This window comes from Neovison vison, chromosome 6 (genome assembly GCF_020171115.1).
Source record: "Neovison vison isolate M4711 chromosome 6, ASM_NN_V1, whole genome shotgun sequence".
NCBI lineage: Eukaryota > Metazoa > Chordata > Mammalia > Carnivora > Mustelidae > Neogale > Neogale vison.
Genome location: NC_058096.1, coordinates 33676067 through 33748155, shown reverse-complemented (window position 1 = coordinate 33748155; position 72089 = coordinate 33676067).

Sequence of the window (72089 nt, the reverse complement as noted above, 5' to 3'; positions counted from 1 at the left end):
GTGTTTATAATAGTTTACAATAAGAAACAATCAATATATAGTATGAAACGGAATAGTGATATAGGGTTTATAGCACTTTCTTCACATTTACTTACAGATATTATCTCAAATCAGAATAAACTTTGCATTCTTTTTGAATGAGATATTAATGAGTAATAAATGACAGTCACCTGGGAAATCTCAGTCACATAAGACTATGTAGAAACATTATTAAAAAGTCACCATAGATGGGGCGCCTGGGTGGCTCAGTGGGTTAAGCCACTGCCTTCGGCTCAGGTCATGATCTCAGGGTCCTGGGATCGAGTCCCGCATCGGGCTCTCCGCTCAGCAGGGAGCCTGCTTCCTCCTCTCTCTCTGCCTGCCTCTCTGCCTACTTGTGATCTCTGTCTGTCAAATAAATAAATAAAAATCTTTAAAAAAAAAAGTCACCATAGAAATAATATAATCAAACAAAGTTGGAGTATAAAAACTACAGTAGTTATCTATTGTTGAAAAGTGAATAGCCCCAAAACTTAGTGACTTAAAACAACATACATTAATTATTTTGTTCTTCCTATGGGTCAAGAAATTGGGCATGTTTTAGAGGGAGATTAGACTTTAAGATCTCTCATGAACTGCATTCGAGATATCAACTGGGCTCTTATCATCTCAATACTCACATGGACACAACCTATTTCTAAAGTTACCTGGTTGCTGGCAGAATTTAGTTTCTCATGAGGTGTTAGACTGAGGGCCTCAGTTCCTTATTACCTGTTGGCAGGAGTTAACTTATCCTCAGTTCCTTGCCATGTGGCTTTTCAAGCATGGCAGCCTGCTTCATCAAAGTGTGAAAGCTGTCGTGATAACAGGTGAGGTCTGATAACTTGATGGAGTTTTTGCAGTCTTTAGGACTTAACCAAAGATATGATTTCCTTCACCTTTGCTGTATTCTGTTAGTAAGAAGTTAGTTACTAAAGCCAGCCCTCATTCAAGGAGTGGGAAGAACAAAAGGGCATGAGTACCAAGAGGTGGGATGATTAAGGACCATTTAGAATCTACCACAAAAACTGATGCGCAGTTTATAATATCTCTATTGAATTGCTAATATTATTATTAAAAAAGCAATGGACAAGTCAAAATAATTGCTATATATGAAGGCATGTATTATAGAAAGATAGTCATATGATAATAGACATAACCTAAATTACATGATTATTATTATAGGCACTTGGGATATTGGAATATAAATGCATGCAATATGTTTAATTATATATGGAAGAAAGAGAAAATGTAGAGATGATTAATTTTATTATTTACATTGATAGTTTTTAATAGTTTTTGGCTTTATTTATTTTATTTGATTTTTTTTAAAGATTTTATTTATTTATTTATTTATTTGAGAGAGAGAGAGAGAGAGAGGATGAGCAGGGGGAAAGGGAGGAACAGGTTCCCTTCTGAGCAGATAGTCAATGTGGGGCTTGATCCCAAGACCCTGAGATCATGACCTGAATTAATGGCAGACGCTTAAGCTACTGAGCCACCCATGTGCCCCATCATTGAAAATGTTTAAAGTTAGGTATAAATGTCTTTCTGTACTTTACTAAATAATCTACAAAGTGTTTCTAATAGTTTACAATAAGAAACAATCAATATATAGTATGAAAACTGAATGGTGATATAGGATCTTATAGCACTTTCTTGTTAACCTTTACTAACAGATATTATCTCAAATCAGAATAAACTTATGAAGTGCTGATGACTAATATGCAGCTTGGAAAATGTGAAGCTGTCTTGCATCGCAAAATTAGCCACTGGCAAATCTAGGACTAGAAACTTGGTTTTCTAAATATTAAAGCCCTTTCATTTTCTATTTATCCACATTGAACATTACATCAAAGAGTGTAAACAGGGATAAAAACTTAGAGGTAAATAGAATTAGTATTACAGTGTCTTTACTGAAGCTTAATGATTTTCAGTATATGTTGTTTTTATAATTCCTTCCATGCTGATTAGAGTCTGCCATTCTAAAATGAATTTGAATCAGGATTCTGATACAGTATTCCTTTGATAATAATTATTAAAACCTTAGACTTTATTATTTGCATTTGTATTTTTCACACTATTTAATGAGAACCTTTACAAGCTGTAACATCTCATACTCTTGTAATACAAACGTGGGTCAAGCTCATTCAAAGCTCCTGTGACAGACATACATTACCATTTGATGGTGATACATTTGATTTGATGGTGATTGATTAACAAATGCACAGCTGGTGTCATTTTAATTCTTTTAGAACAAAATCTCAATTACAAACATAATGAAATAGTATGAATTTCTAGATAGTTTAAAATCTTAAAAATAATCCCCTTGTTATAACCTTTATTGTATGAAATGGAATTGCTTTCATAATATCCATATAAAATAGAAGATACATATGCAAATATTAATAAAGTATATTTAAACTTCTTGTATATTGTTATTTTCTCTTACACTATTAGAGAACAGAATGTAAACACTTATAAAACTAAAACACTATGTTTTATCCTGGATATGTGAACACCTAAGAAGAGATTGTTTTCCTAATCAGAAAGCTATAAATATAACTACCACCTTTCCTAAGAATACCGAGATGGATTTTAAGACATGGCGTTTTCCAAAGTATTTTGTTTTACCTATTTTCTTTTTTAAGTTTTTGTTTAAATTCCATTTACTTAACATATGTGTTTTATTAGTTTCAAGTATACAATATAGTGACTCAACACATCCCATACAACATCTGTTTTTCAAGGAGATAACGGATTCCATATGCCCATTGCAAATGGCTCATCAGGCTCAACTCAACTTCAGAAAAATATCTTTTCCTTCCAACATATAACAATGCCTTATTAAAAAAAATTAATAGAATTTAGATAGTAATTTGATATTTATAATCTACTAAGACTTTCCAAATTTCTCTTTCTCTCAAGATGACATAGAAATACCAACTTAAGTCATTGGGGACTTGATGTTTTAGTCAACTAGCATTTATTTGGTTCTCTGAACTACCTCAGGCTTATACAGCCCTTCAGAAAAAAAAATGAGTCTTTACTTAGCAAAATGGGTCCCAAATTTTTCTAGGAATCATTCAAATGTATGGTATCTATTGTTACTTGTAGTGATATATTGCCTTATCAGAACCTTCATACACTTAACAATATGATAATCAACATGTCTGTTGCAGATGTGTTAGCTCTGAATTTTTAAAAATAGACCCAAGGCTGGTATTGATTTGGCCACATTTTAGCCATTTCCCCCCTCTTTTGAACCTCCTATAATTGTATGCATGACCTACGTCTAACCACTATTTGAACAAGTCACACTATCCTCCCTGGGAATCATTTGTCGTACAGAATTCCCATTGCAGGAATATACTCTGATACTTAATCAGCGATAGAAAATTTACCCATATTGTTTTTTTCTTCCACTGAGCTTTTCCGTATTGTTAATGTTATTGTTGTTTTATTCTCAGTGCTGGAATCATACTCTGCACAGCTAATAAACATTTAAAATATACTTGCTTATGTAACATACAATGTATGTCAGATTCTTTAGCCTGACTAGCTTTTTGGGTGTATGAACCAAAGACCTTTTATTTTTTTTTTTTAATTTTTAAAAAATATTTATTTATTTGAGAGAGAGAGAGACTGAGAGAGAACACAAATGGGAGCTGGGAGAGAGGGACAAGCCGACTCCCGCAGGGAGCCCAACATGGTGCTCAATCCCAGAACCCTGAGATCATGACCAAAGGCATGAAACAACGAATTCAATAAATATTTACATATTGACTGCCAAATTTAGGATTCTAAAGAGTACTCAAATGGACAGGAGAGTGTACAATATTACACTTCTTGAGCCTAAAATCAAATGTGTTAGGATTCTTATATTTATAGGGTAAATTTTTATATTATAAATTATATTTATAGGGTAAATTTTATCATCTTAGCCAATTTTGGTTAATGTAGAACCAAATATAAATTAGGTTTTCTTTTTGTCCAAATGTCAAGGATCCTAAATGTGTTAGGATTAAAAAAATATAGAAGTATTCAACTGTGTTATGTTCTAGGGCAAGATGGCATGGACAAGGTAGCATGGTGTGCTGAAAAGCACTAACACAGAAATCTAAACTTAAATCAAGGAGCTAGCACTCGTTGACTCTGTGCCTTTCTGCAAGTTTGCTTAACTTCTTAGAATCACCCCTATTCTACCTTTATTCCATGTATAAAGTAGAGATAATTATCTGTGCTATTTACTACACTGTGTGTGTGAGAGAGAGAGAGAAAGAGAGAAAGGAAGAAAGAGATTAAATGAGATAATGGATACAAAAACTATTTTATATAATGGACTCAAATGAGAATGTAAAATACTATGAAAAGATTTCACTTTGGATTATATGGGTTTATCAATCAAAATAGAAAAAACCACAAAGACTGGTATCTCTTATTAATTTAACTAATGAAGCTATATTGATGCTATCTTTTATTCATAAAATAGAGAATTTGTACCCAAGTCTTCACACCTTGTTCACCGTTTTGTTGTTATGATTTTGTTGTCATAGGGTTAGTGTGAAAAATCCCACTAGTTTAGAGAGTTTCACAGTGTCACAGAGAAATTTACATGGGGAACTGGCTTTAGAAATTATGTCCTCTGGTTTCCAGTTTCTCTAATTTTCAATATGTTTGCTACTTCTCGTGTTACATTTTTATAATATGTAATTAAATTATGTTAAGAAATCATAGTGTATCCAAAGTAATCCTAGTCTTTCCAATTTTTCTGTGAGTAGTAAAGCCTCAACCAGTATCATGAATATTTTTTTTAAAGATTTTATTTATTTATTTGACAGAGAGAAATCACAAGTAGATGGAGATGCAGGCAGAGAGAGAGAGAGGGAACAGGCTCCCTGCTGAGCAGAGAGCCCGATGCGGGACTCGATCCCAGCACCCTGAGATCATGACCTGAGCCGAAAGCAGCGGCTTAACCCACTGAGCCACCCAGGCGCCCCTATCATGAATATTTGAATGAGGAACTCTTACTTCAAAATATTGTCTAGACCAGTTATCCGATTAAAGGATGAGAGATTCATTCTTTTTGATCATTGTAGTTTTGTTGATCTTAAACACCACCTTCTACTGTATATATGTCTTAATATAACTTGATAAATAATTATTTTTAAATTTATTTGTTTAACTAATCTCTGCACCCACCATGAGGCTCGAATTTATAACCCCGAGATCAAGAGCTGCATGCTCTTCTGACTGAGCCAGCCAGGCACCCCTGGAGAAATAATTATTTAACTAGAAAACATGTTGGGAAACATTAATTAGAAATTAAGTAGGGCAGTCACAGCACTGGAGAAAAAAACCGTGAACACTGAATTATGGAAGAGTTCTGAGGTCAAGAGCAGGGCAGGGAAGTTTAATAAAATGGAATTTCCCACTTTGCTTCAACATATTTCTATCCTAATAGTAAACTTGCTAAATTGCATATAGTGCTTTCTATATGCCACACACTCTTCTAAACTGTACTCTTATTTTCTTCTTTTATATGTAAATTTTATCCCTCAAAACAACTTGTAAGTTTGGTATACCACGATAATTTGTATATTACACATGAGAAAACTAAAGCACATCAAATTTAATTCATTTGAGCAAGTTTTCAAAGTTAATATGTAACATATTGGGTTTTGAACACAGGAAGTCCAGCTCTAATATTTGTGTTCTTACCCACTAGAATTTTATTTTCTCTCCACTATATTATGTAGTAGACATAGTAGACAAGTTGAAGATGGCCACCAGAGATTTCCACCTCTGGTCTATAAATAGCTTTCTGAAATCCTCTCCCATGGTAAATATGATGAAATATCACTCTCATGATTAGACTATTAATCAATTGACTTTGAGTCAATCAAAAGAGATTATCTGGCTAACCAAATCAGGAGAGCCTTTAAGAGAATGGGCCCTGACTGAAATAGATTCTATAGTAGGAATATTCTCCTTCGCTAGTTTTAAAGTTGGAGGGGTTGATGTATCAAGGACTAAAGAGCACCCTTTAGTTTCTTAGAGATATCTTTGGCTCTTAGCCAACAAGAAGAGAGGACTTCAGTCCTACAACTGCAAGAAACTCAATGTCGCCATTCATATGAATGCGTTTGGAAGAGGTCTCCAAACCCCAAATGAAAATGCAGGCTGGTTAATATCCTGATTTCAGCATTGGTAGACCCTTAACTGATGATACAGTAAACCAGTGCCCATACTTCTAACCTACAGAAATTTCAGGATCATGAATGGATATTTTTTCAACCATTCCATTCATGGTGATTTGTTTTGGTAATACAAACTGACACAATATGTGAATGTGAAGGGTGGAACAATCAGTAATAGCCTCATTTAGACATTATCTTCATTGTGATGTGCTGCCCATATACTCCAGTCCATTTAAAAAAATAAGGCCTCAAGTATGAACATATGCTGGGTTCACTTAACCTAACAATTAGTAACCAATGTGTTTTTCCAAATATTTTATGTTCTATTGAAGTTGGACTTCTTTGTTTTTCTATGACTGTAAAGCCTGCATTAGTTTACTAGGGCTGCCATAACAAAGTAGTAGAGATTGGATTGCTTATTTTTTCACAGTTCTAGAGACTAGAAAAATTAAAACCAAGTGGTTCACAGATGTGCTTCCTCCTGAGGCCTTTTTCTTTGACTTGCAGATGGTTACCTTCTCACTGTGTAGTCACATGGTCATCTGTACTGGTCAAGGTTCTCCAAAGAAACAGATAACAGATTCAATAGAAAATATATATTGTGTTTTATATATATATATATATATATATATATATATAATTTGTATTTTATAAATAATTTATATAAACATATATTATATAATTTATATAAATATAAATTATATATATATAACACTATATATATATATCACATATATTATATGTGTAATGATTTTGTTTTTATATACCCTATCATCTCATGTTTGTATAACCCCCCAAATTCTTATGTTGAAGTTCTAATGCCCAATGTGATGGTATTAGCATATAGGGCTTTTGAGAGGTGTTCAGGTCATGAAGGTGGAGCCCTCATGAATGAGATTAGTTCTTTTACAAAAGGACCACACAGAGCTCCACAGCCCCTACCACCATACAAAGACATAATGAGAAGTCTGAAGCTCAGAAGAGGTCTGTCACTTGACCATGCTGGCACCCTGACTTTGGATTCCCAATCTATAGAACTATGAGAAAGAAGTGTGTGTTGTTTATAAACTATTCAGTCTATGGTGTTTTTTCACAGAAGCCCAAGTAGACTAAGACAGAATATTCTACCAAAAAGTAAGGGTGCTGCTATAACATGTATCTAAAAATATGGAAGTGGCTTCAGAGCTGGACAAAATGGGTAGAAGCTGGAGAAGTTTGGAGGTGCATGACAGAGAAAACCTATATTGCCACAAAGGGACATCTTTTTTTTTTAATTTTTTTTATTTTTAATAAACATATAATATATTTTTATCCCCAGGGGTACAGGTCTGTGAATCGCCAGGTTTACACACTTCCCAGCACTCACCAAGGCACATACCCTCCCCAATATCCATAATCCCACCCCCTTTCTCCAAACCCCCCCTCCCCCCAGCAACCCTCAGTTTGTTTTGTGAGATTAAGAGTCACTTATGGTTTGTCTCCCTTCCAATCCCATCTTGTTTCATTTATTCTTCTCCTACCCCCTTAAGCCCCCATGTTGCATCACCACTTCCTCATATCAGGGAGATCATATGATAGTTGTCTTTCTCCACTTGACTTATTTCGCTAAGCATGATATGCTCTAATTCCATCCACGTTGTCGCAAATGGCAAGATTTCATTTCTTTTGATGGCTGCATAATATTCCATTGTGTATATATACCACATCTTCTTTATCCATTTATCTGTTGATGGACATCTAGGTTCTTTCCATAGTTTGGCTGTTGTGGACATTGCTGTTATAAACATTCGGGTGCACATGCCCCTCCACAAAGGGACTTCTAAAGAGAATTCTGGAGAAGACTTAGAAAAGAAACATGTTACTGGACATGGAGAAAAGATCATCGTTGCTTAAAGTGGCTAAGAACTTGGCCAAATTGTGTCTGAGTTTTATGGAAGGTGGAACTCATAAGCAATGAAATTAGATACGTGGCTGAAGCTGTTTCTAAGTAGAGTTGAAGGTGTAGCTTGACTTCTCTTGAATGCAAGGATATCCCAGTGTGTTCAGAAGGTGGGACCTCTACCTCACTAGGCCTGTCTGGCAGAGAATTGAGTTAAAGAAGATTATTCTTCAGATTTAAGGTTTGACATTGTTTGCCTTTTTGGATTTTGGACGTCCTTAGAAACCATCACCCTTTTCTTTCTATTTTTGCCTTTTGAAATGAGAATGTGTGTCCTCTGACTGTAACATTGTTGTATTTTGGGAGCATACAAAATCTTCGATTTTTCAGATTCACAGGAGAGCAATTTGCCTTAGAATAAATTGTGCCCTGAGTGTCACCCATATCTGATATAGAGGATATTTAAATGAGACTTTTTGGATGACTTTGGACTTAAACTTCTGAGATGCTTCTGGAATGAATTAAGATTTGGAGCTTGTTGGGATATAATAAAATTATTCTTCAGGTGAGAAGGACATGAATTTGGGGGATCTAGGTGGTAGGATGCTGTGCTCTGAATGTTTGTATTCCCTCATAATTCATATGTTAAAATTCTAATGCTCAATGTCATGGTATTCAGAGACCGTTCCTTAGGAGGTGCTTAGGTCATCCAGGTGGAATCCTCATGAATGGGATTAGAGCCCTTGAAAATCAGACCCCACAGAATTCCCTTGCCCTCCCCACATTGTGAGATTAAAACAAGAAATCTAAGACCTGGAAAAGCTCTCTCACCTGACCATGCTGGATCTCAGAAAAGTAAATTTTTGTTGTTTATAAGCTACCTAGAGTATTGGATTTTAATACTAACCCAAATGGACTAAGAATAATATATACAGTTGACCCTGGAACAACAGGAATTTGAACTGTGTGCGTGTACTTACAGGCATTTTTGTTTTGTTTGAAGAGTTGACAACAAAGGCGATGAGGCACTTATTTACAATTGCTCACCTGAGTTTCCACAGGACCAAATTAAAGGCAAATGCAAGGGTCATATCTTCTTCCCTCTGAGTGCTTGGGGAGACTCTTCAAGGTTTTCAGAAGTCCCTCAGAGCTCTGAAACCCTCTAGGGCTATAGGTCACACCATGTGCTGATGGAGTGGTTGGTTAAACATCTGAGGCTGGTGGCTAGGAGGCTAGGCTAAAGTATAGGAATGCACGGTGGATAAGAGATCTGTGTAGAGAACCTTGTGCCCCTGGTGCCTTTCCCCTCCATCCTCCAGGCTCCAGTGCCCGGTTGGGATTGCTGAGTTCCTAGAGCCCTTCTAAGGCTAGTCATGGACTCCTTTTCCTAATGATGCCCCAGCTCTTCAGTCTCCTGGAGGCTACCTCCCTCACAAGTGGTCACAAATGCTGAAGGCCACAGGTTGGTGATACACCTCCAGACAGATGCAGCAGCTGCACTGTGCCTCCAGGCTGCCATCATGGCCTGCATGTTTATCTGACAACTGTCATTGTTAAGCCAAAGCTACCAGGCTGCAGAACATCGCCATCCTAGGGCCGGGCCAGCCACCACACTACTGTTCCAGCAGCCAATCTTGTCCATACATGGACTTTCCTAAATAAACATATGTACAATACTGTAAATGTATTTTGTTTTACTTATGATTTTCTTAATAACATTTTCTTTTCTCTAATTATTTTATTATAAGAACACAATTGTATAATACTGATACAAAATATGTATTAATCAACTATTTATGCTATTGGTAAGGCTTCCCATCAATAGGAGGCTATTAGTAATTAAATGTTTTACAGAGTCAAAGTTTATATGCAGGTTTTTGACTGCATGGGGACTATACGCCTCTAATCCCTGTGTTGTTTAAAGGTCAACCCCTGTATTGTTTGAGGATCAACTGAAAGTAACTATTTATAGAAAAATATTTAAAAGGAAAGAAAGAGATTTATAATAAGGAATTTCCTCATGCAGTTATGGAGACTGAGAAATTCTATGATATACTATCTACAAACTGGAGATACAAGAGAGCCAATGGTATAAATTCCAGTCTGAGTGCAGGAGAAAACATGTCCCAGCTCAAAACCAGCAGAAAACAAAAAACACACAGAGAGTGAATTTTTTTCTTATTATACCTTTTGTTCTATTTTGGCCTCCAGCAGGTTAGATGAGGCCTACCAACATTGGAATGGACAATTTGCTTTATTCAGCCTACCAATTCAAATGTTAATCTCAGCCAGAAACCCCCTCACAGACATACCCCAGATAATGTTTAATCAGATATCTACGCAGTAGCCAGTTAAGATGACACATAAAATTAATCATCACAAATTCATCTCTCATCAAGTTGGCAATCCTATCCATCTCTTTAACCATGTAGTCTCCAAATAAAGACAATTACAAGGTCAGAATTTTGCCTAACATGATATAATTATCCTGCATACAACTGAAAACACAGTAACTGCTTCTTTAGAAGAAAAGGTAAAGTCCTTAGGTTATGTTTACTTTTCTTGATGTAACTTAAATTCTATAATAAAAAATTAACAATACTTAAATATTATGATAAGTCAATACAATATATAATACATTATAATGTAATGAGAGAGGAAAACAAATGTATTTTATATATCTATATATCTATATGCATCTATATCTATATGCATCTATTTTATATATCTACATGCATCTATATCTATCTATATGCACACATACATTCTTAACAAGATTCATAACAGAGTCATTGTTTCTAAAACTAGATGTGTGTTGATAGCTGGTATTTATGACTACCTTCTTGCACTGTTTATTTTATATTCCCTTTGCCTTCAGCAGGCACCTCAGCTGCTCATGGTTCTTTACCTGGTGAAGGCACCTAAACTTTCATTCCTGAAGTGTCTGGCCATTAGTAATCATTCCTGGATTTGGTTGTTGTAGTTTTCCATTGGCCTTAATCACATGGCATGGTAATACTAAGATATATCCTGAGGGGTCTCTTATATTCCAAATGTATTCTTTTTTACCTCCATTATGGAGTAGCAGTCTAATTTCCCTGTGATAGCCAGGATTAATTACCTCACCCAGTAAGATAACTCCCTTTCATGACTGCTATTTCAGAGGTATCAGGAGTTTAGACAGTCTTAACTTCCAGGTCAGTGGAATCATTGTTGTGACTTCTAGACCAGCAAAGCACAAGGCCATGGGAACAGGAAGCAGAAAGTTTGCCAGTGGATTGCTAGGGAAGTGATAGGAAGTGGTGCTGTTCTGGTTTCCACTCCTTAATCTCTTGACCCATGAATCCTGGCTATGGGAGAAACAGCATCATATATTGGATGCTGATTAAGAACATGTACAGTTTCTGGATAAAGTTGCCCTAGCTCTGTAAGATATTGCCACCTAGTTGTCACTATCACTGGGTCATCAAAAGCCATCCACTGTCCTATCAAGACAGCTGCTTCAGGATGGTGGGGAAAATTCTGTGAAGGTCATTTCTTGATCAGAGGCAATGCTGTGTGGAATACCATGATGGCCATTGATGCATTATGTTAGTCAGTGAATGGTAGTTTCAATAGAAGCACTGTACACAGGGAAGGCAAATCTGTATCTAGAGTCAGCCTTTATCCCAGTGATTAAACACTGCCCCTTCCATGATGGAAGCTGTTCAGTGCAATCAACTTGGCTAATCCCCCTGGGGAATAGTGCCATGTGTGGGACTCAGTGGTTGTCTTTGCTGCTGGAAGATTCTGCACGCAGCAGTGGCTCTATCCAAGTCTGGCTTGGTGAGTGGAAGTCCTTGTTGCTGAGCCCATGGATAACCTCCATCCCTTCTTCCAGGGCTACTCTGTTCATGAACGCATTGGGCAATGATAATGGTGGCCGGGAAGAAGGCTGACTGGTATCTATTGAACAGGTGAAAAACACTTGATTATTAGAATCCTCCTCTGCTGCAGTCACCATTTGGTAAACATTCACATGAGACACACAATTTTTGCCCATTGGGAGAGGTCCATCCACGTACTTTTTCTTCAGATTTCCTTTTCACTAATTGTCCCATCATGTTCCTTCTAAGTCCCTGACCATGAATTAGTACATAACTGCGATTGCACATCTGACCATTTTTACTTCCAAGCAAAGTGATAAACCAAGTATATTGCTTGATGTTCTGTCCACAGGGAGGATTTCCCTTCATCCTTATCCTTCAGGGATGTCTCAGAAATGAGCTGTGGTGCTTTTGACTGGTGTCTGCATATCATGTAGAACCATCTCTAAAGCAGGACTAAGTCTTATCTCCCTTTGTCACCTGAATGTCAGGAATTCCGCATGAAGCCTTAGATATAGGCTGAGAGAAAGAAGGTGGTGTGGCAGGAGTGTGGACCACAGACATTTGGGTCCCTTCTTCATGTAACTTACTTGTGTGTTCAGGGCCTACTAGGACTTATGTTTATATAGTATTTGACACTGTATAATGGAAAAACAAATGCAAAGTTGAAGGTCAACTGATCACACCAGGGCTTGGCACACAATAGTTCTATTAGATTTTGTCATACTTGATTGTAGATGGGCAGCTGAAGCTGGGCAAGAGGGAAGAAATGTATATGTAGATTCTTTAGGTTTTAGGTCTTACATTCTACAAAAATCTATTCAATGCAGCTGTTAGCAAAACTCATGCATTGGAGATTATCTATAGCATATGAATTGCAGTAAAAGATGCTTTAAAATTCTGGTTTTCTGCTAAACAGCTAAGTGATTTTGGGCAAGTGACCTTTCTGTGCCTCAATTTTATCACACATAGAATGGGTTTGAACAACACTTACTCCTAGCAGATATTGTGATAATGAGATAATGGAAACAATTTATGATTATATGTGAATAAATCACGTTCAGAGTATTCTTTCTTATGTGACCCTAAGTATTTGTGTGGTCTTATGCATTTTTACAGCATTATTGATTTCGCATTTAACCCAATGGTTGACATAATAATAAAATCATTGTAACCATGGGTGTTGTATTTAAGTGATGAATCACTAGATTCTACACCTGAAACTAATGTTACATTATATGTTAACTAAATGGAATTGATATAAAAATTTGAAAAAAATGAATAAAAATTAAAAAATTACTCACTGGAGAATAAAAAGAACACAGTTATTTTAAAAATCATTGTTATAATAGATAATCAGTAGAAATCAATATCAATCATTTTGCTTCAGAAAATGAATTAAATTTCTATTAAAAGAAAAACAGCAGAATGAAAGACTGTCACAGATCGGAGGGGACTAAGGAGACAAGGGCTAAAAACAGTGTGCAGTCATGGATTGGATCCTGGAAAGGATACTAGAGGAGAAATGAGTACCATTTAAATAAGGTCTGTAGTTTAGTTCATAATGGCGACCCCAGTTAATTTCCTGATTTTGAAAAAGGTACTATGATTTTTACATATATACATATATGTATATATGTATATATGATGTGTATACACATAGTAATATAGTATATATTAAATAATATATAATAATACATAGTGTGTATACATGCAACACACACACAAATGTATATAATAGTAATGTTTCTGGAAGCTAGGTAAATGAGAAACATTTGCACTTTCCGAACTTTTCTCTAAATGTGAATAGAATATTTTATGAACCATTAACAAAAAAGTACCTTTTCAGGGAAGTTATTTTAGAGTTTAAGCTGTATCTGTTTGTTAAAACAACAGGACTCAGGAGATGCCTAAACTTTCATTTGATTCTATGTGATATTTTTTCATATATTAATATTTTAAAGATAATTCTAGGAATGGATTTTTATGATGTGTTAGAAAAATAGTGTGTTCCTGGTAATAATACATAATTAACTTAGAATAATGTAGCATGCACACACATGCACAATGTATGGGAAAGTCAAAGACCATGATGAGTCAGTATGGTTATTATTTGAGCTGAAGTATAAGATAAGTGATACGGGGTATTGTAAGGCCTTTGTGAATTCTGAGAATAATTTTACCCTACAAAGCATTACTGACAAGCTGGAGATTTTTTATTAAAAGTTATGTAATTTCTGTGTTAACTAAATTTTATGTCTTGCTGAAAGCAATTAGACATCAAAGTGAATAAGATATTTTAAAATTTCTTAAGTAGAATTGTTGAGCATTTCTCAGATCTTAGTATCTGTTTTCACTTTACCTTTATCTCTGCATTTGTGTTAGTACTTGTATGTGGTATGCATCTCTGTGTGTAGTTATGCTAAGAACTAGAATGAGAAAAATGTTGCAACCAACCACTTTTTGGGCTGTGTCTCCCCCCAGAGGCCCACAGAGAAGAATCTTTTTGAACATTGTTTCTAGTGAGTTTTATGAAGAATGAGAAGCACAGATAGACATATTTATAGGTTTTTACAGGTTCATAACGTGATTGGTCAGTTGATAGAGTTACACCCAAATTATTTGGATCCTGAGTATTACATAATTTGAAGGACTTTCCTGAAGAAAAATCATGACATAAATCAATAAAATTTACTGGAGATTTGGGTATGCATTTGAAGGTGCCCAAAACTTAATCTTTTTTTTTTAAAGATTTTATTTATTTTATTTGACAGACAGAGATTACAAGTAGGCAGAGAGGCAGGCAGAGAGAGAGAGGAGGAAGCAGGCTCCCTGCTGAGCAGAGAGCCCGATGCCGGGCTCGATTCCAGGACCCTGAGACCATGACCTGAGCAGAATGCAGAGGCTTTAACCCACCGAGCCACCCAGGCGCCCCAAAACTTAATCTTTATTAATTTCAGAGTATTTTCAGCCATGATTTTTGATTTTGCATTTTTGGCAGCTTAATATTAATTTTAAGATAAAAAGTGAGGACAAGACACATAGAACATACTTAACAGTTTGGGACAAACTGTTTCTGAAAACAAACATTTCTACAGTGATGGTGCATAAGTATCGAATGTTTTTAAGTCGGCTACTCTTTACACAGTCCCAATCTTCTAATGCCATAGACAGAAAAGTTATTCTTTTCAACAAACCTATCTCTAATCACTAATACCAATTAGTGGTGACTTTGTTAAGGAAAGGTTTTCTTTGAAAGACTTGTGGGACTATATTCTGCATTTAACAACAATTGAATGAGGATTTTAAGTCAACAGTCTTTGCCATGTACTGAATGCTGACTCACCTCTTGGCAAAACGTAACTTGACATTTCTCTTTATTAGTTTTTCACCACTGCTCCCTCACACCTGCCAAATACCTAGCAAAGAGGCCAGCCCATCAGTTCTGCCACTTGAGAAACTTTTAGGCATTTTTGAAAGCAGCACTGGGAAAAGAGCAAATCAGGTAGTACTTTCAATTTTGTACCAAGTAAATTGCTTTTTAGAGGGGGACCAGATAGTTCCTGGGATAGGTAATGGGATGCAGAGCCTTTAACCTCCAGGTCGGCCTTTGCACCTACCCTGGGTTGGTGGTGACAGAAAGCCATTAGCCTTTGATTGCTGTTTGCTGACCTGTGTGAAATGAGTTGATGGCTCCCATTCAGTTTCTAGTGGACAAGTGCATGGATCACATTTGGCAGCCTTGTTGGTAGTTCCAGAAAAATAGAGATGGATTGAGTAGGCTATGAGGTTAAAGTACCAACCTGCCAAATTAGGGTTGACTTTCCTTAGAGGAGAACTTTGCTCTTTCCTGGCCGACACTCTGTACATACTCAGTAGGAAGACTAGTGAAGCACTACTAGGGAGTTCACACTACTTTGAAGAAGCTCGAATTGTCCTTAGTACCATGAAGTGAAAACTTGATCTTATTTTTGAGAGTGCTTCTCTTGCTATGTGAACGCTTTGGAATTAACCTAAAAATGTATAGGTATAAGCGCAGTCACTTATTAATCAACACATATAAATTGAAATGAGAATGACAAGTTTTATTACTGTCTATAATTTTTGTGTTCTCCAGGCACTGTAATCTGAGTTGCTCCTTTTCCTTAGAGAGAAGATTCACAATTTCAATTTTTTAGTTCGGTTCATGTTTTTTTGGCCCCCACCCATAGTTCTTCCTCCTTTCCATGACTTCAGGATCCATTTCCTGACATCAGTCCTTAATTCCAGTACAATTTTCATAATAAAGGCATCTCAGAATAACTCCAATCCACCCAAATTTAATTCTCCTTTGACCACTACCTAAATCACATAATTGAACAATTAATCATAGTTTATCTGATCTTATTTTTTTATCCATTATTTTCTATTATTATGCTGAACTTTCCTAATAGACGATAAGTACATTGAAAGCAAGGATAATGCTTTTTATTCACTCTGTGTTTCCTAGATTATCTGGCTGAGTAGAACTCACAGGCTTATTGGGTAAAATTTTATGCCATTTTCCTAAACCATTTATTTCCCACATATTTGCAGAAGTATATAAGTATTGTGACTTTTATTAGTATTGCCTTTCCATTAAATAGATAGATATAGTCATAAGCATTACCTTTAGTATAAAAGGCCCTGGTAAGGATATAAAGAGGGAGATGGTTCTCCTTTGTTTTTGTTACACAGAAACATAATAAACTGGGGCAAATCAAATCTCTCTAGATATTATTCTTGTTTCATCTATAAAATAGAGATAAAATGTAAGTATTACTTATCATACCAGGTGGTTATGAGAAAAATAAATAAAACAGTGTATGAGAAAGAGTTTGCTTTATATATAGTTATATTAATTTTAAGATTTTGCCAAGTAATGTTTGAATAAGAATTAGGTAAGTGTTTATTTATTTGGTAATATGTGTGCTGTGGGTTGAATTGTATTCCTGAAAAATTCATAGGCCGAATCTGATCTCAAGTACCTCAGAATATGTCCTTACTTGAAATTAGGGTTGCATAGTTGTAATTAGTTAAGTTTAGATGAAGCCATAGGAGAGTAGGAAGGCCCTCTTATTTTTTTTTCAATTTATTTATTTTCAGAAAAACAGTATTCATTATTTTTTTCACCACACCCAGTGCTCCATGCAATCCGTGCCCTCTATAATACCCACCACCTGGTACCCCAACCTCCCACCTCCCCACCACTTCAAACCCCTCAGATTGTTTTTCAGAGGAAGGGCCTCTTATTTAACATAACTGATGTACTTATGAAAGGAGAAATTTGGACACAAACACACACTTAGGGAGAATGCCATGTGAAGATGAAGGTAGAGATTGGAATAACACTTTTACAAGCCTCAAATGCTAAAATTGCCAGCAAAGCACCAGAAGCTTAGGTGAGAAGCATAGAATATTCTTCCTCACAGCTGTCAGAAAGAACCAACCATCAGACATCTGGATTTTGTACTTCTAGCCTCCAGAACAGTGTAACAAAAGCTGTGTTGTTTAACCCACCTGGGTTGCGATACTTTGCTATGACACCCTGGCCATCTAATACAGGATCTTATCTAAAATGAGTTACTTGGAGACAATAAACAGAATAACCACTAAGGAAAGGGAAAATTGCTTTAAACCTTTGTGCTTTGAAGAACACAATCCAGAAAAGAAAAAGACAAATCACAAAAGGTAGGTACATATTTGCAAGTCATATATCAGATAGAGAACTCATATCTAAAATACATAAAGGATGCTTGTAACTCAATGAATAAAAGACAAATAATTCAACTAAAGAAAGTGGGCAATTGATCTGAATAGACATTTCTCTGATGGAAATATACAAATGACCAATAGTACATAAAAGGAGGCTCAGGATTATTATTTGCCAGAAAAATTTGAATAAAAACTACATGGAAATATTACTCCATACCCTCTGGGATAGCTAAAATGATGAAAAATAAAGTGAGGGTGTGGAGAGATCAGAAAACTCAAATACTCCTGGTGGAAAACCAAAAATGGTATAGCCGTTTGGGCAAACAAGGTGGCAGTTTCTCAATTGATTAAATATACAGTTACAGTGTGACCCACTGATTCCACTCCTGACTCTATGCCAAAACTCTATGTCCAAAACAAAAACTTGTACATAAATGTTTATAGCAGTACTGTTCATAAGAGGCAAAAGATAGAAATAGCATCAATCTCCACTGACTGATGAGTGGGTCATGAGATGGAACCCTCAGTCGGGCTCCATGCTCCGTGAGGAGTCTGCTTGAAGATGCTCTCCCTGTACCCTTCTCCCCACTCACATGTGAACTCATGCTCTCTCTCTCTAATAAATAAATAAATATTTTAAAAAATAAAAAAAATGTACTAACGGTTATAAAACAGAGAATCACATGCGTATGCCCTCAGGAAAAGGAAACTGAAGGACTGAGAGACTAATTTTCTTAAATGTGTGATTTACAAAAAACTAAAATTTATTCCTTGATCAATGAACACCCACCAAGAACCTGTCTTTTTCCTCAAGCAAATGGTTTTACTGCTTGGGACTCTAGCTGCTTCTGCTCTCCTTTTTTGCACTTCCTGTTCATAAATATAGCCCACCCCCAAAGCTAATTTCTGATAATTTGAACTCAGTGTTCCTCTTTATTTAAGTTGGCTCTGTGAATATAATAATAACCATTGAGCTATACACTAAAAAATGCAATAATAAAAAAGTAATAAAAAAAGACACACTCAAATAAATTAAAACACTATTTGCCCAATTAAAAGTGTAAGATTAAACCTCATCCATTCATCTGTCTTTTTTGCCCAAATTTCTCACAGATTCCTCAAGTCACATTGCCTTATTTGGCCTACTTAACTAATGCCAGCCCTATCCATTAATTCTCTTTATGCTATCCTGTCTTCGAATGTATTACATGTGGTTAATGTGATATTTCAACCTTCTCACATTTGCAGCAGGGAGTTTCTGTAAATCTGTGCATTGATGGATGTTTGGATGATGTTTTTGACATTGTGTATTAACCCTTGAATAAAGATTGTATAGTATTTTGACCCTAAGGAAGCTTTCAGATACTGCTAGTTCCCTTTTGCTCAGTTGTTTAGCAGAATAGGGTCTACTGAAGCAAGAAAATAAAATTATCTCATAGACAGGAGCAACATTTGCTTTTGCAGGCTTGCTTCCCACATCCCTTCCAATGACAAACCTTCCTAGACACACACACACACACACACACACACACACACACACACAAGCATGCTGCTGATGCGAGGAGGTGCTCTTTAAAGAGGAAAATAAAATAAAAGAGAGGAATTTCAGAAATTGTACTTCACTGCAGAAGGTATTACAGTTACACCTTTTTAGAGAAGGAAATTGGCAAAGGACACTAGCTCCTTAGTTTCATTCATCAAATAAGGGGAGTTGAGGTTTAAACCAAAGTGGTATGACATTAGAGCATTTAATATTAATCACTATGCTTAATTTCCTTTCAGTATCAACTTATAAAAAAATATCTTTCGTGTAAATCAGCAATAACAATATAGAAATATAATGCAAAATAGTTGCCATTATTTAACAACACATTAAACCTCAGAGACCTTATTAATACATCTAAGAGAAAAAAAAAAAGGTGAAAAGTCTAGATGAAGGGTTTCTGGCTGGTTCAATCAGAACTCGTGACTTGATCTTAGGCTCATGAGTTTCAGCCCAATATTGGGTGTAGAGATTACTTAAAAATTAAAAATATAATTAATTAAAAATAAAAGGCTAGGTAAAAATAAAACCAAACTATACAAAAATATATAATGAAGAGAAAAAAAATGTCATATTCCTGGATGGGAATGATCAATATTGTATAGAGGTAATTTATTCTAAATTAATTTTCTATAGTAGGTGAACCATAATAAATTACTGTTCCACGGGGTTTAAAAAGGGGAATGATTGGCAATTTCAGGTGCTTCAATTTAAATAAGATATTTTGTATTATTTTCTTTCCACAACCCCAAGAGTATTTTTACGTTGACTGAGGAAAACTTAATCTTTAGATCACCCACAAGAGAAAATAAACAGAAAAAGGCAAGAAAATTGTCAAAAAATAAATAATAAATAAATAAATACATACATACATACAGTCAAAATCAGTGATCTAGGACTTGATTTACTATGCAAACATTTTTAAGATTTTGTTTATTTATTTGACAGGGAGAGAGAGCACATAAGCAGGTGGAGTAGCAGGCAGAGGGAGAGGGAATAAAGGGAGAGGAAGAAGTAGACTCCCCACTGAGCAGGGAACCTGATGCAGGGCTGGATCCCAGGACTCTGGGATCATGACCTAATTCAGCCAAAGGCAGATGCTTAATGAACTGAGACACCCAGGAGGCCCTGTCAAGCATTTTTTTAAAGCTGCAGAAATAAGAATGATGTGCTTTGATGCAGAAATACAGAATTAGATTAGCAGGAAAAAATACAAGAAATAATCCAATTTATACATGGCAATTTAGTATTTGAAGTAGATGGTATTTCAAACTCATACAGAAATTATTTAATAAAATTATGTTGCGGCAATTGGAAAGATAGGTTAAAGTCCACAGGAAAATGTTTTTGTTTAAAAAATACACATACAAAACTTGCCGCAAATGAAACATGCAAAAGTCAGCACTATAAAAAATATATATAGGATGATAATACTTAATTCATGATCAGCAGGAAATCTTAAGTAGGACACAAAATCCAGATTTATAAAGAAACAGATTACTGCAATGCATAGATTTAAAAACTTGTAAAGAAAAGAAAGCATGAGCAATTGATGTGGAAAAAGCATGATACATAGGATCACTTATTCACAAATTTTTTTCTTTTCCACTTTTTCATGACTGAACATGGCCTAATAAGATTTGTTTTGGTCAGTGGTATGTGAAGGAACATAATATGTATGTTTTCCAAAAGAGGTTTTAAATGTGTTTATGTGCTTACAGTTGTTCTCTTGCATTTTTATCATCAGTATGAGAAAAACATGCCCAGTGAAACATACACCCAGGTAGCTAATGGTTCCTAGAATAAGGCATGCAAAGATACCTGAACTTGACCTCTAGACTGGAATCAAGCCCAGTTATGACCAGGCCACATTTGCCAAAATGCAGCTAATCTGGAGACCTATAATCAAAAAAGGAAACGGCTATTTTTGTAACCCAGTAAAATTCAGGGCTTGTTTTTTATTAAGCATTGCAAAAGCAGAAACCCCACTATTACAATATATCATGAAGTATTTTTTCATATATACAAGAAACTTCTATGAACTAACAGGAAAAATAACTACATAGAAAAACCTAGCAAAATATTGAAATAATAAGTTTTAATATATATCTGAGTGTATCTTTGAGTATTTTACCCCATTTTATATAGTGCATTGATATAAATCTTATTTAAAAAACTATAAGTTTTTAAACTGAGGTGAAATAGATACTTTCAAACAATGTTGTGGAAATGTAAAATTATATGAGCTTTTGAGAATGCAACTTAACAGATTCTATTAAAGTATCAGTATGCATATTATTTAACCCATAAACTTACTTCTAAGAATTTAGACTTCAGGAATATACACATAGATGTGCAGATGTATATTTTAAAATATACTGTAGTGCTTGCTGTTTCTACTAGACAAAGAAAAAAATGGGGAAGTATTCATACATAAAATAGAGGACAAGGTAGATTTTTGTGAAATTACATGAAAGATTTTTTTCAGATATTTTGTCATCTGGGGATAAAAGATTACACAAAAATATAACTACTATGACATATCTTCTGTGATGGATTTTAAGGAGGAACTATGTGAATATAAATGTTAGAAACAAGTTGGGAAGTTATACAACAAATATTTAAGAGTGCTTACTTCGGAGAAAGTTAGAGGACTTAGAAGATAGAATAGGGCTCATAAATTTGTGCTCTATGTTCTAAGGTGATTTTTATCTTCCTACAAACATGAAGAAAGTATTAAAAATGTAAGTTATTAAAAATGTAAGTTAGAAAATAATAAAAATAGGAAGTCATGTTCTCGAAGTCATTTCTTCTTGGAGTCATTAATGTGATATTTAACACATACTGATTTTATGACAGCATTAGAATAAAAATATTAAAACTTAGAAACTCTTATATTCTAATTAATTTGAGATTTATTAAACATATTTAAAGCTGAACAATTCCAAATAGGGAAGTCATCAATTCTGAATGGTAAAACTGTAGGTCATTTATTTAAAGTAATCAGTTATGGTGTTACAAAGACAAAATCAAAGCAGGCTTCTTATTGTGGAAGTTTCATTCCTGAGGGTTCTGTAGGGTAGCTCTGGGTGCAGAGTCATTTTGAAAATTGTCTTTTTGCTAATCTTGCCAACTTGACTGTGAAATTATTGACACAGTCGTGGATATATCTTCTTAAATGCCATCTGTTATTCAGTTTGCAAAATAAGGAGTCCAGCAGAGAGAAACACAATAAAACTTTTGTGTTTGTTTTAATCAGTCCTATTACAGAGTTTTAGAGAGTACATATGTTGTTGATATTTTTCCTCCTTGAGTTACAAGTTAAATTTACTGTGGCTTCCTTCATAATTTTCAAAGATTTTTTTTTTAATCTTTCTTCATAATATGATTTTGCTCATAAAATCCTCATGTCTAGATCATTGTCTGGGGAAGTTGCTAGATTGTGCCTCTAATTTATGCTTTCTGGGAAAAAAAATAAACCTTTTTGTATTATATCTATAGCATTTAATATATTTAAAAATTACACAGATGCTTGTGAACCATATTTTATGCAATAGATAGTTTGTATACCCTAGTTTTCATTCAAATTAATATTGTATTTAATTTTTCAGTTGTTGCAATGTTTATGGGTCAAACTAAGGATTATTTTTGTAACTTATGACTTGATTTCTAACATTATAGATAGGACGCCTCTATTTCCTCGGTGTCTCTCTCACAGCTCTGTCTCTGTACATGTGTGCTTAAAAAAAAAAATGTACTCAGTTAAATAGCAGTGAGTAAACATTTTGCACCCATCTGTATGATTTTTGACAGTATATCTTTTCTGGGAGTCATTTAGGAGAATACAAAATTGTTTTTTTATATGTTGATGAAAACATTTGAATGAAGGAATATGTAAAATCCCTTTTCCTATGGTTTGTGACATAGTATGTATTAATTTCTGAACAAACAACATTTCTCAACATCAGCAATGAGTCTTTCTGAAACAGAAATATACAGCGATATTAACCAAGGTTTATAAATGTCGTCAATTGTTCATCCCTCATTATTTTACTGGCATTCTTTAATATAAAACATTAGCACTTCAATTCTTAGAAATTGTTTCTTCCAAAACTGTAAATTAGTCATTCAATCTTTTTTAAATAAACTTTATAATTCTATGCTATAAAGAATAAAATAGTTACACCTAGAAAATCTCAAGAGTTTTTATGACATTTTATGTTGCTTCAAATTCTATTTTAATTGTGTAATATAGTGAATTACATAAGGTTCTTCAGAGAAAGAGAACCAATAGGAGATTTATAGATAGACATCAGTATAGATGAGATAAAGACATTTATTTTTGTTTTTTTGTTTTGGTAAGGAATTGGCTCACATGAATATGAAGTCTAATAAATCCCAAGATCTGCAGTCAGGAGTAAGGAGGCACAGGACTGGTGATGTTTGGCTCCCATCTGAATGCCAGCAACCTCAAGATCCAAGAAGAGCTTATGTTTTAGTTGGAGTCTTAAGGCAGGAAAAGATCTATATGTCTGTTCAACCAGTCAGGCAGGACTTCCCTCTTACTCAACCTTTTATTCTATTTGGTTTTCAATTGATTGGATGAAACCTGTCCATGTTGGGAGGGCAATCTGCTTTACTCAGTCTAGCAGTTAAAATGTTAGTCTCATCCAGAAACACCCTCATAGACACACCCAAAATAATGTTTGACCAAATGTCCGGGCACTGTATCCCAGTGAAACTGACAGTTAAAATTAACTTTCCTGTGTAGAAATGTGTGTGTGTGTGTGTGTGTATACACACACACATATTTATTTGTGTATATGTATATACACATACAATTCATGTGTGTGTATATACACACATATACACACACATAATGTGTGTATATGTATATATATACATATATACACATTTAGTACACACTAAATAAATGTAAAGAAAAATGTCTGCCAGAACAATTAGACACATATTGAAGAGAAGATGTATTGCTTCTAATGTTAATTTTTTAATTTTTTTTATTGGTGGCATCCATTTATTTTTAGAGTATATTGTGATCTATTGAATGTTCAGGTACATTTCTCTGGTTATGATTTCCACATGCCTGTCTCCCCCAAAAAAGAATATGCAGGTATCTGATTACCATTTCAACACCACCTATTAAGCATTTAAGAGTTGACACTAGAAGGTGACAGAAAGAATCTAAATGTTGGTTAAAAATATATGCATGTCTAAGCATTTATTTACTTAAATTAATTCAAAATTAAAGTATATAAGAATTAAATAATGGCAGAAATATAGGAAGAACCTGAGTCATACAGATATAGAAAAAAATGCTATTTTTAAGGATTTATTTATTTATTTTAGAAAAGACAGAGAGAGCACAAGCAGAAAGAGCAGAGGGAGGAGGAGAATCTCAGACAGACCCCCCGCTGAGCAGAGCCCAAAGCAGGTCTAATCTCCTGACCCTGACATCATGACCTGAGCCAGAACCAAGAGTCAGACACCCAACCAACTGTGCATCCAGGCATCCCAGAAATTCAAGGTTTAAAGTTAGAACACCTTTAGAGAAAAATGTATTTCTTTGATTATGTAACTGCACATACAAGAAAATGCTGATTGAAAATGAGAGAAATTTTTGTAAGGTTAATCATACTGAAACACTACATGCAAACAACCAGCAGGTTATAATTGAAGTGTTAGATCATAACCAAGAAAATAAAAATTTTTGCCATTGCACCCTTTACCTGAGACAAATATCCAAACTATTTCATGTTTTTCATATTCAAAATAAGGCTTTTAATATGTATTTATAACCTTAAAAACCATTACTAAGTCCTAAAGATAAATGTGTTTACTTACTCTTATTGAACTTTTAGAAAATTGTATTTAGTTATGGGCATCAATATGTTGTTGCCATTTCAATAATTATTCACTATATTAATAAGGAACACACCTGTACACAGGATTTTAAATTTAATTTACCCCATACACATATGTATATAATTTCTTAAAAACTTACTAATGATGATTATTTAGTTGAAGAGCTTTTTCCTAATTCCAGCTACATTCAATTTTCATATTATGTTTTAGGTAATGAAAATAAAAGTTATTTTTATTCTTATTTACCTAGGAGACAATAAGAAAGAGAAAACAAGCTTAAACCACATTGTGGCAAGGTGATCATAGAAGCAATATTGTCTATGCCAACTCATGTTATATTCCATTAAAAACTGGTATAGCTGAAGGGACTATATCTAGGAGAAAAGAATGTAAGGGACATGAAATGGGATTTAGTGAGCACTCAAAATACACCAGGTGTTTATGTGTATATACATATATGTATACATACATATGTATATATACATATATACATAAGTATGTATATATATTATTATTATTTTAATCTCAGTTCGACTTAAGTGGCTGGAATTGTGTTCATTTTATGGTCGAGGAAAAGTGGACTCATTAACTACATGTGTGACAGTCTCACACTCCTGGAAAGTTGTGGAAGTAGTGTATGCATGCAGATCTCTCTCTCCTGATTCCTCAAGTGTTTCTCAGCGTGGTGTAGTTCTTTTTTTTTTTTTTTTAAGATTTTGTTTATTTATTTGACAGAGATCACAAGTAGGCATAGAGGCAGACAGAGAGAGAGGGGGAACAGGCTCCCCACAGAGCAGAGAGCCCGATGTGGGGCTCGATCCCAGGACCTGAGCGGAAGGTAGAGCCACCCAAGCACCCCTCTATAATCATTTTAGGATGAATATAAAAAATGATCTCACAAGCAAAATATAGACAGAGGATGCCAAGACCATTGATTATTTGTAGATCATTCTTATTTGGGAATATCCCTATATACTTCCATCAATATAGAATGACCAAAGAATTGACTGCATGACTAAATACACTCTTTGATGAGTTTGGTTATCTGCAGTGAGGTCTAAAGCTAGAAATAAATTTCACTTGAAAAAGCCACAGACAAAATAAAATATGTTAGAAAGAGAATATACAGAGCTAGTAGATAAGATCTGATATAGGAAAAGTGAGTCACATTCTAATGGATTAGGTTTGTGAATTTATCTTTTGGCTCAAGGATAATGTGGATTATTTTATTTTTCTTTTCTTTCCAGTACAACATCTGCTGCTTTATACAGCTAAAAAGTACTGCCTTCTCAGCTAGGTTTCATTGTCACAAGCGGTGAAATGAAAGGCTTTCCAGAACAGCCTGTTAGTGCCCTCTATTGATGTTTTCCGCTGTTTAGATCATTTCGGAAAGAGAAACCAGAATGATTTTTTTAAATGTCTCCGAAACAATTTTCTACAAGGAAGTGGTAATAAATTTACTGTTTTCATAATATACATTTTCACCCATTAAAATGTGTTTAAATACATTGCTATAACACCAGCTTTCTTTTCTTTGGATGGATGAACTATTCAAAACAACAACAACAACAACAAAAAGAGGAAGTTAACATGATTGAAAAATGCAAACTCATTATGAAATTTCATAGATTAGTGCACAAACAATAGATTGAATAAATAGCTGGGGAAATTCTAGTCACTGTTGGCCGCCTGCAGCACAGTCAAACACTGACTAAATCTTTCACAGTGATGCTTTGAAATTATTTTATGGTATGTAACAAAACCCTGGAAAAAAGGTATGTCTGTACACTCACTCAGGTACCACACTGATCGTTAGTTACCCTTTGTTTTTGTTTTGTTTTTGCTTTTGTTTTCCTCCAGTGTTGCATGCTTCAAAAAATTTGTTTGAAATTTTTATTTCACTATACCATAATATTTCATTGATTGTTTAAAATGTGTGCTGCCTCTTTAATCTAAAAATGACTGCATTACAGACTCTGCAATATTACTCATTTTATTTGTATTTTATTTTCAACACCCCCCCCTCCATTTTTTAACCCCTCTGCCTTTATTCCATTTGGAAGCTCTTAAGCCTTTAGATAATAGTTTGGAGAGAATGCTGTTTAGCTTTATTAAGGATTTTGCCATCATGTAGGTAATGAACAATCTTTATAATGTAATTAAGCAAATAGAGATGATGAATAGGAGTTAGGACAGAATAGATACATTTCTAATGTCTCCTGAGTCATCTTTTCCTTTTGGTCTTTCTTTATGATACTTGAAGTAATGATTCAGACACTAGAAATATTCATTTAAAGGAACCAAAACAAACAAAATACAGCCAGACAAATACAAATTATTTGAAGTTTTCTTTCTGGGATGAAAAAAGCAGCAGCTTTCTGATCATCTGTGCTAATGTAATGATCTAAAATTTCAATCCTAGCTCTTCTGATGATTCCATAGGTAATTATGAATTCAGTCCTTCATAGGAACAAAATTCCCATGGGTTGTTCTCTACACTTTCTACAATGTCTGTCCTTCTCTGACTTTTACATTATAGTTATTTTTGTAAACTAGTACTAGCTACTAATTTAACTCTAAACTCTATACAAACTCTATAACTTTAGATGTTTTGGCCAAAGAAATTGGTTCACCTTTTATATTTCATTTACAATCCTTCTTATTTTCTGTATCTCTGAGAAAACTAATCCTGGAATAGAAAAAGTGACCTCTGAAAACTCTTTTGAATCTGGAATTATGAAAATTTACTTGGCTCTTACTGTGGATGAATTATTATCCATAATTCAAAGAAATAAATCTATAATGAGTGAGATTATTTGGAACATATTTGGCACAATGTTTAATAGAAGAGTGAGGTGTTTAGAAGTTTGATCAGAGTTGATTCAAGAAAATACACACACATACACACAGAAATCTTTTTCTAATCCATTTATATTTTTCAATTTCAGTATCCCGTTTTCATAATGGTGAAGAGAAGAGGGAAGATGAGGAAATTATATGTAAATTAAATCTTTGTTGATTGTATTCCTTGTTATGCATTCACAAATATCTTAAATTGTAACTATAAATCATGATCTATGAAAGGCACAGGAATAAATACTAAGTAAAAGTGGCATAGTCTATAAATAACAGAAACTGATGATATATGTTCTTATATAGTTGAAACTACAAATAGAGTTGAAATTTCAAATGGATCAGAAAAGAATAATAACGTATTTTTGGACTGAAAAGAATGTTGGATCTGACATTTTTAGATAAAAATAAAATGAGGTCCTAATTTAAAAAGAAATCAAAGTTGGGGTGCCTGGGTGGCTCAGTGGGTTAAAGCCTCTGCCTTCGGCTCAGGTCATGATCCCAGGTCCTGGGATCGAGCCCCACTTCGGGCTCTCTGCTTGGCAGGGAGCCTGCTTCTCTTCCACCCTCTCTGCCTTCCTCTGTGCCTACTTGTGATCTCTCTGTCAAATAAATTAACAAAATATTAAAAAAAATCTTTAAAAAAAATCAAAGTAAATTCCATAAGCATTAGCACTTTGTTATAATGTACGAAATCATGAAGTTACTGAAAAACATGAGTGATTACTTATATAATTCTGAAAAATGGAAGGTTTTGTGATTCCATATGTAAATGCCATAAAAAATAACTTGGTATATTTGACTACATGAATTTAAAAATGTTTTATAGCAGAAAAAAATGAAGAAAAATAAAATCTGAAATCATTTTTCAAAATATATGTGATAGGCAAATATATTTCATATGGAAGGAGCTTTTATGAGTAAACTAAATAAAACAAATACTATCAGATAAAGTTACACCTAATTACATAATAAATAATAGAAGGAAATGAATAATCTCATCAATTGTTAAAAATTTTAAAAGGGAAAGCAACAATGCTTAGCAGTTTTATCATTGGGAATAAAAAGAATGTCTTACATTAGATGAAATATAAAGAAATGGATCATTCTAGATGTACATTTTTGTTTAGAAAATAAATCAATACATATATTCTGGTTGGTAAGGTATTAACAACAAAGTGTAGTCTTATCTCTTGGCTCACAAAGTCCCCTTTAGGCTTCCTCTAAGGAAATAATAAAAGATTTATCAGAGGGCACCTGTGGCTCAGTTGGTTAAGCAACTGCCTTCGGCTCAGGTCATGATCCTGGAGTCGGGGATTGAGTCCCGCATCAAGCTCCCCGCTCAGCAGGGAGTCTGCTTCTCCCGCTGACCCTCTCCCCTCTCATGCTCTGTCTCCTACTCTCTCTCTCTCTCAAGTAAATAAATAAAATCCTAAGGAAAAAAAATTATATAAGAGATTATTCCAAATATTATTGTTTACATATTATAGGATTCATTTTACAAAATACCTTAAGTATTTGTTATAACAATTTAATGTAAAATATAAATCAAATACATGCCTCTAGTCATATAATACAATACTAGGAAATCTGCAAAGATGTTTAGAAAAGCAAGTTACAAAGTACAGTGTACACCATATCCTTGTGCTGTTAACATATATATGTGTATGTATATGTATGTGTATATATTTCTGTGTATGTGGGTGTGTACCCACAAATAATACACATGCATGGAAAATATTGAAAGGTTACACTTTGGAATATTAATGGTACTTATCCTTGGATGGCTAATAGAGTTTAGATGGTCCATCTAAATGTTTTCTTTCAGTTTGTTGGTATTTTCTAAAATTAATATTTTTTTTGAAAAAAATTATCTTTAAAAAATATTTACTATTCACCTCTTTTCACTCTTGCTATCCAGCAACACGTTTACCTTTTAGTACCTTTCTAAAGTAATTTCATGTTTCATCTGCTGACAAAAAAATAATTTCAAACAGGAATAAATGATAAAAATGGATATTTTTCTTTAATTTTCATGTTCATAAGGTGAGCTGTAAGGCATACTCAATTGAAAGGCACCAAGAACTTTATAATGTGATACTTTGGACTGTGGATAATGCAGAAAGTTTATGTGGTACAATGTAATATCGGTTGGATTTCTCAATATAACTTCTTTGAGTAACTTCTTTCTAAATAAAATTGGGGTGAAATTTTTTATGAACCATCTAAATAACCAGTCAGGGATGACACAAACATACCTGAAGGCAGAGGTTGTTTTTCTTCAGACTTTATGGTTGACAAAATATTAGAACTGGTAAAAATTCCCTTATGCTTTTTATAGGCCATCTTGTAATTAAGGTATTTGGGAATATTTATGAGGATAAGGCAATCAAGAAAATATAGGGTTTTTTTGTTTGTTTGTTTTGGATACATAAACTTTGTATGGGAATTCAAAAGATGGTGAAAGTTGGCTCACATAGTTTAGAGACAGCAGTGGCCTAGGTATGGGCTACTTTCTTTTTGCCTATTCTTTTCATCATTACTTTTTTTCTCTTATTTTAAATTCTTGTTAGTGAATTTATTTACCCAAGGTTATTTTTCTGAGTCAAGTCATAAGTTACTAGCTAGCCTATAAATAAGCTCAGTTTGGTTTATCAGCCAGGGCTTCTGGAGTTGAGGAGAATTTAGTGCTGCGAAGGTTGAATTCCCACACAGAAGGAGTTTGGGGTGTGAATTTTCTCAGAAAGAAAGGAAGAGAAAAAGACATTTGAAATATCTCTAATGTGATTTTTTTATAGTATTTGTTTATTATAATAGCAGTGCTTATAAATTTCTTTCATTTTAGTATCAGTCTGTCACATTTATTAAAGTAAATGAAGAAATATATCTTCCCATCAATGGATTTCAGCCATTTCTTATAGACTTGTGTATATTAGACAATATTTTTCCATCTACAAAAATGGCAATATCATATGACTCAGCCTACTATTAAGAACTAAAGCAATCCTTTATTACAGAGATTGCTCTGTTAGTATTGCTCCTTATTCTTCCCAAGGTAAAAAAACAAATTTTATAAAAAGGGCTAGTCTGTTAAAAACTCTTATTTGTAACAGGGGGCAGTGAATAATTGGTACTTTTTTATACCGAATCTCCCCCACTATTTCTTCAATCATGTAAAATTATTTCTATAATGACCAGTAACTGAAAGTGAAACTGGTTCATCTGTTTTGTTCTTTTTACCCTGATGTCAAAGGCTATTAAGACACATTCATAAAAATCGAATGGGAAGAAATCAGAGAGGAAGACAAACCATGAAAGACTCTGGACTCCAGGAAACAAACCGAGGGTTACAGAAGGGAGGCGGGTGGGGAAATGGGGTAACTAGGTGATGAGTATTAAGGAGGGCATATGTTGGGATGAGACTGAGTATTATACACAACTAATGAATTGTTGAACCCTACAATAAAAACTTATGGTGTAGTATATGCTGGCTAATTGAACATAATATAAAAAAGACACATTCATAAATTTTGAGGATAAATAAAAATATGAACATTTAAACATTTATAATTTTTTCTCACTATCATTTTCCCACTGGACCCTAATCAATATGGAGGCTTGTATTCATGAAGTGGTGAATGGGTAAGTGAAGTACGCTCCAGCATATAAAATAATATATTTGGTAGTAAAAATATATAAAGTACTGATAGATTCCACAACATATATGAACCTTATAAACCATTATGCCAAGTCAAAGAAGCCAGCCACATAGGACCACATAGTATAGAAATGCATTCATATGAAATGTCTAGAATATGCAAATCTAATGTAAACAAAGAGTAGATTAGATTAATAGTTGTTTATGGCTGGGGAAGATATTAAGTAAGAAAGTAATATGTTCCTCAAGAAAACTAATATGTAAAATATTCTAGGGTTAAGAGAGGTTAAAGAAAGATGTGTATTTTTTAATATATTATACTCAACTGAATGACAAATTACTTCATTTCCAGGTTAAAGTTGTCATCATAGGGATAGACAGAAAGATATTTTGTGAATTATTGGGGATTAGCAATTGGTAGATGTGATAGTCAATAAAGAGATACAAAGTAAGCTATTTGGAGATTTCAATCATCATAACAAAGGGGGTAGTGGGACTAATTAGTAACATACAAATTTGGTGAAGGCAGTGGTATATATGCTTGTGTGTGTGTGTGTGTGTGTGACAGAGAGAGAAGACTTAGTGACATAGCTAGAATAACTTTTCAGAATATTTATAATGGATATTTCAAGGGGAAATGCAGGTATAGCATAGGAAAGTGGAAGGCTAGACATAGAAATGGAAGTAATTCACAGAAATGGGAGGTTTAAGTTTGGCTATTAGATTATACTTTCCGAGTACAAGGAAGAAAAGAAAGCTGAGAACTCATTCCTTGAGAGTTCTTTTCTTAACTGGATGTAAAGAAGTAAAAAGGGTGATCCATTAAATAATTCTGAGATAACAGTAAAAAACATAGAAGACATTTTAAGACTTTCTAGTGTTGTGGATATCAAAGTGGATAACCAAAGCAGGCCCAAGGACTGGAAGGTCCAGAGCTGTGAGACCTAGCCATGCATTTTTATATACATGCTATCTAATAATTCACTAAATGAATTCTTACACATTGTATTTTCCTCTCCTTGTTGAGAGCATCTGATAAAAATATAATCAGTGTTTCTAGCCACTTTCTCAACTGAGGAAATTGTTGTTTGCTAATGAATATAATGACAGTGATAGAAGATGGTGCCAGAGTGTGGGAAGGATGGAATGGCATCAAGAATCTGTGGAGAAACTATAAACAGCACAAGATAATGAGAACATTTTCCATTTGTCTCAGCTTAGCTGGGAACTAGATATATGTCCATAAGCAAGCCCTTTACCTGATCTCTACCACCTTTTCCTCATCTGTTAAAATATGCCATTTGAACTTGTCCTCTAGGATTCAGCTGAAGACTTATAATCTTTTAATCTTAAACATAAGAGTTTCCAAAGTAGAAAGACAAAGTTTTAAATACTTTGGAAACTTAAAAAATAGAAGTTACTTAGCACCTCAAGACAAGGAAATAAAATTGCTTCTCCCATAAAATATATAAAATGACAAAGACAAGCCAATTGAGGCAACTATCAAATACAAGTTTGATTTTTTTTCTCAAATCAACCTTTATAATAACCACACATAGGGCAGAGGTCAGAAAAATGTATCTAAAGTTTCCTTTAATAGCATGGATACATGTCAGTTTTCCTTGTAATTCACTTTTACAATTTTTAGTATATGTGCTGCCGAAGCGAGCACCACTTTTACAATTTTTAAACACTAGCTAGCTTACCATAGAAAATGTAAAATATTTGAAAACTTGATGTATGTTCATTAAAGGTAAATTATGTTAAGAAACTGTTAGAGAAATAATGTACATTCTTACGTACCACCATTAACATTTATATGAAAATATGGGTAGATTTTCTTCTCTCTATATAAAATAGTTTTAAAATTTGCATTCAGAACAGTATTCAGAGACAAATACATGGTTTTCAATATGATATATTTGCTCATGACATGAACAATTTTTGTCAAATAATAACATAGAAGTTTGAAAGGTTTTTCCTCACATTTATGTGCTTTACATATTGCCACTTTGTTTTATATGATGATGGCTTAACAAAACCTTATATAATGCCTGCATTATACTAAGAGCAGAAATTGGAATTTAATTTCTACCAACAGGAAATTTATCTACACATAAAAATTAATTTTCATGTGAGACATTTTAAGATGGTTTTTATTACAAGGTAGTGATTCAGTAATAGAGGCCTAAGTGCTAAAGAACCTAGAGTTTAATGTCAAGGGCAAACATTTCTGATTCTTTCATATATTTGCCAAATACTCTCTCTCCTGAATAAAGAGGGATGTTTCAAAGAAAAAATATAGCCATAAATGTATATGGTATGGGATGTCTAATTCCAGAAACAACATATATACTTTAGATGCTTTATTATTTTAAAAGTGATACATACCCTATTACCACTCTCCCACTCCTGACACAAAGTAAGTTCAATGGCGACACTACCAAAACCTCAGTGACAATTCTGGAGAGTGATATGGCCATCAGTTTACCCATGATTAGAGGGGCAAGTCCTTGTGTGATCCCAATATACTTTCCTCAATATACAGTTTGCTCACTACACATGTAGAAGCTCTCTCTGCTAGGAAGTAGAAAACACCACTTTCTGTTTCTATGATAAAGAGAATCTAATCAGCAAACTGTATGCTTATCATTATTTGTTTAAGGCTTAGAATTGTTAGAGATGCTCATTACCTGGGCCAGCGATTCATGTGCTGCTCCATATCATTGGTACAACATAAGATATGGAATGAAGACAATGTTGAACATAGCTAGTGATCTGTATGGACTTGGACAAAGAGAACTAAGGAACAAAGACTTAAAGGAAAGAAGCCAGAATGAATATTATACCTAGGAGTCACAGATTTCAGCTGTTCTGTAGCCTGATAAGCTGCCTATACCCATTTGGTCTTATAAAAGGATGATGATTTTTATGAGTCACCTACAGTGTGGTACATTAGACTGATGTTCAGAAAATAATCTTTCCCTCTCTCACCTTCTTTTCCATAGGGGAAGTATGGAACACAGTCCTTCTGATAATGTTTTGTCATCTGTCATGATCTGGTTAATGGAAAAGTCAATATATGTCCTTTATGAACACAAGCATTAGGAAGTGTCATGTATTTCATCCACCTGAGTGTTGCTTCCAATCTCCGCAATGAGTACATGTCCCAAGTAACTTCATCCATTAAGTCTGGCTTCCAGAAGGAGATACGGGGAGCAGACCCACAGTCTGAAGCAGAGCTGCTCCCGGCAAACTGCATAATTGTTATTGTTTATGCTGTTGAGATTTTACATGTTGTTGTTACACCGTAATAGTTAACCAAAGCACCCAGCTATTTTAACCTTAATGCATTTTCCTTATGTTTGACCAAAGACGAAGGAGTGATGTGAGAAGCCAAGGAATACCACTCAGCTGTAGAACATCTTCTAAACTGTACTGCTGCAGACTGGTATTTTCTGGTGGCACGTTCAGAACTTCTCGCCTATCTAGGGTGCTTACACTAGAAACCTCACCTCATTTTATGTTTCTGATATTGTAACGACTGTTTCAGCACTACTTCCTCAGCTCGGGATTTAAATTTAGGCATGAGGCTTCCCAGAGCCTACTAGAAGAAAGGAGATTCCAGAGAGAGGCGATCACCATTCTTTCTGAATACGGTGTGATATTTTGATTGGGAATTATTTCAGAAAAGAGAGCCCAAACTTCCCCTAAGAGCCCGAGCAGAGAATTTAACTTCTATGTAATAATCCAAGTCAATGTTAACTGCTCTCCTCATATATCTGAGAAACTCATATGCACACCTATTGAACAGTCTTAATTGGCCCAACTATAAGGGTTTTACTTAAGTCATGATAGTCTCCTGCTTAAAACCCTGAAATGGCTTCCGGTTGTGTTTAAAAAAGTGATCCTTTTCTTGGCTCCCAGGGTTCTACAACATCTGGCCCCTGCTAGCCTTTCTCACTCATCATGAACTAGTCATTTATCCCCTTTCTCACCATGCCTCAACCTAACTGGTTTTCTATTTCTTAAATATTATCAATGCTTTGCTCATTTCTGGGATGCTATCCTTATTGCTCCATTTGCCTCACTGGATCTCTCCCCAGATCTTCTTATGACTAGCTCATTCCTATTCTTTAAGCCCAGTTCAAACATCATCTGTTCATAGATGCCTTTCTTGCTCACACCAACCAATAGGACCTCCTCTAAACACTCCCTCTCTTTTAGCTTGTTTGTTCTTTCCTAATAAAGAGTCTGTAATTATTTTGTCCACTTTAAAATTTGCTTACTATCTGTCCCCCTTACTAGAATATAATCTCTAATATTCCAGGAAAAATGATCTGTCCGGTTTATTGCTTTACCATCAAATTGGAACTAGTAGATCAAAATTGTAAGGTGGTATATTTCAACTTAAAATTAAGATTTTTTTTTTCTTTTAAAGGTTTAATTTTTTGTTTAGAGACCAAGAGAGAGTGAGAGAGAATGCATGTGTGGGGGGCAGGGAGAGGAGGAGAGAGGATCTCAAGCAGACTCTGGGTTGTGCATAGAGCCCAACCTGGGGCTTGATCTCATGACCCTAAGATCATGACGTGAGCCAAAATCAAGAGTCAGCCAAAATAAAGAAATTTCTTAATGAAAATCTCCCATGTCCATGGATTCCCTTTTGATAAGTATGTTAAACCTTAGACTAGGTGCTATATCTCAAGGTATTAGTGACCTATTGCTGCGTAATTAATCATCCCCAAATTTAGTGTTTGACAAGACATTTACTATGTCATGTCATGGTGTCTGTGGGTCAGACATTTTAGAGCAGCTTGGGTGGTTCTGACTCTCTCTCACTTGAAGCCAGACTTTCAAGACTTTATCATCTCAGGATTAGAAGGAGGCTTAACCTCTCTCTAGGCTGTTTACAACATGGCCAATTGTTTTTCAGTCTGAGGAGTATGTGCATGTATGTGCATGTGCATGCGTGTATGTGTGTTAGAGAAAGAGAGAGAGAGGGGTTGATGGAGGGAAATTGAGATTTTCTTTTTATATTATAACTAGCTGACATTCTATCACTCTTGCCAAATTAGAAGCAAGTATTAAGGTCCATTGCCTGCTCAAGGGGAAGATATTGCATGGGAACATCAGTACCAAGAGAGTGGGATTGTTTAGAATCCTTCTACTACAATCAGAGCTATTATAAAAAAAAAAAAATGTTCTAGAACTGGTTAGAAGCTTATACTGCCTTAGAATTAAATTTCTTTCAGTGCCAGTATTTTTATTAAATTTGTCATCGATACTTTGGACAACAAAAGCTTTTTAATTATTTCTGAGACACGTTTTCAAAGTATGCCCTGTTCTGGTAGGGTCATTTGAACCCAGAAAGGCTCAACAATTTGAATATGCCAGTTACATTCCTTCCTTCCTTCCTTATTCTAAGGAATATATTTCTTAGAATATATATTATATATATATAATATATATAAGAATATATATTATATATAAGAATATATTATATATCTAAGAATATATATTAGAATATTAAGAATATTATATTATTATATAAATGATATATCTTAGAATATATATTCTATATTATATATATATTCTTAGAATATATTCCTTATTCCTTCCTTAACAAACACTTGCTGAGTATCGACCATGCCAAGAAGATGTTAATTAATGAAAATATACTAGAGAGAAAAAAATGAAAGTGTCTTCATTCATGGAACTTAATAATAGTGGGAGAGAACCACACTAATCAAATGTTTAATGGCATTAGGATTTTTCTGGATAAACCCATTAGAGCTATTTCTTTCTCCTGCTCCTGCTGTTGGCTGCTGCTGCTGCTGCTCCTGCTTCTCTAATTCCTCAGATTCTGATATAGCACAGGCGTTAAATTGCGTCTTTATAACATATCGATAATGCAGAGTGAAATCACACCTAAGCTTGGTTAGTGTATAAGTGGGTGATTAATGCTTTTCCTGGACATTCACGTTATTAAGATGTTACACTGTGTCATAGTGTGTGTTTACTCACTGGTAAGCCAACAAGAAAACAAGCTGTGGTAGATAACATTAACTCCATATTGGTTTGTAGCTAAATGTTTTTTGATGGGGTATGAGTCTCAGTTCATGGATTAAAAGTATAGCAACATCAAATAGCTCTGAGGCTCATATAAAGCATCATCAAAATTCATGGTAAACATAGCAGAGAGACTGCAGCTACGTTTAAATTCATTGTCAAGAAAGTATTGCCATCTTGCCTGAAATTGATAAGGCTCATATAAGCAGATCAAGGAGAAGCTCTTTCCATTTCCTTTATTTATTTATTTTCATTTTTAAAAAAAAGTTTACAGCATATATGGGGGAGAAAAACCTTCAGACACAAAGAAGTGTGAACCGCTGATAGTTATTCAGCAGAAATCCTATGTATTCTGTTGACTTATAACTTTGTAAATTTCAGAGTATGTTATTTCTTATCATCACTGCTTGTGTTGTCTTTTCTCTTGGCCAATTTTCTGGGCACATTCCCAGTGGAATAGATGAAACTAGCCTGCTTGAACTTTTTCTGTGATGTGTTTGACAGAAACTTTTGTCTTTCAAAGAAAAGTAAACAATTGCGGAGGGATAGATCGAATTTCTAGGCTTATTACTATGCATAGCATGGATTGAAAGAATGACCTAAGAGGTCTTTCAATTGCTTATATTTTTAATAAAAGGGGCCTTCAGTTTTTAAAAAGTTTAATGACTCGGGATTTCATTTACACCAAATAATGAGAGCCTGTGCAAGACTGCAAATTGTATTTTGGGTGTTGTCATGCACTGCTGCACTTGATAGATAATTTATTCAGAGGCCTGGAAGAGAGCTTCTTAAAAATAACTGACTTAGAGGATGCCAATAAACACTGACGCCATGCACGTGCCAGCTGTGGAATCATTAGTAGGTGCAACACCCTGCCGTGCTAACAGCTTCAGACTGACTTGAGGAGGGATGCATTTTAGCTAAAAGCATAAATGAATTCATGAATTTCTCCTACTTTCAGTTATCTATCCCAGTTCTGTCCTTTAAAAAATTTATTTATTCATTTTTGTTGTTGTCGGTATAGGTTGCTAGGTATAGCAGAGTGCTCGATTCTTTCATATTTCTTAGCAGATAATTGGTACTGCAGTCTATTAATGAAAGATCAGCATTAGAATTCTGCCTTTCTAACTAGGTGGTAAATGAGAAGATGAGTTGAAATTTTGCTTAGATCTTTTTATTAAGACTAGATAAGATTATAGGAAGCCCGTGCCTCCATATTGGTATTAGTTAGTCATCAGAAATATACACACACATATTATTTCATTTCCGCTATAGGTAACCATGAGGAAGCAAAAAGAGCTAACTTGTTCTGTATATCTGCAAGGATAGAAACAAGACCTCTGGAAACAGAGTAAAATAACTCAGATTTTGAATTACAGAGTATTTCTAAAAATTTATCTGACCAGAGGTAAGTCTTTTTCCATAGCCAATGAGTTTCCTGTCCCTGAAGTACTCTAATATGTGCTAAATAGCCACCTGGTAGCAATGCTGTATTAAGAATATAGGTGTCCAACAGTGGGGCTTCTAGATCAGAAATCTGGTCAACCTAGCCCCCAACATGGTAGAGGTGTCTGTTCTTGGCTGATATGAATGGAACATACATCAGACGGCCCATGGTAGTGTTCTCATTCCACTTTTAACAGAATTAAGCCATATCACTTCAGAATCATATAATTACTACATTCAGTATCAGCTGCATTGGTAAACCCAGCCTGCATGTTCCTGACCTAGTGTCTATTTGGGGATGAGGAATTGGGAAAAGGGAAGATGCATGTTTCTTCCATTCTTGTCCCCCCTTCCATTCTGTGCTTCTTTCCCATGTCAACACCACATCTGCTGGCCAGCACCTGGCCCTTCTCTCCAGGCAGAGGTTTTAGAGATGACTGACATCCCCATGCAGGGGGTGTCCTGGTCACTTGGCTCAGTGGCCTGTGGTGTTGGCTCAGAGGTTAGAGACCAGAGATTGAATAGAAGTAAATTGGAGTTAGCTCTTTCCCTTACTAGTATTGTTTCTGGGTCTCACTTTCCTCCTCTGTAAAGTGAGAATGAAAATGTCCAAGTTCTTCTCTTACACCATTTGTGGGGATGCAAGTTGGTACAGTCACTTTGGAAAACAGTGTGGAGATTCCTTAAGAGATTAAAAATAGAAGGGGAGATGAACCATGAGAGACTATGGACTCTGAAAAACAATCTGAGGGGTTTGCAGTGGCGGGGGGGTGGGAGGTTGGGGTACCAGGTGGTGGGTATTATAGAGGGCACAGCTTGCATGGAGCACTGGGTGTGGTGAAAAAATAATGAATACTGTTTTTCTGAAAATAAATAAATTGGAAAAAAAAATAGAGCTTCCCTATGACACTGCAATTGCATTACTGGGTATTCCCCCCAAAGATACAGATGTAGTGAAAAGAAGGGCCATCTGTACTCCAATGTTCATAGCAGCAATGGCCACAGTCACCAAACTGTGGAAAGAACCAAGATGACTTCAAGGGATGAATGGATAAGGAAGATGTGGTCCATATATACAATGGAGTATTATGCTTCCATCAGAAAGGATAAATACCCAACTTTTGTATCAACATGGATGGGACTGGAAGAGATTATGTTGTGTGAAATGAGTCAAGGAGAGAGAGTCAAGTATTATATGGTTTTACTTATTTGTACAGCATAAGAAATTACACAGAGGACATGGGGAGATGGAGAGGAGGGGAAATTGGAGGAGGAGACAAACCATGAGAGACTGTGGACTCTGAAAGACAATCAGAGGGTTTTGGAGGGGCGGGGAATGGAATATTGAGTGAGCCTGGTGGTGGGTATTATGGATGGCATGTATTGCATGGAGCACTGGGTATGGTGCATAAACAATGAGTTCTGGAACTAAAAATAAATTTAAAAAATAAATTAAAAAATTTTTAAAAAAGAAAAAAAAAAGAATATAGGTTTCCAATAGCAAAGATATTCTGCCAGAAGACTTTAGCATACTTTCCAATCTTTGGTTTCTATCATGTTTCCACATAGAAAATTACCTCCAGGCTAATTTTAGCTCTATCGTATTGTGCGAAATAAAATAAAATATTATGGCAGAGAGAAATGCAAAATAGAATTCTCCACACTGTAATTGAGAATACTTAATTTCCTTTCTTTATATTCTATAACAAAATCTTTCAGAAGAAAAAAAAATACTGACAAAGCAGATATGAATGTGGGTCCTCTGGTTTATTCTTGCAGTTAAAGAACAGTGCCCACTCAACATGTTCTTTATTTTTACTTAATTATGATTTCTATTCCTTCTCTCATTTTCCATTTCTTTTCAGAATTACCCAAATAAGCAAATGGTAGTTTTTGAGATTCATGTTTGTGGAACCACAATATTATCAGCTAAATGTAACCAATTTCACAGTTAATAGTACACTAATTACCATTTGACTATATTAAACATTTAAAAACATTTCTTAATACTGCAAGTGAGACCAGGAAATGTAGAAGTGTACTTGGCTGTTCAGTGAGCTGTGAATATATCTTCTGAAAGTACACAGATCCTGAGAAATGAAGCCTGAAGTTCCATATGTAAAAATGTCTATAGAGGAAATATTGTTTTTGTAAGTTGAAAGGCCAATATAATTATGATGGAAACAAAGCTTCCATTTAAAAATACAATCCAAATGTACAAAAGAAGCAGTTGGCACAATATAAAAGACACTAGACTTATTACAAACATTCTGTTCTGTATTTGGTATTCCAGATCATACTCTCCAAAGTAAAACTTGAGCATTCTTATTTTCAGTTCCAGTATTTGTTAAAAAGAACAATAATCAGTATTTTAATTATGGAAGTGTGTAATTCACCATAAAAATATTGTAAATATATAATGATTCTATGTAAAATGAATTTTAGGAATAATATTTTCACAGTATTTGCTCTATTATCTGAGCAGGAAGGACATTACATTAGGGACAAAATTTGTGAAACGGGAAAGAAAATTGTGGTAGGAATCATTAGACTAAAAATCAGTGTTGTATATGACACGAATAATGTCTCAAGATTTCAGAGTCTAAACACATACCTAATTTTTACATCCCCAAATGATCATTTTCCTTTGAAATATTCTAAATTTAGTACTAGAATAGATAACTGTTTTTATTAAGGGCGTGATAACCCACTGGAAAGAATTCTACATCTATGGTTTAAAAAGATCACAAGAAAACAAGAAGGCTATTAAAACTGTGTCTGAGGAATAGAACATTCATATATTGCTTTAATTTCATAGAAAAATCAAAGTATTTTAGAACAAAAATTGGCCCTTGGAGAAAAATTGGAACAGTCTGATTTCATTTATATTTAGAGAAGTGAATTACAAATAAATAATCTTTGGAGAAACTATAGAGAATATTAGGTCATCAAATATGATGCATAACTTAGCATTTCTATATCTCTAGTAACTGAGATTTTTAAAATATTTCACCTGCTGAAAAAAATGTGCTTAATTTAAACAGAAATTAAGCAAAAAAGGCAGCGTTATAATTAAGTACACATTCCTAAAAAGTATGAAACATTTCTTAAACAATATTATTATACATATAAATAGTTGTCCTCTTTGATTTTCTTCAGGGAGGACTTTTTTCATTTAGATACAGATATATTTGTGCCTTATATACAAGTGGTCTTTTGAATTATAAAGAGTTATCTATTGACAGTTTAGATCAATTTTGAAATATTGGATCTTGCATCAAATTTATTAGACTATCACTTGTAAGAGAATGTGTGCATGACAATGTAAATGAAAAGTGCTTTTTAATTGTATCTTGATTAAACTGGCGAATATATTTCTCAGAATCCCCTTGCTTACGTAGTTCTGAGTTAGACTTGGCCACAATAACAACTCGTGAGAGAGTATAAATTTAGTACTCTAGTATCATTTCTTTCCCAAACTGCACCTCTTTGCAGTAATTTCTAAGGGTAATGATATCCAGAAAGGCTCTGGTATGTGGACTTTGAAGTTAATCTATGTAGTTGAACCCAGACTCTGCTATATATCTATGGTAGAATAAGGACCTCCAATGATGTGCATATTTTAATTCCCAGGCTTGTGAATCAATCATATGGCAAAATAAACTTTGCAGATGTAATCAGGTGAAGGATTTTGAGATGGGAAGATTTTCCTGGTTTTTTCAAGTGAGCCCGATGTATTCAAAAGGAGTATCTTAAGAGAAAGAGGAGGCAGGAGTGTCAGAATCAGAGTCAGAAAAGGAGTTGTGATCCAGGTTATGTCACAATGAGGCTGCAGATTAGCCCATGGCTTCCCACACTGCTAAAATAGCGTTACCCCGATATATTTGGGCCTATTCTGACTCTCTTACCCTTTTTTTAAAAATTTATTTTTTATTTATTTTCAGCATAACAGTATTCCTTATTTTTTCACCACACCCAGTGCTCCATGCAATCCGTGCCCTCTATAATACCCACCACCTGGTCCCCCAACCTCCCACCCTCTGCCCCTTCAAAACCCTCAAAGTGTTTTTCAGAGTCCATAGTCTCTCATGGTTCACCTCCCCTTCCAATTTACCCCAACTTCCTTCTCCTCTCTGTCTCCCCATGTCCTCCATGCTATTTGTTATGCTCCACAAATAAATGAAACCATATGATAATTGACTCTCTCTGCTTGACTTATTTCACTCAGCATAAACTCTTCCAGTCCCGTCCATGTTGCTACAAAAGTTGGGTATTCGTCCTTTCTGATGGAGGCATAATACTCCATAGTGTATATGGACTACATCTTCCTTATCCATTCGTCAATGTGAGACAGGAATCCATCAGAATCCTAGAGGAGAACATAGGCAGTCATCTCTTCAATATCAGCCACAGCAACTTCTTTCAAGATATGTCTCCAAAGGCAAAGGAAACAAAAGCGAAAATGAACTTTTGGGACTTCATCAAAATCAAAAGCTTCTGCACAGCAAAGGAAACAGTCAAGAAAACAAAGAGGCAACCCACGGGATGGGAGAGGATATTTGCAAATGACAGTACAGACAAAAGGTTGATATCCAGAATGTATAAAGAACTCCTCAATCTCTTACCCTATTTAACACCACTGCATTCTGAAGAATCACACAGGAGACACACTGGTCTTTGCGCTCCTTCACCCACTGAGTTTATTTCTATTTGGGCTACTTGTATTTCTCTTTCTCTCAAGGGGTCTTTTCTTGTTTTCTAAAAACATTTTTTTTTTTTTTTAGTCATTCATTTCTCCACGTAAGTATTCCTCTTTCATACATCTAGACACTTGTAATCGGACCTAGATTCATTGGCTATCTGAAGGCGATGCTCTTTGCTGGTGACTTGCCCTCCATTTCTTTAGACAAACATTTTCTCCATTCCTATGGCTGAGGATCTTCAAATTCTGGCAATGATATTGGTTTTTTCCCCACCAACAAAAAGCCCTTCCTCATCTTCTCTGAGTTAAACTTTGTTTCTCCCCGTATATTCCTAAGGGTTGATTATGTCCGGGAATGGCCCTTCCTTTATGGCTAGGGCAGAGGAATCTATTTTCTAGACCATGGTATATACACTGTCTCTCTCAAAGATAATCTACTCTTTTGTTTCACTTTTATGAATATTGATCACTATCTTATATTTTCTTTGGATATTAATTTAACTATCACGCTTACTCTGTCACAATAATGTAATCTCCAGGAAGCAAAGACGTCGTCTTTCTTATTTACTGTTGTATTCTGTGTGCCTAATACAGGGCATAGCACACTAAATGTTTGTTAAATAAACGTGTATGTCAATTTAGTGATTAGACCTCTTGTGAATCAAGTTGCATCAGAATATTATAGCTGAGGGAGGATAAGAAAGTTGTTTAGTTTGAGGATAGCTCACAAAACAAAACAAAACAAACAAACAAACAAACAAACAAAAACAAGCAAAAAACCCCCCAAACAACATTGTGGGAAAGGGTCCCACAATCTTTCTCAGTAATTAATTCTCCAGTCAAGCTTTGTAGAACTTGTGTACAATCTCTGGAGAGAGAAGAAGCTTCTGGAAGAAAATGAATACCTTATTGGGGGTGGGGCGGTCACTTGTAATCTGTCAGGTATGGAGGCAAAATAATGTTAACTTGGTACACAGTTCAATATAAAAGGTAAAATAAGAAAGGTAAGTAAGAATAGGTGTTCTCCTTGGATATAAAGTTGAATAACTTTAATGGCTGCTCTGTTGGTAAAATCTGAAGAGATCACACTTCGAATGAGGCCGATATTATCGCTAGTGAACATTTACATGGCAGAATGCAACTCTGCCTAGAGGTCATTTTGTGAGGGGTAAGGGAATACAGCTGAAAGTGATTAAGAAGCTCAGGCAACATTGCATGTAAAAAGAATGCTGAACAGTCAGCTGAAATGAACTAATGTGACAACATGTTTTAAATCTGTATTTAACTCTGATTTCTGCTCTTGCTTTCAGTACGTTTGAATGGAGAGAATAATGGTCTTTTTCCTTGATGTCATCACTCTAATTTCCAAATGATATTGTGTGGTGTGGTAACATATGTCAATATCTAAGATGTTTGAATAGATGAAATAAAGTTAATTGTTGATTCTTATTAATTTTCTGTCACTGCAGGATGCTTTTATGCCTCTTCATGTAAATGATTGACTTGCATAATTGCTTGCTTGTCCCAGTACTGCTTTTTGAGAGATGACATCAATGAATCTAAAGATTCTACTTAAGATTGCCTTTCAAAATTATTTCAGATAACTTCTTATATATAATTATTCTGCTTATGCTGAACAAAAGTGGGCCAAATTTATGCTAAGAATTATGACACATTATTTCTCTGACAATATGTACTGCTATAAAGCATTTTTATGTCTGATATCAAGTTTTCTATCATAATTTTCTTCTGGGGGAATAAATGCATTATCTTATTCACTTATCAATCTATTTATCCACCCACCCACCCACCCATTTCTTCAGCCCTAAGTTTTGGAAAATTGCCTTTGTAGCAGACACTGAGATATGTCATGGTGATACCAATTATGAATAACATATGGTCTCCTCTTTGGAAAACTCAGAGGTAGTGAAGATGTGAAACACAAATAATTTGAAAATTATTATAACTATATTATACACACAATATTTGCCTAGTTCTCTTGCTTTTCTTAATGCTTATAAGCTTTATGCAAAATGAGGTGCCCTTGATGCTGGACATTAATTGGGTGCTCTGGAAGACGAGGGGATATTAGATAATTAAAAGAAAATAAAACACAGTACCTGGCTTGTGTTTATTAAAATGGCTATTAATATTTGGGAGAAAAGATCTTGAAGTTTATTATCACGCTCAACATTCTTTTAAATGTTCATGAAATATGCTTTATCCTCTAAGACCATTAAAATGAGAGAGAGAATAGGGAAGATTAGTGTAAAGGAAGGCAAGAAATTGAAGAAATTTGATAGTAAAATGTATATTAAAAAGAAAATGCAACTGGATGTAGATGAACTCTATCAGTAACAAGAAAATGATTGCTTTCCAGCTTAATTTACTTTGGCAAACACTTGCATATATGCAGTGGGAATATAACCTAAACACCTTATTAGAATATGTATCTCTTTGCTGCAGCTTGCTTTATCATACAAAGAGATATATAATGCTTCCAGGAATAATTTGTGGGTAAATGTGTTTTGTTAGCTGTACCAAGAAAACTGAAGGGAGAAATACATTTGCCAAAGTACTTAGAATATTATTTCTTTTACAAAAATACTCATATTTAGGAAACCCACGTTGATAATTTACATTACTAATTTTCTATTAACATCATGCGATGAAAGCAACTGAATAGTTGAAACTAAGAATAAGTAGAAACTAAATAGTTTCTACAAGAAAAAAAGATAGATTATATCTTTAGTCAAAATATTTTTGTCAAATGCATTATGCCACATTAGAAAGTAGTTATTAACATACTTAACACAAATTAAGCAGTTGCATGATCATGACCCTTAGTCATATAGATAATATAGTTAAAATTATTTTATGGTCTTAATGTTATCTAAGTTGGAAAGGAATTGGTGAAAACAATTCTACTTCATTACTCATTAGAACGATATATTCTAATAAAATAATGCAAAGATAATTTCTGTTATACAAAATTTCTAGATTTTAGATTTCCCAATGTTTTCAAAATGCACTGTTTCTTTGACATAAATATTCATGTGAAATTCAACGACACAGAGATACCATTTCCCTTCCAGGGTAGAGTCAGCCTTTAGGATTAATACATTACATTTCTCTCATTGTTTCTCTGCCATCCTGATGTTGTCAGAGTGATCAGATATTTATCGATCTCCACTTACTTTAATGCTCATGTAGGGTCACTTCTCTATGGACCACAATTTTAAACTCTGCTTTTTGTCGTCAATTTACATGTATTTTCCGTGTTAATAGACATCTGTCTTTGGCAGTTATCTTCAGGAAAGTCCTCCAGTCCCTTGTCAGTGACGAGAGGTTAAAAAAAATACTTTGATGGAACTGATTGGACATTTTGTCCAATATGTATAGTTCACTGCCTGGAAACATTTCAGTATTGATGTTGATTTATAATTAGCATTAGAAGTACTGAGATTCTGCTTATTTGGAAAATGTTACATAATAACAATATCAGCTAAATTAGTTGAAACAGTTTTTCAAATAACTCTCTAAAAGTTATCTCAAGCTAGAATCCACATAGAGTTTGGAAACTATGGTATTAATACTACTTGCAGTGGTATATGTTTTGTAGATCTATATATGATTTATATGTTTGACTTAGATTGTTAATTATGTAAGAGTAAATATATCTAATTATACCAGATAAACTAGTTATATCTAGTTTCATACATCTATTATTTGCATTACATTATTATAAGAATAGATATTCTAGGTGTGCAAGGTAATCTATGAATTTCAGATTTTTAATTTAAAAATGTTTCAAATACTCAAATATTTCATTTATATTAAGAATCAATTCTCATTTATTTTTTATTTTCAAAATTTAACCCCTTACTATGTGTAAACAAGAATAGACCATTTTAAATCATGTACACCTCAGAAATTTGGTTTCAGAATCACTTTGTTTTTGCTGTCATTTTTTTCCTAACACTTGGGGTTTTTTTAAGAGCAGCTTTAGGTTCACAGGAAAACTGAGAGGAAGTACATATACCTTCTATATAAATCCACATATTCCCTGTCTCCATGCATCCATAGCCTCTTCCCTTTATCACATCACTCTCCAGAGGGGTATACGTATTACAGTTGTTGAACCTACACTGACATGCTATAATCACTCAAAGTCCATAGTACACATCACAGTTCTGTCTTGGTGGTGCACATTCTTTAGAGTTGGCAAACTTGCTCACAATTTTTTAGAGTCAGTTATTCAGAGAAGGCTTGGCTGGATGGGTTATGTTTAATTTATGTGTCATAAACTATGCCTAAAAGTAAAAGGTCCATTTCCATTACCGTTTCTTCCTTCACATATCTAGTGCTTTGGTGGATATGGCTAACAGCTTGGACTGAGCTGGACAACTTTCTTTGTCAATGTCATCTCCAGGTTTCTCCATATTGTCTCTTACATGGCAGAGAAGGTCTCCAAGATTCTAGTGCTGAAGCTGCCAGTTCTTTTCAAAGCTAGCCTGGAATTGACTATGGTGTCTCTTTCATCAAACAATTGAACGTAACAGTTAGGGGAGGATCACTCTTATTCATAGAAGGAATGACGAAGAATTTGTGGCTCTTTTTTTAATCAATAGAAAATCGCTAAATGATTTTATTTCAAGTTATAAAGTTTGGTTGATAGCCTGTTGAGTAAAATAAGATGAACTGTGTATAAAATCTAAATATAGTTAAAAGAATTTATCCTGTTCTATGATTAGAGATAACTTTATTATCCAGAAAGTTAAACTCATTAATTTTTTTCTCTTTTATTTTAACTTAATAATGTCATTGGAAAGATTTATCTCGTGACATTTATTAGAGAGTGCATCCACATATCTGTGGTATTGTCATGGCCACTTATACATACTTATCAAGAGTCACACAGAGAGGCAAAGTATAGAGGGCATATTTTGCCTCCTTATAAATATATGTAAAATTAAACTTATTAAAAATATCTCAGAATCTCAGAATATGTCAAAGTCTTGGTGTCAAAACAGTTATAAAATAGGTATTCTGAAGTTCAAAGGGAACTTAGAATTATTTTAGTAAAAGATAGGCTGCCCCATTATCTTTAAAGAATTTAGGCATTATTTTTTTTTAAGTAAGCAATACATTAGAATTTGGACTAGTATTTCCCAAAGACTTAGATATCAAATATAACATGTTTTGTTAATCATCTGTTAATCAGCTGAAAGTGATTAAGAAGCTCAGGCAACATTGCATGTAAAAATATAATATAACACGTTTTGTTAATCATCAGTGACAATTGGTTATTGTAAAATTATTTAAGCTATTCATATACAGCAACAATTAATTGAATAGCATTATGTACCAGGCACTCAAATGTATACTCTACATATATTATCTTATTTAAACCTTTACTTTAAAAGATATGCATCATTTTATTTATTAATAACATTTTGGAAATACTAAGATTAGTTTAAAATTGCTGCTGGGAAACAATTTTTCTATTTAAACAAGGAACTACATGGTTCTTAACCATTCTTAACCATGGAGGAAAATAAATTACATTTGTACTGGAGGGAAATGTGAAAAATGAAAACCTGATAGTGCTCTGAGACTGTTTTTTTTCTATTTTCCAAACTGGAAAGAATTTCTTTTTCTTTTCTTTCCTTTTTTATTTATATTTTTTAAGATTTTATTTATTTATTTGACAGACAGAGATCACAAGTGGGCAGAGAGGCAGGCAGAGACAGAGAGAGGGAAGCAGGCTCCCTGCTGAGCAGAGAGCCCGATGCGGGGCTCGATCCCAGGACCCTGAGATCATGACCGGAGACGAAGGCAGAGGCTTTAACACTGAGCCACCCAGGCACTCCGGAAAGACTTGCTTCATACAAAAAATACAATAACAAAAAAGGTAAAAGACTAAATTATAATGGAAAATATGGGTAGAATCTACTGCCATATAAATGAAAATCCTATGGACAACAGAGACTAGAACAAATGTAATTAAAAACAAAATAAAACAAAACAACTTTAAGGAAACATGACAAACGCAAAGATCAGGAAAAAAATACCAGAAAGTTGAATATACCATTCTCGCCCTCCGATGCCTCCCCTCTGACTCCATACAAACGCTGAATCTTAGAGACATAGTGACACTTAAGCAGGGATTTAGATGTGTACCTGTGTACCAATGTCCATATAGAACAAAAATATAGTTGAATCCAGTTTTAACTTACACCAAATCCATTGTTCTTTCTTTCTTTCTTTTTTTTTTTTTTTTAGATTTTATTTATTTATTTGGCATAGAGAGAGAGCAGGAACACAAGCACGGATATGGGAGAGGGCCACAGGCCTCCCGCAGAGCAGGGAGCCCTATGCCAGGCTCAATCCCAGCACCCTGGGATCGTGACCTGAGCTGAAGGCAGATTCTTAAGAACTGAGCCACCCAGGAGCCCTATTGTTCTTTCTAATTAGAGCACACTGCTCCTCTAATATGCAGCTTTCCCTCTTTATGTCTAGTTCAACCACTTGAGTTATTATTGATTCAATACTGATAAATGGCCACATTTGGAAGTTCTCTATTATTCAGTAATTTTTCTTTCTTAAAGTTTTCATTTTGTTAGTGTATACATGTGTGATGCTTGCTTAACAATCTTTTGTTTTTTACTTGACAGTATATCATGTCTTTACAAATTTTAAAGATTTAATTATTATACATTCCTATCTATATCTATTAATCGTGAAGATGTTCCTGTGCATATCCTTTCCTTTGTTTCTTTTGTCTTATCAAATTGGAAAAGTTATTTATACATGAAGGCTTTTCCATGTAACCTGTCGTATCTTTTGCAATTATCTTTATTCAGTTTGTAATTTTCAACTTTAATTTCTTTTATGATATTTAAAGTTTTATGAATAAAAATATGAATTTTTATAATGTATCTCAACATTTTCCTTTATGATATATGCCTTTGGTACTGTTTCTTCAGCTATTCAATGCATAATAGTTCTAAAATGAAATTGGATGCACATGAGTGCATTAAGGGTAAGGATTTAGTGCTTCTAGTTATGTGTAATTAAGACGTATTCTTAACTGCACCTATTTTTGTTTGTGGTTTGATCCTGAATTGGTAGTGATAAACGTAATTTGTCCTTTTCTTTTCTTTTTCCTTTTTCCCTTCCTACCTTCCTTCCTTCTACAAATATTTATTGATTACTTTCTACATGCTAAACATGTATAAAATCGGGAGATAAATGGGATATATCCCGATCTTTTTTTTTTTCCAAGATTTTGTTTATTTATTTGACAAACAGAGATCACAAGTAGGCAGAGAACCAGGCAGAGAGAGAGGAAGGGAAGCAGGCTCCCTGCTGAGCAGAGAGCCCAATGTGGGGCTCAATCCCAGGACCCTGGGATCATGACCTGAGCCGAAGGCAGAGGCTTTAACCCACTGAGCCACCCAGGCGCCCCTCCCCTATCTTTATCTTTAATACACATAAAATATTAAGTTGGTATTACCTCATCACTCTTCCTTTTGCTGTCAAAGAGTGATGGCACTGAATGCTTCTGTTGAAGATACTGAGTTCTGGGTGACTCTTCTGGAATAAGTTAGATGATATCAGTTTTTGTTTTTCAGTTTGTTTGTTTTTCCCCTTTCAATCTGTCCCAGTCCCTGGGATTAGACTCTTAGCCAGGCTTTTAACCTGCGTATCTACTTACAAACGTGGAAAATAAGGGGATTCTTTATATCTTAAGTCACTACAACCCAAGCTTACAGTGTTGAAACTATGATGACACAGGTAGCCTAGCTAGCAGGGTCTACTCTGTCAGACTGAAACAGAATGTCTACCTTTTTAATGTTTCCTATTAATCACTCAGCCCTCACCATATAATCTTATTAGAAGTCCTCACAGTCCCAAATTATCTAAAATACTGGAACTTACTTTGACAATAATGTTAGTCCAGCATCTAATTTCCAAATGTAGAGAGTAAAGTTTTATCAATATATTAGGTCCTGATTTTTGGGTGCTTTCATATTTATGGTGCTCAAATTTTTGGCTGTCGAAAACCTGTTACTTATAACCTCTGTCTCATCCACTGTTCTTTTTCCTCCTCATTCTTGCTCAGGCCTCGGGATCCAAAGGTTTGAAAGTGTTCTTGATTTACACAGTCATGCTCAGCATGTATCCCCAAACCTCAAATTCAGTGACCGTATATCTCCATGTTTAAGGTTTTCTACCTCAACCACTTTGGGCTGGAACTAGCTCTTCCCAATAGACCCTCTAAGCTTAGAATTGTGTTTAAAGTCAGTATAGACAAACTTCTTTCTTGGTATGCCCTGTTTTGGAATTTTTTTTTTTTTTTTTTACTCTCTTGCTAGTAGCAGTTGGAACCACTTCAATTCATCTGAGTCTGCAGTAGTAATATTAAACTTTAAAAAGGAAATAGTTTTAATCACTCCTCTGAGACAGCTCCCTAGCTCCTGTGAAATTGTGCTCCTCTCCTCAGTGAACAGTTTGATATCTGATGGTTTATAATTGCTAACTTCACAACAAGTTCTGGTAGCCTTTTTCTCAGGAATGCTATGATGACTACTACGCTTACCTTTGCAAGGTTAAAAGTTGCTTTCTGGGAAACTATAAAAAAAAATTCTAGGGAAAGCTTGTCCACATAAACAAAGGCATATCTGGATGTGACTTTGGAAAAAAAAATGACTGCATTTTCTGTGGGACTCTAGCTATATACAGAAAGTAAAATTGTCTCATATGAAATGGTTTCATATTTCATATGATCTCAAGAACACATATACGCAATTTGCTTCTTCATATACACTGACTTTTTTCATGAATTAGTAAGTATAAAATAAACCAAATTTTTCTTCTGTTTGTGTAAATTTTACTCTCCATTAGTATGACAAAATCTTATAATTTATATGCATAAAGTTTGTGATTAAATTATTCTTTGGAATTAATACATACAGAACTGAAAAAAAAATCTACATGAAGCTAGAAGCTGATGTATCACTTTGTTTCTAAGTATTTTAAGTTTTATGCTCTATCATAATGTACTGGTATTTTCTTCATTTAAGTTTATTCTTACCTGTGATTACTGCCTCTATCAATCCCAGTCACCCTCAGCTTTACATCAGTGTATCACCCCAGGCACAACTGTAAAATTAAAGTTTTCCTGTGACTTATTAAGCTATGGTTTCCCAGCTCTAAATGTGTCTTTCCATACCCTGTTTGGTCCTGCTTGCACTGGAGTCTACCAGTGGCATTTCTTCATTTCAGCTGGCTGTGTATTAGGGTCTGTCAGTCCAGGGCAGGAAGGGAGACTAGAAGTCTCAAAAAGTGAAAAGGGACTGGCTTCTTCCTTCCTCTGGTTTCTGTCCTTGTTGTCATTGTCCCAGCAAAAACCACCTCCCTGACAAGCTTCTTTCCAGTCAAACAGAGCCGTCTCCCCCATTTCCCAGAGACACACTCAGCAGCAAGACCGCAGTGCTGCCCTCTAGAGGCCCGAGTTCCAATTTGGAAACCCCTGCCTCCAAGCTCCTCTGGCAGCACCCCTCAGAGATCAGATTACTAACCTATGGGTCCCCTTTTCTAGTTTTCCAGACTCAGCACAACCCCAGCTCCTCTGTTCTCCTGACTTGTGGGAAATGGCTATTTTTTGCAATTACTACTGTCAATTCAGTCTTTTGGTCTTTTTCAATTCTCCATGTCCTGCTTAAAAAATTTCTATTATTATATTCTCTTCATTGAAATAACCGTAGTGGTTGATTTCTCTCTCATGGTATCCCAGTCAATCGAATTCTTTTAACTGTAAATATTATTAATACCTATATTTTCTGTCACAGAGAGAAGTAAACCTTGGTAACCTGGTGTTGCAAAGAGTAATAAAGTCAGATGGTTAGCCATAAATTAGTTCCAAGATTCTTGATAAAATCTTCCAAGCAAATGAATTGGCAGGGGAGCTGCAGGAGAGGGGGCGGCTGGGTGGCTCAGTCAGTTAAGCATCTGCTTGGGTCATGATCCCAGGGTCCTGGGATCAAGCCCCACATTGGGTTATCTGCTCAACAGGGAGCCTACTTCTCAGGTCATGATCCCAGGGTCCTGGAATCAAACCCCTTCTGCTCATGTCATGATCCCAGGATCCTGAAATCAAGCCCTATGTCGTTGGGCTCTCTGCTCAAGAAGGAAGCAAAAAAGTAGGTTTCACCCTCCCCGCTCGTACCCTGCTCTCCTGGAAGAACAAAGCTCCACCCCATGCCCAAACAGGGCCAGAGTGACACAACCAAAATCTTGCAGTTTGTACTACTTCTGTTTGAACTCTTTCCATGTTGTCCTGTTTACAAGTTAACCTAAGTTGGGGTATCTGTCACGGGTCTTCCTGTTTTTGTAAAATAAAAAACAAATAATAAATAAATAAAAAACAAACAGCGGCCAGCCACCTCCAGTAGTTCCCTGCCATAGGTCAATCTCCTCGTGTACAGCGTAGGCCCTATGGCGCTCTTCAGTCAATTATCAACTCACCCCTGTGAACTTGCCAATCCGCTTTAACAACTCTGCTTTCAAACAAAACCAAACAAAACTTATTAAAAAAAAAAAAAAGTGTTTGTGATGCAGCTTTCTCTTGTCATCCTATGTGCATGCAGTAAGATCAGTTGGATAGTAAACCATCAATACAGTTTCACAAGATTTGGAAACAAACAACAACAACAAAAAAAGCCAGAGTTTGCTTCTCCCTCTCTCTCTCTCTGCCTACTGCTCTCCCTGGTTGTACTCTCTGTCAAATAAATAAATAAAATCTTTAAAAAAAAAAAGGTGTAAAATCTTAAAAAATTAAAATTGAGCAAGTAAAGCACCCCCCAGTACAAACCATATATGTCCACTTATATAAAGTTCCCAAAAGAAGCGAAATCAAATTTGGTTATTTAGAAATGGAAGCATGGTTGCCAACTAAGTAAAAAGAAATAATGATATTTTAAACCCAGGACAATGGCTATCTTTAGGGTAGTGAAAAGGGATTGTCATTGGGAAGAAAATAACTGAGTTCTTTGGGGTCTTGGGAAGGTGGTTTTTCTGGATGTAGGTGATGGACATAAACTCAACAGAAACTCCAGAATCTGCTTCAGAAAGTATAGAGGAAAGTACATTGAGAAAATTTCAGTGGTATTTGCTGCCCATGCTTAGGTAGAACTGCTAAAAAATATTTGATGTTAATATATTAATATGATGTTAATATAAACACAGTTTTTTGTACACAGGTTGATCTGTACTTTAAAATTGATATATTAACTTCATGAAATATGTCAACAATGATAGAATTGGATGTTGTAGAATGTCAGTAAAAGCAGTGACATATACGTTGGCATTGATACCATTAAGTTTTCTACTTGGTACTGTTTGACCAAAACAAACAAACAAACAAATGTGTTTCCTGAAGCCCAATGACAGACCACAGCCATTAAACATACCATGATAAAGGGGTGTCTGGGTGGCTTAGTTGGTTGAGCATCAAAATCAAACTCTTGATTTTGGCTCAAGTCCTGGAATCAATCCCCACGTGGGGCTCTCTCTCCCCTCTGCCTCTTCCTCTGTCCCTCTCTCTGCTGGCACCCTTTGGCTCACACTGTCTCTCTCTCAAATAAACAAATAAATCTTTAAAGATTAAAAAAAACATGCCACAATAGAGGAGTTTTTTCTTGTTCTCCCCTTCCATGAAAGAATATGGGAAAATGAGACCTTAGTTTACCTAAATTCTGAGACTGCCTTCGAGGATAAGCCAGAGTACTTCTTGTCATGTAATAGTGGAAATTCTTTGATTAAGAATCCATGTGACCTACTTACTCTATCAAGATGTTACAGAAAGAAATTTTCTGGAAAAGCACTTAAAGCTTTGGCTTTATACATCTGTACACTGTATTCTGGCCCCTAAGCATTACAATCTGAGAAATCATAACAAAAAGATCCAGTAAATGTTGTAAAGAGTTTAGAATTGTTCTAATAGGCTTTTCAATGAGGTGAAACTGAGCATAGCAGTAGTCAATTAGAAAAGACCTGTGACTAAAAATGCCTATTCCTCCCAGAGTTATTGGAGACTCAGCCATGCAGTTTATTGAGAAAAGGCAGCAAGGTGATTTGAATGGATATAGACTATTTGCAACTCTTCATTATGGGTGTGAGTGCATATACACACATACTGTATTTCAGGACTTTAAGGAAAATATTAATATCAAATTGATTTTATATCTCTCATCCCCTAAAATGTTGTTAAAAGCATAGCACTTATTTGTAAGAAAAAAGAAATAGTAATGGAAGTGATTTAGTTTCTTTCATGAAATTTGCATGCTCTTTATGCCAAATCGCTTTGGAAAAGGAAATAGTATTTGTTAGTTATTTTTTTTCCCTCAAATGAGGTCTAATTTATTGTTTGATAATATTGAAATGTGATGTTTTCTTTGGAAAACTCCTTTTTATTTTTTTAAAGATTTATTTATTTTAGAGAGAGAAAGAGTCAGAGAACAGGAGTTAGAGGGAGGGCAGAGGGGGAGGGAGAAGCAGGGAGCCCAGTGCGGGGCTCCACCCCAGGACTCCGGGATCATGACCTGAGCCAAAGGGAACCGCTTAAATGACTAAGCCACTCAGGCACCCCTCTACTCTTATTTTTTAAGCTTTTATTTTTTCATTTGAGAGAAAAGAGAGAGAGAGAGAGAGCACAATCAGGGAGAGAGGGAGGGAGGGAGAAGCAGACTCCCACTGAGCAGGGAGCCCAACTTGAGTCTCAATTCTAGAACCCTGAGATCACAACCTGAGATCAAGGAAGCTGCTGCTTAACCAACTAAGCCACCTAGTGCCCCAGAGGTCATTGTTTTAACCCCTTGACTTTTGAATTCACCTATACCCATTGTGGTTTTATGTTACACATTTTTTGATATATTTTTTAATAAAATAAAATCATTCTATAGATGCTTTTGCTTACTCTCATTCAACATTAAAAACATGCATTTTCGGGGCGCCTGGGTGGCTCAGTAGGTTAAGGCCTCTGCCTTCGGCTCAGGTCATGATCCCAGGGTCCTGGGATCGAGCCCCACATCGGGCTCTCTGCACTGCAGGGAGCCTGCTTCCTCCTCTCTCTCTCTCTGCCTGCCTCTCTGCCTACTTGTGATCTCTGTCTGTCAAATAAATAAATAAAATCTAAAAAACAAAAAACAAAAAACAAAAAACAAAAAAAAAAAAAACATGCATTTTCACAAACCATGAGAGACTATGGATTCTGGGAAGCAGAGTTTCAGAGGGGACGGTGGGGGAGGTAGCCTGGTGATGGGTATTAATGAGGGCGCCTGTTGTAACACTGGGTGTTATATGCAACTAATGAGTCATTGAACACTACATCAAAAACATGATGAAATGTATGGTGGCAACTTAACATAATTTAATAAAGACATAAAAACATGTATTTTCACTTCCATCCATTTAAAGCTTATATTTTATCATATGTGTCCTCACTGGGCACATTTTGAAATTATTGTTAGGTCTTGCATATATTACTGAACTTACTGCTAAACGCACTTAAAGTTGTCAGCATTCATTAGTAATTGTTACTTGGAGGAGTTTATCATAAATTACTCCTGAAACAGGTACTCTTCAGATTCGATTAGAGTATATGAACATGTTTTAAGTTTCACTGGCTTTAGAGTAATCGTCAGATGAATGAAATTTCTGAATAAATAACTCCAGGAATTATAATGAACAATATAATGGTTTTAGAGTAGTCCTTGAAATTGAAGTCCAAATAAAATCCGTGTGGGCTCTACATTACTTTAATTGAACTGCACAATGCAGGGTGAATGTGAAGCTAAGTGGAACCCCAGGCTTCTCTGGTGCTTTACTTCAGTGTTCTTTGTCCTTATATAGAATCTGTAGGTTACTACTAAAGACAGGTGGAAGCAGTGAAAAGATAATTGTAATATTTACTTTAATCACTGGACTTAGTAATCATATATAATCCTGATATTGATGTAATTTGTACAAGTTGTACAAAATTTATAACAGATAGGCTCAATTAAGGAAATAGAAATCACTCTAAGTATTTCTGGTAGACAGAGATTTAATACAGCAAAGGAACAGAGGCATATGCAAGGGTTGGAAAGGCTGTGAAGAAATATGAGGAGGCCACTTTTAAGAGATTCCTAAGTCCAAGCATTGCCAGAAACCTTCCACTACGATCTCAACAGAAAATCTGAAGACAATTTTCAGAGGACTCACTCTCTGAAAGCCACTGTCAATGATCTTAGCTACCTGCTGAAAATGAATTAATGAATTATCCTTCTCTTCTAACTTCCAAACTATGTGTGATTTTCTGGTTGGCTGCACCTAACCAGGAAGTATAGAATTAAAGGGATTTCTGGGAAATATAGTTCTAGGTTCTTCCCTGTAATCAGGAGAAAAAAATTATAAAGGACAACAAGTACAAAATAGAAAACACAGATCGGCTTTCAAACAATGTAAATCTAGAATGATTCTTATTTCTTGGAGGTACACTTTTATTGTATCTTAAAGCTGATTAATTGGGATTACTGCCTAATTCAACAGCTAAAAATATAAATGTATGCTTAAGCATGTAATAGAGACACTTCTTTATAGAAATATTTTAAAAGATAATAAAAATGATGTGAGAGAGACACTATTATATAATTGGTATTTATATGATTGTATTTTAATTATTTTGTAGCTGAATATAAGTCATTGACATAATGTTATTACAAGAGTATATACTTGTGGTGCCTGGGTGGCTTAGTCTGTTAAGTGCCTTCAGCTCAGGTCGTGATCTCAGCTCAGGGTCCTGGGATTGAGCCCAGCATCAGGCTCCCTGCTCAGTGGAGAGTCTGCTTCTCCCTCTGCCTCTTCCCTTTCCCTTCCTGTACACATGTGATGCACGCTTTCTCTTTCTCTCAAACAAATAAATAAAAATATTAAAAAAAGAGTGTCTACTCATTGGATTTTACTGTGAAATGAGATGGATAAATATATCATTTTCATTTTTTTGTGTAATTAAAAGTTGTGATTTTTTTTTACCAGTGAACAAAAAAAAATATTTTAATTGAGTCAACATAAATATTTTTGTGTGAATCTGAAGCAATCCTCTTATTTCATGATGGTAAACTAAGTGTACATTGTAGTCGTTCCATCTCACTTCACATCCTAGAAATAATCAAAGGAATAAAAATAAAGAAATGGGTACATTAGCAATGAAAAATGAGAAACCTTTAAGAGCCAGGAATTGTGAGTAATCCTTGAAGACTGAAAACTGACCGTTTCTGTGAGAAACCATAGGACATGATGAACATTTTAGTTTCCTGCCACACAATGTAGGTTCTGCATCAAGGGCACTCTGGGTGTGGAGGTGATGAAACATGGAATCAGGATGGGTGGGGGGGGCAGGGAAGCCCAATAAATTACTTAGTTTGGCTCCTGTGGTGGGAGGCATTAATAAAAAGGAAGGAGATCTGTCACCAAGCAGAAACAGTGATAAAGAGCTTAGATGAAAGAGACAGAATGAAGCTGAAGGTGACTGGTAACATTTCTTTTTATGACCTTGAGGATGGGGCATTTTTTCTTCTTAGTAAGGTAATTCAAAATGTGGACTTGTGGGCACAGATATTTCGGATATTTGCTTCCCCCCGCCCTGGGGCTGTCAGTGAAGTCCATACATGAATACAGAAGACAATCCAATAATTGATCTTAAAAGTTCAAAAGCAAGAGCACCTGGGTGGCTCAGTTGGTTAAGCCTCTGCCTTCTGCTCAGATCATGGTCTATGGGACTGAACTCCACATGGGCTCTCTGCTCAGTGGGAGTCTGCTTTTCCCTCTCCCTCTGCCCCTCCACCTGCTTGTGCTCTCTCTCTCTCAAATAAATAAGTAAAGTCTTAAAAAAATGTTCAAAAGCAAGAGGCATAAACTCATAGGGAAAAGTTAATACTATGAAAAGAGAACAAGCTCAAAAATTGAAGCATACACACTAGAAATAAAGATAATAAGCAATCAGGGGACACAGAGTCCTGCAGGCCATCTCCTTTAAACACAACTTCATTGACAGTTTATGGTACCCTGAGAGTAACCAAAGAATGTGTTTTCTGGGGCACCTGGGTGGCTCAGTGGGTTAAAGCCTCTGCCTTCAGCTCAGGTCATGATCCCAGGGTCCTGGGATCAAGCCCCACATCGGGCTCTCTGCTCAGCAGGGAGCCTGCTTCTCCCTCTCTCTGCCTGCCTCTCTGCCTACTTGTGATCTCTCTGTGTCAAAAGAATAAACAAATAAATTAAAAAAAAAAAAGAAAAAAAAAAGAATGTGTCTTCTGCAGGCAGATTAGATGCCAAGTATAAAGAGAAGAGATTACCAGGTATTTTTCTAAAATTAACAAATCAGGTAAATTGCTCCTGGGAGAAGTGTTGAAGGTGTCCAGAACATTCCAAAAATGTAGTTCCTTCAACATGGAAATGTATATCAAAGTTTTAGAGAAACATCTTCTCCAAAGTTTTGGAGAAACATAGACACGACACTTAAAAACAGCAATCTTATAGGACTTTCAGAAGAGACAATATAGAGATTAGATAATAAGTAATAGCCCATTATATTCTAGGCCCCAAAGAAAGAACAGTAATACAGATAAAGGCAAATATACACATCCAGATGCATATATATATATATCCTAAATATATCCTACATGCAGTATATATATGTGTGTGTATATATACATATGTGTATATATACATATAAATATGTATATGTGTACACATATGTGTATATATATATATACACACACACACACACACACACACACATATAAAATCTCCTAGGCACACACATACACACACAAGGATGCACATACATCCACAGTGAATGAGAGTTCAATTTCAGATCATCAGGAAAGAAAGCAAAATGTTAAAAATTGCGAGGGGAATGCATTGCCTACAAACATATGACAAAGATTACCTACAAACATAGGACAACAGACCTCATTATTAGTGAATAACATGAAATGAGAATGGAATAGCATCTTCAAAGTGGAAAACATAAGTTACTAAATTTAAAAAAGTTATGCCTGCTACATGGGGACAAAATAATCATTTTTTAATAGAAATTAGAAAATCAAAGAGTATGACCTGAAATCCTTGTTTGAAAGAATTATTACTGAATATTCTCCATCCAGAAGAAAAAATAACCTGAAAAATCCTTCCCAAATATGGTATTGAAATGGATGATTCCATTAAAAGTTCATCTATAGTCTTCCTAATGGTACAAAAATCTTGGGCTAGAGGCATTCACAACATTCTTACAACCTTGGTCTCTGCATTTCTAGGAGTATAATTTGCCTTATAAGTTAAAATTTAAATGGAATTTTATTAAGTGTTAGTGGTCCCATAATTTCTCATAAATAGGATTGTACTGACTCTGCATCATTTTTATTTAGATTAATGCACTGTTGTTAGTGCTTAATACTAAAATAGTGTGCAAGAAGATGTATTGAGAAATGTAAATTGATATCCTAAATAAGCTATTTCTTAATATCTGGCAAAATAAGCCATCAATGGATAGCAAGGGAAAGCAATGATACAGAAATGTTGTTTTTTTCTTATTTTGGGACTTATCATTTAAATATTCACATGGTCATTCATATTTTATCAATATTTTGTTGGAGTCCAATGCCACACAACGGTTAGGGCATTATTTTAGTGGTAGTTAGATTTACAATTTCCTCAAATTTGACCTTGGACAAGGGACTCAACCTTACTGTGTTCAATGCTTTCTCCTCAAAGAGATACTCCTCAAACATCCTTTCAAATATTCACCCATCAGTCTTACTCCGGTTTATCATTATTCTTTTACCCTGCTTTATTTTTCTTGGTAATTGTTATGAGCATACACTTTAGTATACTTATTACTTTGGTTATTGTTTGTTTTCCCCACTAGAAAGTAAATTCCATGGGGACAAGAGTTTTGTCTTATTCATTTCTGTATCCCAGGACCAATCAGTAGGTGAAGCATAGAAAGTGATTATCATATGCTTTTTACTTTGTAAAAACTGATTCTCAGAAAAGCAAAATCAGGGTGTGTGTGCTTGTGAGATATGTGTGTGCATCTGTGTTAACAGATAGCTACATAGAGACATAGGTAAAGATACAGATATTCGGGAGGAGTTGAACCTAGAAGTGAATATAGGTTGTCTTTATTATTTTTTTTTAAGATTTTTATTTATTTATTTGACAGAGATCACAAGTAAGGCAGATAGGCAGGCAGAGAGAGAGAGGAGGAAGCAGGCTCCCCAACCGAGCAGAGAGCCCAATGCAGGACTCGATCCTAAGACCCCGAGATCATGACCTGAGCTGAAGGTAGAGGCTTAACCCACTGAGCCACCCAGGCACCCCTAAGGTTGTCTTTAAAATAAAATTTTCATTTTCTTTCAGTGTTGCTTAATTGTAGAAATAAAAATATGAAATAGTTTTGCCAGGCAACAGCTGAATTCATGGCAGGAGGGACATTATCTTAATTATACCGCTGGTCTGATTGGGAGAGACCAGAGGGGGCCAGAGTCATAAGAGCATTTGGTTATGCCATTTTCCCAGGCCATCTGTATACAAACGAGGGTGGTGATGCCAGGACCAGGCTAATGGCAATCAGAGTTCTGCAAGTAATAACACTTTGGGCTGATCTTTTGGGTAGAGCTATTTACAGAATATGCAAATCAAAAAGTCCTTAATTAGCATTCTCAAATTCTCCTTTCTCCTTTCTATGTAATCCTTCAGCATCATTGTTCCCTCTTGAATATTCACGTGAAATTTTTCCAGTATTTTTTTTTTTCCCCAAACAACTCTCGGAAGTAAATTGTATTTAGGGTTCTTAATCACGGAAGGATTTTATTTTTATGTGATTGCAGGGATGACACCAACAGGGCAGACTGTCAAAAGCAACTACTTTCAAACAGCTAGGCCACAGCAGGACATAGGGTGAATACATTTGATAATGAAAGATTTTGTAATTTACAAATCATTTGTTAAATTGACAATCTCTAAGAGGTGTTCTATTGCCGCTCTTCACTCCTTCTCTTCATTTTATTATTTTAGCAATTAACCTTATTTTGTTAGATTTAAAGGGAAGAAACTCAATCTGCATGTTTCTCATGCTTCTATTCTTGGGAGGGGGGATGGATTTTGAAATATTTGGCTCCTGTACAACGATAATAGAGATTTGTCCTGGTTACTCTTCTCCTTCTTCTTTTTCTTCTTCTTCTTTTTTTTTTTTCTGGCTATGCTTCTTAAAGGTACGTTCCGGAAACCTAAGAATTATGATAAAATGAAATTTTATTAGGATAAATTTATGACCCCTGTTCAGGTCTATGTTAAACAGAGACCAAAAAAAGGAATAGATGATATCGGATAGGAGAAATTATGAGCAGTAATATTGAACCTATAGTCATTTAAATATATTGAATATAACCTCATAATAATTAAAATCATTTCATATAAAGGGGATTATTTAAAATTTTAATTTATATTTCAAAGTTCAAATTAATTTTTACTGGAATGAATATACTATTCTCTCATACCAACTACAGCCATAATATTGCATTTTTGTAGTAAGCAAAAAAAAAAAAAAAAAAACCCTCTTTCAAACCATGAAAGAGACATTTAGCAAAGAATATTGACTGAAGAAAATTGATGAATTATAGAAGCAAAATTGTTTACATATAATAAAATTGTTTGTAAATAATTTGCAAATTATGTCCTCTGTCTTTGCAATTTTAGTCATCATACATAATCAGACAAATATTTAATATTGGTAACTTTCCAGAAATGCAACAACCTATTTATTAATGCCATAATAACCTGAATAAACAAATACACAAATAAACTGTGTATTTCTGTAACTTGCCCTTAATGGGCATCCATGCCTTCTTCACAGGTTTTTCTCTTTTATCAATCCTTTTTATCAGCCACCCTCAGAGTCTGATGTAGTCTTTGTTTGTTTGTTATTTTCTTTTAATAACTATTTCAGTCTTACTGCACAAATCATAGGTCAAAGGTGTTTTTCAGTAAGCTATGTGATATTTTGTAAAGTGAATAATACCTCTGTTTTGATTTTTAAGCAACTTAATTTTCTAATATTGGATTATCTATAGATTGCTCTTCATAAGGTAATATTTAATGATTCACTTTGACAGCCTTGAGGCACATATTTTAAACTATCACTTTTGCTTCTGTATACTGAAGAAATTATATTCCTTCTTTTCAAATCTATCATTGTAGACCACACATATTCCCTCTCTTCTATTTAGTCTACGAAAATAAGGTCCATAAAAGTACTTATTTTTTTATAGTTGGGTGGTATTAAGTATAATTTTGCAAGTTTATCTTAGAATCTGTGGCTTATAAAAATTAAATTCAAGTAATGATGAATATACTCATATTAAAAAAGTCATACTATTCTATGCCAGGATATCTGCACCCCATTACTTGGATTGTCTGGGTATTGTTTCATTTAGAAATAGTCTCAGTCTATCATTACCTACCTCAACATGGTCCACACTAGGAATACTATACTAAACTATTGTATCAGGCTTCATTCCATTATACTGAATATGTTGGTCAACATTAATAATCATCATTGTAGAGAAAAGAATCACCAACAGCAAACATTTCATAGTCTTTTTACTTGATTTTCATTTGACAAGTTTGTCACAGTGTATAAGAGAATTTGAATCTCTCCTCCAGTAGATTACTTGCAGAATTTGCAGTGGGTGTTGCTGACCTTGAAAAAAAAAAAAAAAAAAAAAAAGCTAGTGACCACGAATGTAGCATAAACCTGTCATTAAATAACAATAAGGGAATTTAAGAAAGATAACAGATGAGCAAATGGGAAGGGGAAAAAGAAAAAAAAAAAGGAGAGAGGGAAACAAGCTGTAAATGACTCTTAATGATAGAGAACAAACTGAGGGTTGATGAAGGAAGGTGAGTGGGGGATGGGCTAGATGGGTGATGGGCATTAAGGAGGGCACTTGTTAGGATGAACACTGGGTGTTGTATGTGAGTAATGAATCACTGAATTCTACTCCAGAAACCAATACTACACTGTATGTTAACTACCTGAAATTTAAATAAAAAATAAAAATAAAAGAAAAACACTAAGGAAACTCAATTTCATATACAAATGACCTACAGCCAATAGCATTGCCTGACACAAAATAGGTTCTATATGCTCTTTAGAGATTTGTTTTCCAGATCCCTCTTAACTAAAAACTACATTGTTAACTCCTGTCTCCACAGGTTTTATCAGAGTGACTCAAAGAGGACATATGTGACAAATAGTTAATGCATGCAAGTTGTTGACAGTACTGGAAAACTCCTTTCAAATCATCCCCACTTCCCCCCACACACCATGTAATAATATTTGGTTTGATTTACTTATAAGATGAATTTTTTTCTATATTTATGTTTAGAATTATAGTTGATTCTATTTGTTTAGTAAATTCATTTGCAGGTTCTTAGGAGGGAATCTTTGAACTCTACAGAATTCATAATTAATATGTAATTCATTATAATTAAAGGTTATAGTTAGGCATTTTGTATTGAGCCACTTTATAATTTGAAGTCAAGATGTTTTTACTTGTACAAAGAAAATTTAGGAACAGTAATAATTTGAAAAGCTTCTAAATTAAAACTTCTAAATTCCCATAATAATTTGTTAAAATAAAAAAATTAAATAGATTTATTAGGTACTTAGAGATACAGAAGTAAAATTATAATGATATAGATGGTTGAATTACATATGATGAAAGATGCTAGAATTTCAAAATAGATGTTAAGTCATGGATTTTGGCAATTAAAAATGTTTATGTTAGGAGTACTTGGCTGGCTCAGTCAGTTAGGTATCTGACTTTTGGTTTCATCTCAGATCGTGATGTTAGGGTCATGGGATTGAGTGCAGTGTCAAGTTCTGTGCTCACCATGGAATCTGCTTGGGATTCTTTGCCTCTCCCTGTCCCTCTATCCCTCCCCTCGCTCATGCATGCTCTCTCAAATATTATAAATATATACATATAAATATTTTATAAAAAGAAAAATATTTGTGCTACTTGGAATGAGTAAGTTACACATTCAAATTCTATTTGAGTTTATAAGTGGAGAGAAATTGTGCACATAAAAATAGTATAACTAGTGTTGCAAGATCTATTACATTTGATGATGTGATTTTTTTTCTTTAGTGAACGTAATTTTTATTTATGAAAAAATATGTATTAACTCCAGGTAGTTCTAAACTTGAAAACTAATTTAGGTATTTATGTTAAATTAATGTATGAATTAATGTATTTCAATATACTATATGCACAGAACACATTTTTGGGTCAAAATTTCTTCCACAGACTACCAACATCAGAAACACTTTTGATTCTTCTTAAAAAAGCAAATCCCTGCCATCAAAATCCTAGAGGAGAACATAGGCAGTAACCCCTTTGACATTGGCCACAGCAACTTCTTTCAAGACATGTCCTCAAAGGCAAAGGAAACAAAAGTGAAAATGAACTTTTGGGACTTCATCAAGATCAAAAGCTTCTGCACAGCAAAGGAAACAGTCAACAAAACAAAGAGGCAACCCACAGAAATGGGAGAAGATATTCTCAAATGACATTACAAACAAAGGGCTGATATCCAAGATCTATAAAGAACTCCTCAAACTCAACACACACAAAACAGATAATCACGTCAAAAAGTGGGCAGCAGACATGAACAGATACTTCTTCAAAGAAGACATACAAATGGCTAACATGCACATGAGAAAATGTTCATTATCACTAGCCATCAGGGAGATTCAAATCAAAACCACAGAGATACCACCTTATACCAATTAGAATGGCCAAAATCAACAAGACAGTAAACAACAAGTGCTGGAGAGGGTGTGGAGAAAGGGGAACCCTCTTACACTATTGGTGGGAACGAAAGTTGGTGCATCCACTTTGGAAAACAATGTGGAAATTCTTCAAAAAATTAAAAATAGAGATACCCTATGACCCTGAAATTGTGCTACTGAGTATTTACCCCAAAGATACAGATGTATTGAAAAAAAGGGCCATCTGTACCCCAATTTTCATAACAGCTATGTCCACAACCACCAAACGGTGGAAAGAGCTGGGATGCCCTTCAACAGACAAATGGATAAAGAAGATGTGGTCCATATATACAATGAATATTACACAGCCATCAGAATGACTTTTGTGTCAACATGGATGGGACTGGAGGAGATTATGCTGAGTGAACTAAGTCAAGCAGAGAAAATCAATTATCATATAGTTTCACTTGTGGAATGTAAGGAATAACATGGAGGACATCAGGAGAAGGAAAGCAAAAGTGAATTGGGGTAAATTGGAGGGGGAGATGAAGCATGAGAGACTGTGGACTCTGAGAAACAAACTGAGGGTTAGGGAAGGGAGGGGGGTGGGGGGAATGGGTGAGCCTGGTGGTGGGTATGAAGGAGGCCATATATTGCATGGGGCATTGGGTGTGGTGCATAAACATTGAATCTTAGAACATTGAAAAAAATAAAATTAAGATGTTTAAAAAAAAGCAAATTCCTTTTGTTCTTATTTCTAGGAGAACAAGAACTGGGAACCCAGAACTGGGTTACATCTGCTAAGTGTAGAAATTGTGTAACTGGAAAAATATACAACTGCGGTAATTTATAGAAAAAGAAATGTATGGAGAATTGAAAATTGAAATAATTTAAAACTGAAGCATTAATTATATCATGCTTATTCATTAGCTGGGGCACCCATGGAAGATACGGCCTTAACATGAATACTGTAGGGGATCTAAAGGTGCCACAGATAGCTAGAGACTATATGCCAACCTACAGACCGTCACAGTTTGTTGGAAGAATGCATGGTGCACCTCCATTACCTCCACAAATAGCATTCTGGAAAACTCTCTACTACACTATGCTTTGACATACCCGTGGACTTGGATGAAATACTATTTTTGCACTTCCAGAGCTTGCTAAATATGAAGGATAGAATTCACAAATACATATTTATTGTCAAATACATACTGATAAAAAAGGATTTGAAATAGAAATAATCTCTTCATTATTTAAGGCAGATTTTATTTTAAACCACATAATGGATAAATTAAAATTAAAGGAAGATAACCAGAAAATAAGACTAAGTATCAATTTTTAAAGAAGGGAATCTATAAACATATCTTATGAAGGAGATGGCTTAATTTCTTATTCTATTATGCATTTGGAAGTGGAGGATGGATTTTTAAAGATCCTTAATTATTGAGACTATTGATATATTTTTCTAACAAGATTAAGAGAATGAATAAGGTCACCTTTAAAGAAGAACCATCACTATTTAAAAGAATACAGAATCTGGTATGTACCATGTGAATTAAGTTTCAAATGGTTATAATGCTGAAACAATGTTCATTTTATGAATAACACTAGGGACATGGATAAACAATGTAATTGCATAATTTAAATTTTTCATAAATCAGCAGTTTCTGGAACTATAACCTATAGCCTAAACCACTGCCAATTTCTTCCTTTGTACCTGATCATTTTGTGTTTGACATGTTCAAAAAATATTTTTCGTGACACATAAATAGCTCTTAGCAGTAGGTAAGCAAAATGAGGTTATAAGCTTTCTCTAATGCAATAAAATTCAGTGGAAAAATAACCAAAGAGCAGGAATGAAACCATTATTCTGTTACAGTGAGCATAAAAACAAATTAAAAGTTTGAAGCACTAGTAACTTTCAAACTCTTAGTATAACACCATATGTTCATATCTCAAAAATATAATCTGGAATGTAACTATGCATATAAAGAAATACTACACGTATATATTGTCAAAAAAATGGATTTGCCTTTTTTGAAGGTCACAGGGTTGCAGGTAATGTTATAAACTCTACTTACAAAAATAATTTTTAAGTAGGTTTTAAAAAATATACAACTGCTGTAATTTACAGAAAAAGGAAATGTATGGAGAATTGAAAATTGAAATACTTTAAAACTGAAAAATACAAATTTATAAAAAGGTGACTATTCACTCAGCATGTTGTAGCACATGGAAACAGGTGGCAAGCCTTATTATATGCTTTGTTGTTAAGTCTCTCCAGAGCTAATGCATGTTGTAACTTAAAATAATAATAAATTATATTTTTGTAGAAAAATGGACAGGGATGTCTTTCTGCAAAATCTTCCTTTCTATTTTAGAAATCAAATTAATAAATCAAACTATAGTCTTTACTGGAGTACCTTAACTATAGCAATTATTACATATAATAATTATCATATATTATGAATATAATAAAACATGCCCATCCACACTGGGGAAAGCTAAGTGCTTTCATTCATTCTCTTGATTCAAATGCTAATGTCTTCGAGACACCTCACAGACACACCCAGAAATAATGTTTCACAGGGTATCTGGGCATCTTGTGATTCAGTCAAGTTAACACACAAAATTAACTACCATAAGAAAAAATGAGACAAAGTTATGGGGAAGATTATTTTTTTCTAAACATCTATGAGAATGACTCACAAAAATGAGATGTGATAGCTAAAAACCGCACAGATAGTTAACTCGTTGTTAATGAATCATATTCTACGTCTGTACAGAGGATTGGATGTACAACCCCAACTTTGCTTCCTCTAGCTAAAATTTAAAAAGACAAAAAAGGCAAGATAAGCATTATAAGCCCCAAAGGAAAGATAAAATGAGCAATTATTATAGCAAATAAAAGCTGTCAATAAAATGTTGGGAGCAAGCAAACAAGTGGCATCTGCTTTAGCAGGGAAAGTTCAAAGAGAAAGATTGAAAGCAAATTGCTTGCATGCGGGGACCAATAAAAAGCAAGCTTGTTTACACAGAAAACAATAGAATTTCTCAACAAATAGACCACCGAAGTACCTCTGAAGGGAGAGGATATGAAACTAAAGAGTTTGATTGAAAATTGGTTTAAGCATCACTTCAGTAGCAGATTTTCACATTTTCCCCATGCAGGCTGCTCCTTTTACCATACTGGCAAGATAGAGAAAGTGTCTCCCCTTACCTAGTCTAAGCAGACAGGCTTCATATGGAGGGAGAGAACGGGATTGGGGGTGGGGACTAGGGGAGGGGGTGATGTAAGAACAATTTACTAAAAGTCAAAATGCAGCAGTGATATTCTTCCAACCTTCATGTCCCACACTGGATTTCTAGACACTGAAGTCTGGGCTCTCAGGCAGGGGCATAACCTCACACTCTTAAATGATTGCTAAACTTTACTGGGAAAGCCCAGAGATGCACTATTTAGACATCGTAAGAGAAATCTGTTTGGGAGTATTTTAACATTGTGAAATAAGTTATCTAAGACAATCTTTCAAACTACATATGAGGCAGTTCATTTCTTCTGTGCATTGATTTATTCATCTATCAATTTAAACAACACTTATCTGTCACCTATCATTGCAGGCATAATTATTTCAGCCTTTAAAGTTGGAACCTAGTAATTATAAGGCATTATAATGAAGAATCCAATAGGATTTTGTGTAAAATACAATTGCAGCAAACATCTTCTACCTCGATAGTCAGGGACTGTATGTCTTGGGATTTTACTACTGAATATAGACTTTGCCCTCAAGCCAGCTAGGAGTAGGATATAATGTTTAATAAAAAATGAGGATAATTAAATGAGATGAAAGGTGAGTTGGCTTCTTCAACTAATGTAGATAAAATTTGACATTTTATAACCACAGAACCCAAGGACTTTCAGATATATTATCACATGGACAATCTCATTAGTGATTATTAAGAAGCAGCTTTGTTAAGGATAGAGCCAGAGTTGCATTTGGGAAACAAAAGTGTGAAGCCAAAGAAATAGTTAGAAATTGAGTTCAGGTAAACAGCTTTGAATGAGAAGTAGGATAGCCTGGAGAAGACCCTCAATTGGGTCTGACTGCTGAACTATAGCTGGACACGGAGAGGAGAGCTAGGAGACTACTGGAAGTGTCTAGATACATTCTCAACAGGTTAGGAATTAGGGCAAGTAAAATGCCAAGACATTCTCTAATTTTCCTTTCTGTATTTTCATTGTCAGTGTATAAGAAAGCAACTGATTTCTGTACATTGACTTTGTATCCTGCCGCATTACTGAATTGCTGTATGAGGTCTAGTAGTTTGGGGGTATAGTCTTTTGGGTTTTCCATATAAAATATCATGTCATCTGTGAAGAGAGAGAGTTTGACGTCTTCTTTGCCAATTTGAATACCTTTTATTTCTTTTTGTTGTCTGATTGCTGTTGCTAGGACTTCTAGTACTATGTTGAACAACAGTAGTAAGAGTGGACACCTTGTCGTGTTCCTGATCTCAAAGGGAAGGCTGTCAGCTTTCCCCATTGAGGATAATATTCGCTAAGGGTTTTTCATAGATTTTATGAAGTTGAGGAATGTTCCCTCTCTCCCTATACTTTGAAGGGTTTTAATTGGGGACAGATGCTATATCTTGTCAAATGCTTTTTCTGCATCAGTTGAGAGGAATATGTGGTTTTTCTCTCTTCTATTATTGATTTGTTCTATCACATTGATTGATTTGTGAATGTTGAACCACCCTTGCATCCCATGGTTAAATCCTACTTGGTCATGGTGGATAATTTTTTTAATGTACTGTTGGATCCTATTAGCTAGGGGAAATTCAAATTAAAACCACATTGAGATACCACTTTATACCAGTTAGAATGGCCAAAATCAACAGGACAGGGAACAACAAGTGCTGGAGAGCATGTGGAGAAAGGGGAAACTTCTTACACTGTTAGTGGGAATGCAAGTTGTTGTAGCCACTTTGGAAAACAGTGTGGAGACTCCATAAGGAGTTAAAAAATAGAGCTACCTTATGACCCTGAAATTGCACTACTGGGTATTTACCCCCAAGATACAGATGTATTGAAAAGAAGGACCATCCATACTCCAATGTTCATAGCAGCAATGGCCACAGCCGCCAAACTGTGGAAAGAGCCAAGATGCCCTTCAACAGATGAATAGATAACAAAGATATGGTCCATATATACAATGGAGTATTATGCTTCCATCAAAAGGATGAATACCCAACTTTTGTATCAACATGGATGGGACTGAAGGAGATTATGCTGAATGAAATAAATCAAGCAGAAAGAGTCAATTGTCATATGGTTTCACTTGTTTGTTGAGCAT